The sequence below is a fragment of the Mytilus galloprovincialis genome, chromosome 10, assembly GCF_965363235.1.
Source record: "Mytilus galloprovincialis chromosome 10, xbMytGall1.hap1.1, whole genome shotgun sequence".
Taxonomy (NCBI): domain Eukaryota; kingdom Metazoa; phylum Mollusca; class Bivalvia; order Mytilida; family Mytilidae; genus Mytilus; species Mytilus galloprovincialis.
The window spans coordinates 70,593,478-70,650,735 of record NC_134847.1 but is presented as its reverse complement, the minus strand read 5'-3'; the positions used below and the strand labels follow the sequence as shown (position 1 = coordinate 70,650,735).

The window sequence follows — 57,258 nt, the reverse complement described above, 5'->3', positions numbered from 1 at the left end:
AATCCTTTATCTACGTTTAGTAATCACAAGAGACAAATTTTATTATTATTTCAGGTATTTCTAATGTGTAGGTCACGATAAAAGTACAATCGTTCAAAACCAATAGAATTGTTAATTATTTAAATTAAAATATTACAATCTTTGATCAATATTGAACATTTCTTAAATAATCAGTTAACAATATGATAAGGTACAGAGTGGATATAGTGTACATATTTATAATGCATGATGGGAGTTGTGTGTTATTATAAATCGAAGATAATAACAATAACGATAAATGAGTTAATACGTCTCGCTTATTTAGGGAATTGAATAAAACAATTGTTTTTGAAAATGTATATTTATGATATGATTACACTTGAAGTATGGTGTTAAATCGTGTCATGATTATTAGCCAGGATGTGGTGTGATCATAAAGACTAGATTTATATGTATTTACTATCACTTCAAGGTTTCAGGTAAATCATTCTATAACTATAAATTGATTTCAATCAACTTTCAATGATATATATGGATGATTGTAACGATAAGATTATCATCCATTATATGGTAAACTTTTCAATGAGACAACTATCCACAACGGACCAAAAAAAACTATTGGTCACCGTTCACCAATGAGCAAAACACATCACATATAGTCAGCTATAAAAGCCTTCAAATGACAAAAAGTTCAAACAAAAATATTTTCGGCCTTATTAATGTTCATTTGAAACTTCAAAGGATTCAAAGAGCTAAATAGCATTGGGCGAAAGGATGTCGATTGTTAGCTCTTTTTATGTAAAAAAAAAAAAGAATAATATCAAATCGCCAACCTGTTTGGTGCAGTAAATATATAATTGCATACAAAAGAGAAGTATAATTCTTGTATTTATGTGTTTTTCTTTACAAGTTGTGATCAGTTAAAAAGTATTCCATTGGGGGAGGGCGGGTGGAAAACAACATTCCATAAATTTATATGTGTCTGAATCTGTTTCTGTGTGTACTTCTCAGTGTCATTGTTTGGCTTTATAACTATTTTGATATGAGCGTCACTGATGAGTCTTATGTAGACGAAACGCGCGTATGGCGTACTAAATTGTAGTCCTGGTACCTTTGATAACTATGTTAGCATTTCAGAAAGGCTAAAATCACTGATCAATGAGTTCTTGCTTTGCTATAAGTGATCATGATAAATATTCTTGCAAGAACACTACTTTGTAAATATTCAGAAACCCACACTTTTCGCGACTGATTAACAGTAAAGTACATAGTCAGAAAAGTCAAATAACAAAGAAGTTACAAAATCTCCTTAGAATCTACCAAGAATAAGGCTTTTCTTCAATGAACGTTTGACGAAAATGTTGATGCTACAAGACACGCTTCAACCACATACTTAACATATCGGTTGACAACGATCAACGATCGAATGTGAGCTTGCTCGGTTTCACTTCAGCAACTTTTATCGCATGATTATAAAAAAATTACAACAATTATATAAGAATTTGGTTTTATGTTTGTCCAACGAACAGTTTATTGTAATTAACAAGTTTGTTGTTGTCTGTCTTGAGTTTCTCCTTTGTAATAATAAAGCTGTAACACACAAGTTGGTGTTGTTTATCTACAAAGTAATGAGAAAGTAGAAAGTTGCATTGTTTTAAGATTAAATCAGGTGATTTCAGTCTTCCTTTCTTTTATGTACCGACATTACGAAACAAGGTATACAGTATAATAACAGTTCGAAAGGAAAATTTCATCAACCATGATCACAATTTTCAGAACTGTTAACCAAGACGAAGAAAACAACATTTAAATTACACACATCCTTCGACATTGGTGTATATAACATGTTTACTTATGTCATTTACAGTATGTCAGGAAGATATTACATTGAAAAATACATCTTCAAATATGTTACATTATTTCAAATTATGCAGCCGGTTGGTATTACAGCATTATTTTGTTTTATTTTAACATAGTCACAATACAGCTTTTATTTGAAGGGGCATAAGCTACATGTACGAGATGTTATTTTTTTTTTAAATATGATATTTATGTGTTCAATCATTAATGGAAGTGAAAAAGTTATATAAAAATTTGCATTTGTCGATTGAGAGGCTAGTTGGGTTCAAGTTGTCAACATAAGCTACGAAACATCGCTAATGAATTGTTCACTTGCTAGTGAGTAATTTGACCACATGCATGTGAATTTCAATTTAACCCGCTTATCAAGATGGGTTCCGCTAAAATTATGCAGACATTTCAAGGATTAAAATGTGAAAATCGAAAATGAAACGAAGGTAAAAAGTAAAATCACAAAAATACTAAACTACCAGGAAAAATCAAAATGGAAAGTCCGTATTCAAAAGGCAATATCAAAAGCTCAAACACATCACACCAATGGATATCAACTGTATTCCTGACTTGGTACAGGAATTTTCTTATGTGGAAAATGGTGTATTAAACCTGGTTTTCTAGCTAGTTAAGCCTCTCACGTGTATGACAGTCGGATAAAATTCTATTATATTGACAACGATGTTTGACCAAAACAAACAGACATAATAGGTAAAATGTCAAAAATAGAGGTATAGCACTCATTGTGTTATTATCTGAACCACGTTAAAAACAAAGAAATATGTAAATAAACAATGGCACAATAACACAATGACGGGATGTATAAGTACAGAGCAACGTCATATGTATCAAAGAAACACAAAAAGGCATGTAAAGTAGGCATATTAGCAAAAATGAAGGCAAGAACAGAAAAATTATCAAAGAACAATAATACAATGACGGGATACACTATTTGATTGACTGCTTCGATAGACAAAAATCATTCTCATATAAGTAAAGCGACGATTAACATATATTTTTTACCTGTAATATGACATCAAATATTTAAATCTATATCAACGTTTGTATCGGAATAGATCGATGGCAGTCTTCGGAAGTCACCTCCATAGTTAGTTAGATGGCGTCTTGACTGAATAAACACGTAATGCTGATACGTGTAATCCCTTGCATGGTAAATTGTTTATTTTATATTTTTATAATTTTGATATATGTTTAAGTATGTTATAAACAAATTTGAGAATTTGAATCAAATCAGTAGCATAAATTTTACTGCTTTAAAGCATCGTGTTTGGATTTCTTTAAAAACTTAATTTGAATGTACTTGCAGTTCGTGCAAGGAATAAGATGGACATTCTTTAAGTAACAAGTGAACTGTCGGAATGCTTACAATGTTATCATATGAACAGTGTTTTCTTTGTGCTATGTTTATGGTAAGTCATCGGTCTTATGATATTGTGAAGTGGTAAAGATTAGCTGATTCTGATGAGTCCAAAGTACATGATCAATAAGTACGTTTAATAGTACACAAATGTATTTCCATAAATAATTATATGACTGTGTACCATTCCAATCTAATCCACTTCATATAACTCTCTACTAGTTTCCAATGTTCAAAGGCTTAACCGTCACCTGTAGTTTTTACATCCTTCCCAACAGGTCTGTGGTGGATAGTTTTCTCAATAGAAATAAAACCACATGTTGATATATATTATGTATATACAATTCAAGTATTCGAACAAAAATGGATTCCCGTCCGGCCTTCGACAAAGCAGAGAACCACAGCGTATGTAATATGCTATATATGACCTTAGAATAACAAAGTGATAAATAGGTTATTACAAAAAACTAATCACCAGATTGGAATTTTCTCAGTGATCAAATAACAAAATGCGACAGAGAGGAACTGGGAAATGCACATACACAATTTGGTGTGTTTCTGCATGTTTGAGTGCGCTACACCATGTCCTGATCATAGAAAACATGGTCGTACCAACACATTAACAACATAAAGTGTAAAACCTGCAGGAAAGGCATCGTTTGACCCAAACTAACCACGTAAATCAGATAACAAACAAAAAAACAATACACATAACGCCTTTCAGGCTTTTCAACTTATTAATGAAAAAGTTCTCCGTACAGAATAAAATTTTAATAGCTGCAGCTCTAACATATATAATGTAAATACATCATAGCAATCTGAGACAAAGCACAGCCAAAATATAAGTTTCCGTAGAATAACAGAATCTAAAGATCGTACAACAAACCTCAGTTATAAATTGTTTCAATGAATTTATAACGGTATATGGATATTTTCTTAGTTCACAAGCTCTATAAGCAACATATGTAATTGTTCAAGATCTTTTCTCTTTTTATATTTTCTATTTCCAACATTGATTGCTTTGTATTTTAACGGCAAGATTTAATCAAGGACGTATATTAGATTTATACGTCCTTGATTTAATATAAAAAATAAAGCGCATATCATCAAGGACGTATATTTTACGTCCTTGATATCATGTATTTCTTGTATAATCAAACCGACGAGGATAATTTTCATTTTATATAACATTAGTATATACACACTTTAGTATTATATCATCATAAGTTTAATATTCTTCTTCTTTTACAAAAACAATATAACTTTTTAAATCCATCAGAAAATCTCTTATTTAGAAGTCCATATATTATTGGATTACAACAGCTGTTAAAATAACCGATTAAAAGCGTCGACATGTGAAATATTCTATGCACTTTACCGGGTACTATAATGCTTAATATCATACTTATACAATAAGGGAACCAACAAACAAAAAACACAACAACTATTGTGCCAAGCATAATGGCAAGTCTTATTTCTTCTGGTTTTGCCTTGGACACCTTTGGCACTACTGGCAGTTTAGGAGGTGAGTTTTTAAATTGAAAACTAGTCGATAATATTCTATTGCCTTTGTTGGCGTCAAATTGTGTGTCTTTGTTGTAATCTTGATTTCCTATTCCAGTGCGCTGATTGCGTTCTTGTCTAATACCTTGTTGATCGGTGTTGTCGGACAGTGTGCTTTCGCTCACATCTTTAGATATTGACATTTGAACAGTGTAATTATCCATAATTTTATTTTTGCTGATCTTCACTGTTCTGTAAATTTTATAGTTACAAAAGATCATAACAACAAGGGGAACACCGAAACAACAACATATCATAAAAAGGGAATATGATAATGACATTGGCCAGTTGGCAAAACATATGTACTGCGATGGGGTGTATGAGTATTCACACCAACCAAGTAATGGTGGAACGGAGACGCCAATAGTCACTGCTATTGATGCTGCAAAAGAAATAAAAATCATCAATGGACAACATTTTGCAAAAATTTCAATCAAAGCTTTATCATGATAAATTAGAAAAATATTTCATTTAAGGAGGCTCACGGGTATAAAAAATTCAGAATTTTTTTTTTTGCTTTTTCATTACAAATTTTATTTATTACACTATTAGTCATTACTTAACAATATGGTACAAAAACCACCCAGACAAATCGATTCGGTTTGGCCACAGATGATTTTAAACATGTTTATATCATTGAAAAAGCTCCAAATTATCTCCCTTTGGTGCAAAAAAGTCATTTAAATTGAAATATCTTTTTTAACCCATCGGTGACCTATATTTTTTTATTATTGTTTCCAAACAAGCTGTACATAAACTAAATAATTGTAAAATTTACGCGATTTCTGTAATTTAGCTCTTTTTTCATTTCGATATAACCAATATTTCTCCCATTAGTTCAACAGAAAAAAAGGACATTAACAAAAATGTATGCTTCTTACGGAGGCAGGTTGTGAGCTTAAATGAACGGTAACCCCATATTTTTGTTTTATATTTCTATTAGGTAATAGATAAAGTTTAGTCATAGAAAAAAAAGCAAAATCCTATATTAGAAAAAAAAGTTGATTTAGACCCGCGAGCCCCCTTAATTGCACAAAAAAATCTGCAGTTAACGTAAATTTGAGAGTCGTATGGTGTTCACATGTCAGTTCACGGTTATAAGTTTACTCATCATAGATACCAGGATTATAATTTTGTATTTGCGGTGTAATTCAGTATATAAACTTTGCCTTTCAAGATATGCTGTTTTAAAATATTCCTCTACGTCATTAGTAAATACTCATAAAAGATACTAGTCTTATAATTTGGTTCGGCAGATCCGCATTCCCTCTACACAACAAAAACTTTATCTATGCTGCTAGAATTCTAAGTCTGTGATTGTGTAACATATTTGTTTTTCGTTCATTGTTTTGTACATAAATTAGGCCGTTAGTTTTCTCGTTTGAATTGGTTTTCGTTTGTCATGTGGGGCCCTTTATAGCTGACTCTACGGTATGGGTTTTGCTCATTGTTGAAGAACGTACAGTGACCTATAGTTGTTTATCTCTGTGTCATTTTGGTTTATAATTGAGAGTTGTCTCATTGACAATCATACCACATCTTCAATGTTTTATATTATATGTCACTAAAACATAGTAAAGGATGTTTGGTTTGATTCTGATTTTGTGGGATTTATGTTTCCGCTTCTTTTTTTTTACTCAAAAACTAATTGCTGGCTTACTCGTAAACAGTAAGTTCTGGACGCGGCAAAATTATATCGTCTCATTTCAAAAAATACTATTTTCACAAAATAAAAAGTCTGTTAAACTTTATACTCAATATACTTTTTCTCAAATTAAACGTAGAATATAGATAAATGAAAATGGAAAATAAAACTGATTTCAACCAACTGAAAGCAGCATTTGATGAAAAAGTATCAATATGAAATTCTGTCAATTCACAATGACTCACCAACAATCATCATTGCAACGTTTTTCCTTTTGTATACTTCAATAAACTTGGAAGGATGACAAACCATAACGTATCTATTAATGCTTATATTACATAAAGATAGAACACTTCCACATAGCGTCACCATATTTGTAAATCCAAGAACTATGCACGCTCCGTCTGATAAAAACCATTCACCAGAAAATATTGTTAAGACTGTAACTGGTATATTTATTAATGATACTAACAGGTCAAATGCTGAGAGAACTAAAAGAAAGCAATTTGTGATTGTTCTCAAGGCACGAGATCTCAAGACTATAATCCAAATTGAAATATTTCCAAGCACAGATACAAGACAGATGAAAGTAAGTAATATTCCTTCAATATATTGTTCTGCAGTAATATCTCCGTATTGTGTGCGATCTGTAAGTGTTTGATTGTTGTCCGTATTCATAAAAGAAACATTTGTAGAAGACATTGGCTTAAAACGCATACTTATACGCGCCATTTCTTATTAATGTGTTCTGTCATTACATTTCTATTTCTAACAGAATTTATATTTTGTCTTTTCACAAAATAACCAGAAAACGAAACGGATTAATATTAAGAAAACGGATGGTTGTCGTCATAAATAACACTTACTTGAGCTTAAGGGTTTACAATAATCCAACTTGTAATTTAACGAAACAAAAACAATAAAAACATATCCGGGGTTTTGTAATTATCCTTTTTTTATTCACAATCATACCTAACATTCAATGTCCGGTGATTTGAAATTAAAATAAAATTTCTTATTTCACTAATGAAGAGCTATCACAAGAGAATAAGATTTATTATTGTTTCAGGCATTTCCAATGTATATGATAAGATAAATTTATTTTATTATATGTATGGGTCATTGTGAAATCATATTAAAGTACATTATTACATTGGTTGCAATGAATTACATTGATTTCCCAGTTAAATAAAAACCGATAATTTCACATGTGAAATAAACGTGGTTATTTCACTCTCTGAGGTCATACAAAAATAGGCGTTGTCAAGACGTCGATAACGGCGGATTAAAACCAATTGTGAATGCGTAGAAAAAAGATATAGTTCCTTACATGTTTTACATTAATTTCTTTTAAAAAGCCATTTCCCAATGTAATAAAAAGAATAACTAATTAAAGAATTAAAATATCGAAAAATATTCAACTCGTAACCGAACAACACTGATATTTAACTCATGCGCTACGCGCATTCGTCAATTAATGTATTGTTCGGTCAATCGTTGAATATTTTTCTCTATTTGAATTCTTCGATTAGTTATTCTATAAATCATGGTCGTTCCGTACTTTCAAAATTAGTTATTATAATCAGAATGGTGGTAAAAAAAAGATTTTCGTAATTTTTAATCTAAATGTATCAATTTCTAATATAATCAGTTCACAATTTGGTATGGGTTAGAGCGGGTATGTAGGGCAACAGTTATTGGCCTTGAATCTGTTGTGTTAGAATGATTTCAGTTAAGATTGATAACAATAATGATAAATAATTTAAATCGTAAGTGATAAGGTAAGGGAATTGCATAGCTCTATGATATCAGGAAATACAGGTTGTGAATGAAGATTACATTTGAACTATATTACAGCAGATTCCAACGAGTATGAATCTACATGTAGATTTTTTGGTTAGCTTCCTTGCTAGCTCAACCATGAAATCATTATTACCTTAAAATTGGGAGGAGTAGAGCACTAATTCATCATCCAATGAAAACACTCATATCAATGGCCTGTTTATAATATGTATGTTTCATACAAACAGGTTTACCTAAACAACTTTGCAAATTAAATTTCATTTCCTATAGTCTGATTGAATTAAAAAATTCTTTGTTTTACAATAAATTAGAAGCGGAGTTACGGTTTATGTTTTGTTCAAGGAGGATGTACCCTTGTGTTGATTCAATACTTAACTAATGGAACTTTTATAAAAAATCCACAGCATTTCCCCTTGTACTCTCATAGTTGGCAATTTGGTGCTTGATAGATGGAGAATATTGCAAGCTGTGCTAGCAATGATTTCGTTAAAACAAGTTTATAAATTTTGATATTGGTTAAAACAAATATAAATATGGACCAATTCATATATCTTTCTAGGGTGCCCTCGACTTTCGTAACTTTTTTTTTTAATTTTAAGATTGTTTAGGGCTTTGTGTAAACAATAAACACTAGAACATCATAGAAAATCAAGTGAGTAATCTATGCCTAAAATTTTATAACAAAAATATCTGTGGATTTTCTACAAAAATCTTGGTTTATTTGCCACAAAATCTCGTTTAATTTTTAAATGCAATTAAACTATAAATAATAAGGCTTGCTCGAAGTTTCCCCATTGTATATGTATAAAATAGCCCATCTCTATTATTCATTATCTTTGTTCTTTTTATACTATTGCAGTTTGAACAATTCGTAACTCAAAGGCTACAGAAGGGGTCATAAACCTTATATTTACGCCGTGATTGTACCATTGTAAATTACATACACATAACAGGGTTTATAAATGAATTGAGTAATTGATTGAAATAAAATTGGCAAATCAAACACACCTACAACAGGCTTGTGAATTAGCTTATCATCAATACATTTAAAATTTAGATTGAAAACTTATTTTTAAACTTAACTTGTAAAACTAGTTTTATATGTTTATATTCTGTCACTTGTTCTCATTGGTTCTCTGTTTAACTATTGACTCCACCCAAAGGCTTCTGTACTATACCTAATATTGATTTCATGGTTGACAGGCGCGTAGCTCCCTATACGCCAACACGCAGTTGCGTGCACATCAATTCGGCATGCAAAAAAAAAATTGCAAAATAAATATTTATAAATTAAAAATTTAAAGGATACACTTACGAGTATTCAAATGATGTAATGTCATTAAATAGCGGCATTTGGTTTCAAAATTAAAGTTTTATTGCAGATGACAAAAACGGACAGTAACTTGAATCTATTACAAGATTATAATTTGTTATACTCTTGTAGTTTCGGAGAACATTTTACAGAGTACGGTTTATCTGTTTGGAATGCGATATACCAATCGGCCATTAGATTTATCAGAACCCTTCGATATCGTTAAATATACCGATGCGATGTGACTACCAAAGCCAATCACCCTGCAAACACGCAAAAATAGTCTTGGAAAGTCTCATTATATTTTGCGTCCATAGACCACATGATAATTTACGAGTAATATCTTTAATTAATATTCTTTAATATTGTTAAAAGTAGTATAACACTATAAAACGTAGCATAACACCATAAAAAGTCTTTTTCTCGGGATATATCAGTTTGTTTTGGGGATATAATGTTTTTCTTGTATTTCTCGGGAAATCGTGGAACCGGAAAATGGTTTGGTTTTTCGGGTTTTGGCCATAAGACGGTTAATATTGAGAAGCTACATGTACATAGGTACATGATAATTTATGGAACTGGAGTCGCGTCTGCATGATATCAGTCAGAAAAATCACTGCTTTGTGCATATCTGCTTCCTCGTGTTGTAGGAAATACAAAAAACAACAAAACGCAGCATTGTTTGAGACATACGAAACTGACTTGTCATGTAATTTTGACAAATTCAATCGGGAGGTCGCTCGATGGCGAACACGCTTGACTGATTACATCTCGCGGGTGCTACCGCAGAGAGATCGTTCAATGTACTACGTCTGTTGAAAACATGATTTTTTACGATTAACAACGAACAACGACGGTTTAGCATCGCTAGCATTGCTGCATATTCATCGGGATTTTTGTGTGAATATTGACAAAGTAAAAAAGAAGTTCGTTTCTGCTAAGACCCGAAGGGCAGATTTTGGACAATTTTTAGTAAATTCCATAACACAAAAATGTGTTGTTTATGTATTCAATAAACCATGCTTTATTCTATTTAGATGTTCTATTCAGAAGATTTTTCAATAGTTTTGCATTCATGAATTATGTATAAGTCCTTTGTACATGTAGCTTCTCAATTAACCGGCCAAAACCCGAAAAACAAACTATTTTCTGCATAAAAGGGTCCCAAAATTTTTCGCCTCGCTTCGCTCGGCGGTAAATGCTTGCACATCGTTTCTTTCTAGCTACGCCCCTGGTTGAGCTAGAAAGGAAGCTAACCAAAGAATCTACCTGTAGCTTCGGGTGTTGCTAAACGGCGGAAACAGAAAACGGAACGGACGGAACGGAAATGGAAACGGAAAGAAATGATTCAGAAATGTTTATGTGACCGGAATTTAAGAGGGAAAATGGAAAGAAATACGATAATTAATAACGACTGAAGTAACGAAATCACACAACAATTATGTTGACATTAGGATAGGAGCTAGATATCAAAGAAAATGGGAAAAACAGTTTTGGAAATACATAACAGCTGTATAAAAAAGGCTATAAAGAGCACGAGCCATTCATCTGGGTATATGTGCATCAAACACAATTAGAACCCTCCAACATTATAGACTAAAATAGATCTTGTTTTGCTGGTAATTTTTGCTAGTATAAGTTTCTAACTATTTACTATATTTTTAATATAAAAGGCAAACATGGAAAGTGGTAAAATATTTATTTTAGGGCGATAACTCCTATAAGAATTCATTTAACTGTTTTGACTTGAATTGACATTAGGTAGAGCTCAACATTCTTCACATCAGGTTTTCACTATTCCTAGCGGTTTTCGATAGGCAGCACTCGCATTTTATCCCTATGTTTTAATTTAAGACATGTCGGCTATCTTTGCTGGAAATCAGGGTTTTCCAAGTTTAACTTAAACTGTCAGACGGACAACAAGTGACGAGAAAAGTTCACTTGGTAGGGCCAGATCAGATCATGAAAAAGAACTTTCAAAGGTATACCACAACTGAATTCGTATTTATTGATTTTAAATTCCATGAGATGTAAAGCGTTTCCGACGTTAATACTAAACAGGGTACTTCAGTATTGTAATCGGGTGAAAAAGGCTTTTTATAGTGAGTGATTTGTATTTTGATTTTGCGTTCCTACTAAAAAGCGCCCGGGAGCGCCCTTTTTCTTTCCATTATACAAGAAAAGAAAATACAACGAAAATCATCAATGCAGAACAACGCAACAAGATATATCACCACATCGTTATGATTCAAGTCAATTTGAAATATACGGGGAATGTGTCCATTGAACAAGGATGATGCCCCCGCTTGTATATCATGATAATAAAGTTATAAAGGAACATAACTTGCTGAAGAAAAGTAAAAGTGATGCCACCCAAATTTGTACTTGATCCAAGTTTTGTGGTAAAACGTATTATAGCTGACTATGCGGTAGGGGCTTTGCTCATTATTGAAGGCCATACGGTGACATATAGTTGTTAATTTCTGTGTCGTTTTGGTCTCTTGTGGAGAGATGTCTCATTGGCAATCATACCACATTTCTTCTTATATAATGTGCATATAACATTTGGTTGTGGCTAACTTAAGTTAGAGAACAGAAATGACAAATTTTCAATTTGTAAATTATAGGCACGATAACTCAAGAACGGTAAAAGTAAAACTCAATGCCCCCACAGCTACGATGGTGCTTTAAAAGAAACAAGAGAAAAAAAACGATAAAAAGCAATTCCCCAAAATTGTATTACTTAAATTAACAACTTATCTATAGAATCGAGGCCAATGTCGATCTTTTTATGCCGTATGTAGATTTTTTTTTGTGTAGTTGGATTACTATCGTATTGACATTTATCCAACATTCTTTTGTAAATAAGGTTTAAAGTCAAACCGACTTTACTGAATCGTATGAACGACGTACGCATAACCTTAACAAATATTTCAAAAACATAGTCTCATCATCTCCTGCTAATTATTTGATTACGATATGCTTTAAAACATTTAAATTCAAATAGATTTCAGTCTCTTTGTCTTTCTTGTAAACAGGTGTTATACTATATAAAACATGCCTATGTAGATAAAATAACCAAAAAGGAAAAGGTGTTAATTTTTTCATGTTTATGTTTTTTTTTCCGTTCCGTATTCCGTTCCGTTTTCCATTTCCGCCGTTTATCAACACCTTTGTAGCTTTATACTCGTTGGAATCTGCTGTAATGGAATGTTGTGCTTACGCATGTCAGGATTATATAAGTATGTCTTGTGTACATAAATATACAATATATCTGAGACTATAATAGTCCCAGTATATAATATGTACACTGTCGATAAATGATAAAATGATTAAACATTTTTAAATGTATTTGCAAGTGAGCTTTAGCTTGTTAGAAACAGGACGAACAGTGAGTATATTTTCGACAATTTACATCTACTTTTTATATCCTGCAATTTACACCCGCTACTTTAGCATTGTTTTTTTTTTTACTGTAAATCCAAATCATTTATTGCCTCTGATTTTTCAAATATGGCATTATTATGTAACTGAAGGGAGATACCAATTATTTATTGAAGAGCCTGTAATTCAGTAGTTGTCGTTTGTTTATGTGTTATTTATTTTCATTCATTTTTAATACATAAATTAGGCCGTTAGTTTCAAGTCTCGTTTGAATTGTTTTACAAATAAATTGTCATTTTGGGACCTTTTATAACTTACTTTGCGGCTTTGCTCATTGTTGAGAGCCGTACGGTGACCTATAATTGTTAATTTCTGTTTTCATTTTGGTATCTTGTGGAGAGTTGTCTCATTGGCAATCATACCACATCTTCTTTTTATAATTATCACGTTTAACAATTACAGTGAGTTAGAGGACAAACTATTGTCTGAAGCCCTCCTTGTATCAAAATTTTTATCGAACCCGGAGACATACATGTATAATAAGGAAAGTTGGTATAATTCTATGAATTCTTTAGCAAAATACTTGAGACACAGATTTAAGTTTAAGTTTTTAATATTGAATCCAATTTCAAAATATTTGTTTTGAACAGCTAAAATAAAAGTAAAACTATGATTAGTTGAGGTATTTTTTTTTTAATTTGAAATAGACTTTTCAAAGAAATCGCCTTAGTTGAAACGCGGACCGCGAAGAGGATCCCAGAATGACTTACCCAGAGAGGAATAATCAATAAAACAAACACATATTTGTGTACCTGTTATTTGTACAATATTAAGATGATGCCGCAGGCGTGTACCTCCCTATGCGCTAACACGTAGTTGTGTGCACATCGGTTCGGCATGTAAAAAAAAAAGGCAAAATCAAAATTTATAAATTGAATGATAAAGGAAACACCGATGTTGTCACTTTTTTAATCGATAAAATATCATTGCATTTTCATCGGGATTTCAGTGTGAATATTGACAAAGTAATAGAGAAGTTTGTTTCTGCCTAGACCCGAAGAGCAGATTTTGGACAATTTTGAGTAAATTCTGTATCACAAATATGTGTTGTTTATGTATTACTCTATTCAGAGAATTTATTAAAGGTTTTACATTCATAAATTTTGTATAAGTTCTATCTACATATCTCCTCTTTTAACCGTCCTATGACCGAAAACCGAAAAAAACTTTTTTCTGCATATAAGGGTCCCAAAAATTCGCTCCGCTCGGCGGTAGTTGTTTGCACATCGTTTCATTTTAGCAGCTACGACCCTGGATGGGGTATAGAGCCAGTATTCTTAACCAACTTAAGGTTTCCACCTAAGACCTACTTAATTAAACTCACATCATCATTCAATGAAAGATACATTTATTTTTTTATATTTTACAAAGTATGTGTTAGTCAGTATATATTGTCTTTCTGCATTGTGTATTGTACATTGAAAAACTCATATACTTGATATGTTATTCAATAAAATATCACATTATAAACATGATAAATGTTTGAGACTACTACATAAACCAATGATTTGTATAGTAAGTCTTACTATACAAATCACTCCTTGCTATAACATAGTAGTCTCAGTAACTTGATGTGCACTGTTCAGTTTTGTTGTGAAGTTATATGTCTATTTTGAGATTGTTTTTACAAGAACTTATTAAAGTAAACTATTCAGTGGTGGGAAATGGGGATAACTCCAGTGGCGGATCCAGAGGGGGGGGGTTCCGGGGGTCCGCACCCCCCCTTTATTTTGGCCGATCAATGCATTTGAATCGGGACATATGTTTGCACCCCCCCTGCACCCCCCTTTGCCCTGGGGTAGCACCCCCCCTTTCGAAAATTCCTGCATCCGCCACTGAACTCTAACACAGCAAGCTTTATTATTAAAAGGAGTTGTGATTGCCAATGAATGAAGCCATAATCCATATTTATTAAACGACTAAAAAAAACATATCTGCACGAAATTTCATTTTCACTTTTACTTTCTGCATTTTGTTTTGTTGCAGAATATTTGTTTTCATTTAAGATATTTGTTTATTGTTTTACCACCTTCCACAAACTGAAAATAGTCGTACCCCGTCCCATTACTACAATTTTATTGATCTGTCCGGAAAAGGTGGACTAAACCAGTACTGTTTTTTTTTTAGTTAAAATTTAAAGAACGATAACTCACCATTCAAAGTTCAGTCTGCATTAGGGATGAGAGATGGAAAATGCTATCCAAACAGTTGTTGCTGGGGAAGCTTCAGAATCGGATGACGACGAACCGTCTGTTCAGACACAAAAGGTTCATTTTATATCACTGTCAAGTTTTATCTGTTTAGAGAATAATAGTAACTCCCACTGTAACTGTGTTGTCTATTTTCCTGTTGAACTCGGGAACAGTTACAGCTGAGGGCCATTACAGGCATCCGAGGCCATTATTACTGACCGAGGACATATAACAGGGCCATTATAAAAACACCCAATGTCTTAAAAAATTGTACTTCACCATAATAAAGCTTTTAGTATGCTAAATATCCAAGATATTAAGTTGACAGAAGTTATGTGTCGAAAAACAGGATGAACAGTGATCCCTATATAATATATGGTTCCTCTAATGTTGGTTGCTGTAATGACTTTAACTGCGTGTAATGTAACACTATAGTCTATACTTTGTGTTCCATACATGTATGTAAGGTCACATTCTTGGTTACTTTGTTATGTGTTCTTGTATAGATTTTAATACATGTTCCACATGTTATAATTGTTGTCTTGTAAATGCCTAAGTTATTTCATTGGCGACGAGGATAAAAAGAGATGAAAAGTGACTGAGAGAAGAGATTTAAAGGCATACATGTAACATAAGAAAATAAAAATAAAAATGGCTGAAAGAATTACAGTTGTGACAGAAAACAGAAATTTGAACACTTTACCGTTCACACCATCGGAGGATCATCTAACTACGGAAAGTCAGTGGAAGGAATGGCTAGAAGGAATAGAAAGAGAAATGGCGAGATCTGATTTATAATAAAATATGGACTGTATTTATCGAATATGATATCATAAGTGAATATGGACTGTAATTATCAAAAATAGATATCATAAGTGAAATATGGACTGTAAAATTTAAACTTTTGTTTTTTAACATTAATTTATTTAATACCACTTTATTTGAAATGAAGATCAGAACTTTTGAAGAAATGAAATGACTTTAACCGTGCGTAAGATAACGCTATACTTTAGTGTTCCATATGTAACGTCACATCCTCGGTTAGTTTGCTATGTGTTCTTTTATAGATTTTAATACACGTTCCACATGTTACAAAATGTATATATTTGTTGTCTTGTAAATGCCTAATTTATTTCAGTTGCTGGTCACTAAATTAAATAAAAATACAAAAAATTCTTATTATTTTCATAACATAATAAAATTTAATAAAACATTAACAATATTAAATTTGAACATTTTTGCAAAAAACATTGCATTACCTTATTTGACAGAATAAAATTATGATGCTTTTTTTGTTCAAGGCGACCCATTTAAAAAAATTGGCGGCCATGTTAAATTTATTATATTTGATATTAACACTGTTTTTCTGTAATTGCCCTGTTTTCATGGTTTTTCTGTAATGGCCCTGTTTTTCTGTAACGGCCCTGTTTTCCTGTAATGACCCTGTATTAATGTCCAGTTTGTCTGTATTGAGCCCAGTTAGGGTTTTTAATAAACAGTCATTTTGGCAATAATGTACTAAGTTGGTTAATAAAAAATGTGTTTAGAGGGATGAACACACCTTGTAGTGCTGAACCCTCCACTAACCTGGGTCAGTGGTTCCACAGCACTGATAATAAAATAGTTAAAAAAAATCCATATAAAAAAAAGGCTTGACTAAATAATTTGATGCATATGGCAGCATTGACCACAAAAAAAAACACAAAAAACTACAGGACACAAAACAAAATGTTTCACAAAGTACTCATAGTATTTCAAGGTCCATGCTGTTTATCTTTGACATTTTCTTTGTTATTCTATGGATGAGCTTTTGTGTTATCTGCATTCCAGAGTTAGGACATTTTCTTTGTTATTCTATGGATGAGCTTTTGTGTTATCTGCCGGAGTTAGGACATTTTCTTTTTTGAAAATTACTAAATCAACAAATACCTTTACTATACTGATTCTATTTTACTTTTCACTTATAAAAACACCTTTATTTGTTAATGGTTTTCACTGCTGTTGAAATGCCCAATAACACAAACATTTATGTCCAATTTTTAACTAACATATAAAAAAGAAGACGTGGTATGATTGCCAATGAGACAACTCTCATCAAGAGACCAAATGACACAGAAATTACCAACTATAGGTCACTGTACCTCTTTAACATGTTTAACAATGAACAAAGCCCATACAGCATAGTCAGCTATAAAAGGCCCTGAAATGACAAATGTAAAACAATTCAACAAGAAAACTAACAGCCTAATTTGTGTACAAAAAAATGAACGAAAAAAAAATATGTAACACATATACAAACAACAACCACTGAATTACAGGTTCCTCACTTGGGACAGGCACTTACATACATAACATGTTTATGAATGGATTTACAATTTAAAAAATAAATAGGTTTAGATGAATATACATTTGCACATATTAATTAAGAAATTATTAGATCAAATATATTTTATTTAGCCAAACAAAAATCCCTCAGTGACCTATCTTTACTATTTCAGAAACAATCAGAAGAGACTATTCAGTCAGCAGCTGTAACTAAAGCTGTGGTTGTGTCTGGTGAAGCTTCAGAGTCTGATGAAGAAATTGAAACAAGTCAAACTAAACACTTACCTCCCCTGAATGGTAATTATTTTCTATCAAATAAAATATTTTATGGCCAATTTTGAAGTTATCTTTCATTGCCCCAGAACCAGTAACCATCACTTGTTTATCTACTAAATCATAGACATATCTATTTACTACAAATGGTTTCATATGGCTTTAAATGTAACATTTAGTCAGCTGGTCTCTAGTTGATAGTTGTCTCATAGGGGTAGAAATAAGAAAAGACCATTGACTCTAGTTGGTAATCATACCATATCTTCTTATTTATGATATCTGACATATAAGAAGTGCATTTGTCTGTGAGCTTATATTTTTAGAAATCAAGGACATTATCAACAATAAGGTCTTTAGTTTTCTCGTTTGAATTGTTTTACATTGTCATTTCGGGGCCATTTATAGCTGACTATGTGGTATGGGCTTTGCTCATTGTTGAAGATATGGTGACCTTTAGTTGTTAATTTCTGTTTCATTTTGGTCTCTTGTGGACAGTTGTCCTATTGGCAATCATACCACATCTTCTTTTTTATATGATCAAGTAATGATGTCATGTCCCTGCAAAAACTTATAAATACTATATTTTCTTAAATCATGTTAAAAAATATACTAGATGCTTTATGAATAAAGTGAATATTTTTGAATTAGATAAAAGTATATAGTGAATCTATACAACATCTTTTCATTGCATTAAATGACAGATAACAGTAGAAGTTTCTGAATAGGTTTGCACTTCTTATATATATATATAGACAATGCAATTTCCCATAGAAACTCTCTTTACAGCCAAAACTGTGCCACTTTTACTATATAAAAGTTTTAAAAAAAAAAATATCCAAGTAAGGAAAGTTGATATGCACTACTATTTTATTATAAGGTTAAAATTTAGGGCTGTGTGGCTTATTTTCAACATTTATATGCCCGAAATTTTTAGAGTTAAAACTTATACTTAAATTCTACACTACACCTTCTTTTACTTTGGGTCTTCCTTAGAAATTAATTTCATCGCTATCCATGTGCATTTATTCTGTTAACATTCACAAATAATACCTCTATGAAATGAAACATAGAGATCATATCTTGGAACCAGTACATAAACAAAACAAAATATCTATAAATAATATATCTAAAAAATGCAACCTGTAGGTATCTGGTCTATGATAAATATACTTTATCAGGATAAGCTCTAATTAGTCTTTAGTTGTCTATTTGTTGATTGATGCAGGTTTTCAGCTGCTTGTTGATATATAGATTGTTCTTTAATATACTACATGTAGATATGCAAAAAAAATATGTAACTGATCATCGAGTATTGTATTGTAGCAGTTTCTTAAATATCCTTCAACAAGTCTCCAGAGCATAACTTGTCATGTTTTTTCTGGTCCCTATTGCATTTAAAGTAGAAGAGTAGAAAGTTTCTGTTTAATAAATGAATTGTCACTGGTTACATGGGGATATATATGTAGTAAAACACGTCTTTAAAAGTAAAATCACAAAAATACTGAACTCCCTAATCAAATGTCAAAATCAAAAGTTTATACACAAACGAAGGGATAACAACTGTCATATTCCTGACTTGGTACAGGCATTTTCTTATGAAGAAAATGGTGGATTGAACCTGGCTTGACATTGTGACAAGAAGCTATTTTATTTGTGACATTAAATTTTAGAGAAAATGCATTAATTGGAAGTTTGTGAATTGTAAAAACTTTTCTCATAAGGTCACACTTTTTGTATGCATATGTATTATTTTGTGCCAAATTATATTTGTTTTCAGAAATTGATTTACATGTATTTTACAGCAATAGTTTTCTGTTTATTTGTAGTAGATAAAGACAGTAAAGCAGATGAAGACCTTATTATTGTTGATGCTTCATCCATACCAGGTATAGAGAAGGCACATTTGTATGGTCATGGCACGTCCAAATATGACAGGTAACTTTGATATTACATGTCTTTGTTGGTCATAGCCAATCAAAATACTATCAATGAGATTTTCTGTGTGTGTAATTTATTGTCATATATTCTCTATGTAGTAACTATGGAAGATTAATTTACATGTTTTATCTAATTTCTCATATTTGTCAAATATTACAATCAGTATTTACCTATGGTACAAATGTACTTAATTTTGTGGGGCTGGTTTTTTCCTTCTTTTCCAAAAATGTTGAATTTTGATTAATTTTTCTTCAATATAAAAGTGAGAATTGATATGAGGAAAATGTCAAAGAGAATATAGAGACAACTGACATTTGTTTCCAAATTCATTACATCAGTGTCAGCATGCTTCTGACATAGTAACATGAGAAATGACATTTTTTTTCAAAAGCATTAGGTTATATGTTATGGAATATCTGTTTCACAGATGATATCAGATATGTTCCTTATGTCGTAACTCCCTTTTCACAAATGTGACCTACCAAATTCAACTATTTACCATGTTTTTAATAACATGAGCAACATAACGGTGTCACATGAAGAACAGGATCTGCTTACCTTTCAGTAGCACCTGAGATCACCCCCCAGTTTTTGGTGGGGTTTATGTTGCTCAGTCTTTAGGTTTCCATGTTGTGTCTTGTGTCCTATTATTTGTCTGTTTGTCTTTTTTCTCTTTTAACCATGATCTATGAGTTTGAATGTCCCTCTGGTATCTTTCAGCCATCTTTTATCATGTGTAATATTTACTTTTCCATCAAACTAAAATAATTTTGAATTGATTGGTTCATTTTTCTTCTTATACAATTATTTATAATCATTATAATCATATAGAACTACATGTCATTGTTTAACAAAACTCTGTTCACTTTCAGTTTACTGCACAGAAAATTGAGTAAGTACCAGTACTGATTTTTGCTCTTATCAGGAAAAATCATGTAAAATGACTTGAAATAATGAGACCTGATTGAAAAAAAATATGGTTCAGTTGTTAAAGAAACCTTACTTTATACTTAGTTATTAAGCTCCCTGAACAAATCACAAAGTTGTTTGGGGTTGGGTTACCAGAACATACTAAAAACTATAGTCATCCCTCAAAATTCACCAACACAAAGTATTTTTGTAGTTGCATGGTTTTCATTTTAAAATTTTAAAGATACAGAATTAACATTGAAAGTGCAATGAATGAAATAAAAACATATGTTAAAAATAGTTTTACCATATAAAGTCTTTTAATGAAATGCTAAGGATACATTAAAAGAATAGCATTTAAATTGCTGTTTTTCATCTTGAAAGTGATCATAAGTTCTTTACAAATTGACCAGAAGACTTGTACTGTAAATAAAAAAAAACCATTCAATTAATTCAGACATTGTTTCAGATAAGGGTGAAGGTTGGTACCTATTAAAACCTTTAAACCCGCTGCATTTGTTTGCACCAGTTCTGAGTCAGGATTCTGATGTTGATTAGTTGTTGTTTGTTGATGTGGTTCAGAAGTATTTTTTGTTTATTGTTTTTATACGACGGCAAAATGTTTTGCAGTTGTATATTGGTGTCCCGTCGGCGCCGTTGTCAGTGTCATCGAGGTCAGTGTCGTTGTCAGCTTTGTCCGAGGACAGATTGTTTCCGGATAATAACTTCAGTATAAGCGAATAGAAATAAAAAAACACAAGGTTTATAACCACAAAAGGAAGGTTGGGATTGATTTTGGGGGTTATGGTCCCATCGGTTTATGAATTGGGGCCTAAAAGGGCCGAAAACATACATTTATATAGTTTCAGGACAATAAGTTGTGTATAAGTGTTTCTATTACTCTGATATTGTGCGACAATGTTCATACCATTAAGTAGAAGGTCTGGATTTATTGTAAGGGTAATTGAGCAAATAGTCTAGGAATTAAGGGCCAAAAAGGGACCAAAAACAAGCATTTTTTGAAGTTTCAGGACAATAACCTATGTTTAACTTAATGGATCTCTCTGACATTGTACCAAAAGGTTCCATCTAATTAAGGTAAGACTTGGTGTCAATTTGGGGTTAACATCCCTGAACATTTAGGAATAAGGGGCCAAAAGAGGGCCATAAAGAAGCATTTTTCTAGTGTACAGACAATAACTTGTGTTTAAGAGTATGGATCTCTCTAAAATTATACTACTAGGTTTCTTACTACAAAGAAAAGGCTGGAATTGAGTTTTGGGGTCTTGCTCCAAGGGGGTTTCTATAAGTGAGGGGCCAAAAAGGGCCCAAATAGGCATTTTTGTAGTTTTCAGTCAATAAATTGTGTATAAGTGTATAAATCTCTCTGAAATTAAACCTCAAGTTTCCAAACTACAAAGGGATGGCTATAGGAGGTAATGGATCAAATCATTAAGCAATTAGGGGCAAAAAAGGGGGAACAAGGGGTTTCTGGTTAAAGGACAATTTAGACAATTTAAAAGCAGTTTAAGGGAGGTAATCCAATTCCAATTAAAATTTAAAGAATATTGTTTGATTACTTGATTACCTCCCTTACACTGCTTAAAAATTATGTTAAAGGAAGTGATAATTGTCATAAGATTTGTAGCTGTAAATTTATTTTTAGAAGTTACTGTTAATTAATATTAATTTTAACCATGACTGTAAGTTATTTTATATTTTAATACTTTATGATGTATTTAAATGAGTAGTTATTGTTGCCAACTTAATTAGAAATTTGAATTGAGATAATTTTTTGAATAAAGGATTGGAGGAGATGAAACAAATGGAGAGGGGTTGTAGGTAAAAATTTTCTCATTTCAGATTTCAGAAATTAAAAAGAATTTTTCTTCAAATATTTCTTTTTGAGGGGATTTATATTCAAAAGCCTTTTTTTATTTAAGTTCATTAGACCACATTCAATCTGTGTCAGAAACCTTTGCTGTGTCAACTATTTAATCCCAATCCAAATTTAGAGCTGTATCAAGCTTGAATGTTGTGTCCATACTTGCTCCAGCTGTTTAGGGTTTGACCTCTGCGGTTGTATAAAGAATGATTTCACACTAGTCATTTTTTGGGGCCATTTATAGCTTGCTGTTCGGTGTGAGCCATGGCTTTGTGTTGAAGACTGTACTTTGACCTTAAATGGTTTACTTTTACAAATTGTGACTCAAATGCAAAGTTCTCATTGGCACTCATACCACATCTTCTTGTATCTTTATACATGTAATCTTGCAAAAATAATTTGTGAAATAACATCTGGAGTCATTTAAAAACACTTGTATCTCATTCCTTTATACATTTACATTTGGTGGTCTACAGAGTTGTTGCCAGAAAAATATTAGAAACTAACTCTTTAATTATTTATTTAAAAGCAATGAAAAAGTAAAAAATGTTATATTTAAGAAGAAAGAACCATTGCTTTTTAGAAGTAACATGATTAAGTACACCATTTTATTTTGTATTCTGAAAGAAAGAAAAATGCATTCACAAAACATTTAGTTTATTCAGTCAGTACAGCATTTTATTTGTATATAAGAATAAATAAACATTGTATACAGTAAATGTTTTATTGATTTAGTAAACCAAGTTATAGATTCTTTGTATTTTAGGGGAAAGAAACATTGCATTCAAAAGACATTCAGTTAATTCAGTACACTAAGTTTAAATATAGTTTATTTGTAAATTGTATTTTTGAAGAAACATTACATTCAGAAAACACATAGTTCATACAGTACAGAAAGTTTATTTGTATTTTAGGAGAAAAAAACATTGCATTCAGAAGACATTTAGTAGATTCAGTACACCAAGTTTAAATATAGTTTATTTGTAAATTGTATTTTAGAAGAAAGAAACATTGCATTCAGAAAACATTTAGTAGATTCAGTACACCAAGTTTTTTTTTTATTTTAGGAGAAAGAAACATTGCATTCAGAAGACATTTAGTAGATTCAGTACACCAAGTTTATTTGTATTTTAGGAGATAGAAACATTGCATTTAGAAGACTCAGTGCACCAAGATTATTTGTATTTTAGGAGATAGAAACATTGCATTAAGAAGACATTTAGAAGACTCAGTGCACCAAGATTATTTGTATTTTAGGAGAAAGAAACATTGTATTCAGAAGACATTTAGTTGATTCAGTACACCAAGTTTATTTGTATTTTAGGAGAAAGGAACATTGGAATTTAAAAGACATTTAGTAGTATCTGTACACCAAGTTTATTTGTATTTTAGGAGAAAGAAACATTGCATTCAGAGGACATTTAGTAGACTCAGTACACCAAGTTTATTTGTATTTTAGGAGAAAGAAACATTGCATTCAGAAGACATTTAGTACACTCAGTACACAAAGCTGATTTGTATTTTAGGAGAAAGAAACATTGTATTCAGAAGACATTTAGTAGACTCAGTACACCAAGTTTATTTGTTTTTTAGGAGAAAGAAACATTGCATTCAGAAGACATTTAGTTGATTCAGTACACAAAAAGTATTTGTATTTTAGGAGAAAGAAACATTGCATTCAAAAGACATTTAGTAGATTCTGTACACCAAACTATAGTTTATTTGTATTTTAGGAGAAAGAAACATTGCATTCAGAAGACATTTAGTTGATTCAGTACACAAAAAGTATTTGTATTTTAGGAGAAAGAAACATTGCATTCAAAAGACATTTAGTAGATTCTGTACACCAAACTATAGTTTATTTGTATTTTAGGAGAAAGAAACATTGCATTTAGAAGACATTTAGTAGATTCTGTACACCAAGTTATAGTTTATTTGTATTTTAGGAGAAAGAAACATTGCATTTAGAAGACATTTAGTAGATTCTGTACACCAAGTTTATTTGTCATCATCTAAAGACCTGCACAACATAAGACTACAGTTACATAAAACACAAGGTGCTCTCAATGTAAGTATAAACAATAGGTTTATCTGAGGATGTTTCTTTAAACAGTGGTTCATTTACATATCTAGTGATAGTTTGTTTTAATGGACATTCATAAGGTTAAGGTGGTTTTTTTTAGAATAACAAACTATATGGTTTTCTTTTACAAATTGTGACTTGACTATAAATATGAGAAATTGAGTTAAATCAGTGAACATGAATTTGACAGCTAGTGCCCCTTTTAAAAACTGTTTAATACCAACCACATTAATGTTTCTGTCCCAAGCTAGGAACTTCAATTTTGTATATATCTTGACAATTTTTATATCAGTTACATATCTACCTAAATTCTTATGTGATTGGTCTATTAGAATTTTTTACCCTGGTTTGCACTTTGATAAACAATGTTACTGAAATGACTTTTGTTACCCATGTTAGCCTTTTGTTGATTTCACTTAGATATATACAGGTGAAATACACTTAGATAGAATCCTGGGTTCCTTGAAAATTAGGTTGATAATTACAAGGTTTAAACCATTTTTACAAAGAAGTTTTGTAAACAGAGCTTGTGATTCTCAGTTTATATTTATATATAAAGTTCAGACTTTTATTCAGATTATGAGATAAACAGCACACTTTATTTAAGGAATGACTGTAATATTTTTTCTGTCTATGAAGAAATAATATACAAAATGTGGTGCACACTAAATAACCCATATATAAATTGCATTGATTGCAGATCTTTTATGTTTTATGTTGAAATCATTAAATATAGCCTGAAGTTTTGTTGAATTTTATATATAATTTTTTGTTAAAGAAAAAAGTATGTTGACTTTTAGCATGTTTAGGTATTTAGTTGTTGCTGTTTCATTGATTTCTACTCAAAGAAAAGAGTAAAAAAACATGCAAGAAAATCAATTGCAATTTCAAACTAGTTCAGTGAATTTGTGGTCATTGAGTCAATTTTAACATGAACAAAAAATATATATTAAAAATACCATTAGGACCACTTTACTTTTAAAAACTATAAATAATCTATCTTTGTTTTTCTTTTTAGGATGTTTCACACAACATGTCTTTGCTGACAAATGATTTGTTTAAACTTGACAACACCTTAGATACTGTATCAACATGTACTATACTACCAGATATTAAGTTTCCACAATGATCAACAATTATTTTATTGGAAATAGTGGATTTGATTTTTATATGAACAATGTTAGAAATTCTTTCAATATAGAGTAAGTTGAAAGTGAAATGGTTGCTTTCTTATCTTCATGTGAAATACATTCCAATAGGATGTGATTTTCTAGATGTATTATATTTTAAATGTTAAATTGTGCAATAATATTAATAAATGCAAAATCTCTTTTAAAGAGGATTTTGAAATATAAATTTAAAAATCCTTGTTGATGATGCTATAACGTTACTATTGACTTATAAAATAAATTTAGATAGTTATTATACCCCACGCAACGAAGTTATGGAGGGTATAATGTTTTTGACTCATCTGTCAATCAGTACGTTCGTCAGTCCTGTTTCTTGTCATCACAACTCTCAAACCACACAACAGAATTTCACGAAACCTTTTTAGATAATAAGGACATAATGTGTAGATGTGCATATCGACAGGAAATTATGATTCAATTTTTTCTCTAGAAGTTACGCCCCTTTGCATACCTGTCAACTGTCACTTTTTGCGGGGGATTTCCCCCACGGATGGCAATCAAAAATTAAATTTTGAAAAAGCAATTTTGTTCACAATTTTAAACAAAACAATTAATTTTACAATGTCTATATGCTTGTAAAAGTATGAAGAAGCCAAAAAACAACAATTAAATATATTTGGAGGCCCCCTTAATGGTTTTGTAGGACTATATGAGCCATTTTGCACGTTAAACCCCCATGGGCATTTTGAAAAGTTGGCAGGTATGCCTTTGAACTTATTTACTTTAATGTACTACTGAAACAGTTTGTCATCGCAACTCCTCTGAAACCACACAACAGATTTTCAAGAAACCTTTTTAGATAAAAAGGACATAATATGTAGATGTGCATATCAACAGGAAATTATGATTCAATTTTTTTTCTAGGAGTTGCGCGCCTTTGAACTTATTTGCTTTAATGTACTTCTGCAACAGTTTGTCATCACAACTCCTCTGAAACCACACTACAAAATTTCATGAAACTTTGTAGATAATAAGGACATACTATGTAGATGTGCATATCGACAGGAAATTACACATCAATTTTTTTTTCCAGGAGCTATGCCCCTTTAAACTTATTTTCTTTAATGTACAACTGCAACAGTTTGTCATCGCAACTTCTGTGAAACCATACAAAAGAATTTCATGAAACTTTGTAGATAATAAGGACATGTAGATGTGCATATCGACAGGAAGTTACAATTCAATTTTTTTTCTAGGAGTCACGCTCCTTTGAATGTATTTGCTTCAATGTACTTCTGCAACAGTTTGTAATCGCAACTCCACTGAAACCACACAACAGAATTTCATGAAACTTGGTAGATAATAAGGACATACTATGTAGATGTGCATATTGACAAGAAATTATTATTCATTTTTTTTTCTTATACAATTTTTTTTCTTACACTTATTTCATTTCTCCAATGACAATGTGGGGACGTGGGGTATTTGAGTGTGTTCACTAAGGTTCTTTAATTATTGATATGTTAAGTATGTTGAGATCTAGGTACTGTCCATTAACATCAAAACTGTCAGATGACTTCTTAATTTTGTCAACATGTCTGCAATCGGTGACAGACTCCCAATAGGGTTGTTTGTTCACAGGTTATGTGCTCTATTATTATCACTTTGCAATTGTTGATGTTGTAAACTTCTTTATGTTCTTCTCTCCTCTGAAACTATGGATCCAATTTCAGACAATCTTTGATTAAATGGTTTTTAGGGTAACTAATATAAAATTTGGTTATCTGTCCTTAAAGTCAACAAACATGACTGTCATTGCTAAAAATAGAACATAAGGATGACATGCATTGATTGGCTAAAATCTTAAAAAACTAATCTAATGACAAAAATGGTCAAAACATTGAGATCTCTCAAATTTTGTTTGCATCAAAATTATCACTTGACTCTTAAAGTAGTTGTTGACAAATTTTGGCTAATTTTCAAAGTTTTGTCTCTTAACTCAGGGACTCAGATAGGTAGAAACAGGCACAAAAGGCGAATATTAATCGTTGTGAACTTGTAAAACGTGGATCTTTTCTTGTAGTACTTCATCAGGTGAATTTGAAAACTGCGAAATTAAATCCCTGTGAAATGAGCATGAAGGGACTTTACGTGTAATAAAGTATTCTCGAAAATAAGTTGGTTTACAGTATACCTTACAAATATTCTGTCTGTTAGATGTTCATTGTTGTTTACATCATTTATATGGTTGAACAACTGCATGACATTTTTAGCTCACCTGTCCCGAAGGGACAAGTGAGCTTATGCCATCACTTGGCGTCCGTCGTCGTCTGTCGTCTGTTGTCCGTCGTCTGTCGTCGTAAACTATTTCAAGAATCTTCTCCTCTGAAACTACTGGGCCATATACTTTCAAACTTTAACTGAATGTTCCTTAGGGTATCTAATTTATAAATTGTATCCGAAGTTTTGATCTATCAACAAACATGGTCGCCATTGCTAAAAATAGAACATAGGGGTCAAATGCAGTTTTTGGCTTATAACTCAAAAACCAAAGCATTTAGAGCAAATCTGACGGCGGTAATATTGTTTATCAGGTCAAGATCTATCTGCCCTGAAATTTTCAGATGAATCAGACAACCTGTTGTTGGGTTGCTGCCCCTGAATTGGTAATTTTAAGGAAATTTTGCTGTTTTTGGTTATTATCTTGAATATTATTATAGATAGAGATAAACTGTAGACAGGAATAATGTTCAGCAAAGTAAGATTTACAAATAAGTCAACACGACGGAAATGGTCAGTTGACCCCTTTAGGAGTTATTGCCCTTTATAGTCAATTTTTAACCATTTTTCGTAAATCTTAGTAATCTTTTACAAAAATCTTCTCCTCTGAAACTACTGGACCAAATACTTCCAAACTTTAATTGAATGTTCCTTAGGGTATCTAGTTTGTAAATTGTATCCGAAGTTATGATCTATCAACAAACATGGTCGCCATTGCTAAAAATAGAACATAGGGGTCAAATGCAGTTTTTGGCTTATAACTCAAAAACCAAAGCATTTAGAGCAAATCTGACATGGGGTAATATTGTTTATCAGGTCAAGATCTATCTGCCCTGAAATTTTCAGATGAATCAGACAACCTGTTGTTGGGTTGCTGCCCCTGAATTGGTAATTTTAAGGAAATTTTGCTGTTTTTGGTTATTATCTTGAATATTATTATAGATAGAGATAAACTATAAACAGGAATAATGTTCAGCAAAGTAAGATTTACAAATAAGTCAACATGACGGAAATGGTCAGTTGACCCCTTTAGGAGTTATTGCCCTTTATAGTCAATTTTTAACCATTTTTCGTAAATCTTAGTAATCTTTTACAAAAATCTTCTCCTCTGAAACTACTGGGCCAAATACTTCCAAACTTTAACTGAATGTTCCTTAGGGTATCTAGTTTGTAAATTGTATCCGAAGTTGTGATCTATCAACAAACATGGTCGCCATTGCTAAAAATAGAACATAGGGGTCAAATGCAGTTTTTGGCTTATAACTCAAAAACCAAAGCATTTAGAGCAAATCTGACATGGGATAATATTGTTTATCAGGTCAAGATCTATCTGCCCTGAAATTTTCAGATGAATCAGACAACCTGTTGTTGGGTTACTGCCCCTGAATTGGTAATTTTAAAGAAATTTTGCTGTTTTTGGTTATTATCTTGAATATTATTATAGATAGAGATAAACTGTAGACAGGAATAATGTTCAGCAAAGTAAGATTTACAAATAAGTCAACATGACGGAAATGGTCAGTTGACCCCTTTAGGAGTTATTGCCCTTTATAGTCAATTTTTAACCATTTTTCGTAAATCTTAGTAATCTTTTACAAAAATCTTCTCCTCTGAAACTACTGGGCCAAATACTTCCAAACTTGAACTGAATGTTCCTTAGGGTATCTAGTTTGTAAATTGTATCCGTAGTTATGATCTATCAACAAACATGGTCGCCATTGCTAAAAATAGAACATAGGGGTCAAATGCAGTTTTTGGCTTATAACTCAAAAACCAAAGCATTTAGAGCATATCTGACGTGGGTAATAATGTTTATCAGGTCAAGATCTATCTGCCCTGAAATTTTCAGATGAATCAGACAACCTGTTGTTGGGTTGCTGCCCCTGAATTGATAATTTTAAGGAAATTTTGCTGTTTTTGTTTATTATCTTGAATATAATTATAGATAGAAAGAAACTGTAAACAGCAATAATGTTCAGCAAAGTAAGATCTTCAATTAAGTCAATTTGACCAAAATTGTCAATTGACCCCTTAAGGAGTTATTGCCCTTTAAAGACTTTTTTCACAATTTGTTCATCATGTTGACTTACTTTTAAAAATCTTCTCTTTTGAAACTGCTGTATCAATTTCAGCCAAACTTAGGCTAAATGAGTTTCAGAGTATCTAGTATAAATTTTATATTTTATTTCCTTGTATGTCAAGAAACATAGCTCCTATGGCTAAAATAGAACATAGGAGAAAATGATTATTTTTTTTGGCTTTTGAAGAAAATAGGACGATCCAAAAAACATTTAAATAAATTGAAAAGCCAAAATAATCATTTATGAGAGATTTAACCAAAAGAATTCAGGTGAGCGATTCAGGCTCTTGAGAGCCTCTTGTTTTATTTCTCACATGATGTGTAGTATGATAAATTTATTTGGTATATGAGTTTCTTGCAATACCAGCAAGTCAGCCATGCGGAGATCACTTGACTTTAACCCCATTGCATGGATCAGTGATCAAGATTAAAGTTACATGGTTTGGTCCGTTTCTCAGATACTATAAGCAGTAAGTCAATAGAAGACTATTGGGGGGGGGGGGGGTATATGAAAGCTTAGTTTTAGACATTTTTATAGCAATTGAAAATTTCACTTTTAGCATGACAATGACTATAAAATATCAATACACACTGTTAGACAGATATTTCACAACAACATTAAAGTGGAATTAAAGTCTTATAGGAATTTAAGTATGTTTCATTTTATCACCTTGCACTTTCACAACTAGGCTGTGGTTTCCTACAGCAGTTTGTATAAGTTGACTAGTTTAGCCGTTTTGTTTTATAAAACAAATTGCAATTTGGTCAAAATTTGGAATAAGTCGCAATAGATGGAGTGCAACACCCACAGTTAAGTCACGGTAATTATATCAAGTATTTCATCTTTTTCAATTACTGAATCATATAAAAGGATATGTGTTCTTTGTTGAACTTCAGGGATGGGAACACCTTTATCCTCTAGGGAAAAAATCAGACTAAAAGAGGGACGAAAGTTACCAGAGGGACAGTCAAACTCATAAATCGAAAATAAACTGACAACGCCATGGCTAAAAATGAAAAAGACAAACAGACAAACAACAGTTCACATGACACAACATAGAAAACTAAATAATAAGCAACCCGAACCCCACCAAAAACTAGGAGTGATCTCAGGTACTCCGGAAGGGTAAGCAGATCCTGCTCCACATTTGGCACCCGTCGTTTTGCTTATGTGATAACAAATCCGGTAAATAGTCTAATTCAGTAGGTTACATTCATGAAAGGGAAGGGATTGTAGTTACGACGTAAGGAACATATCATTTGTGAAACGGTTATTCCATAACGGTCAATCAACTCGTGATGGCGTCCGTAAAATTTACTAAGGGATGATTTCAACTTCACCATTTGGAACTCTTGGTTTAATAGCTTCCTTGTGAGCAGCAACCCTCTTAAAAAAATAATGATAGGAAATGCGAGCACGGGAATATCGTGTCAATTTAGAGATGTATACCCCGCATACAGGCGCTGCTGGAATGTTGCTTCATAGAAATGGAAAGTTCACAATTGGAAAGCTGAAATCATCTCTTGTCGTGAAGTTTTGTTTTAAACCGACCCTCATTGTCAATTTCTAGATGTAAGTCAATATATGAGGCCGACTTAACTGTATCCTTTATCTCTAGTTCGATGGGATAGATGCGTTCAACATAGTCACCAAAATAGTTATTCATCATATTACATTTATATAAGTGGAGGGCAAGTCATTTTCACGTATTAGCAACTGCCTTGGAACATTTGTTTGCAGACATTATAACAGTTGAAATAGAGAGTAAAAGAGTTGCATCTTAACTACAATTTATCAAATTAAGAATATTCATTTTCTTTGATTTCTCTGTTAATGTAGTAAAAATACTGTTCAAATGTTAAAGTATAAATCTTGGTGAGTAAATTTTTTCATGTAAAAGGTGAAATCATAGCCAAATCCATAGACCAGGGTATAAACGTGCATGTTAACATGATTTAAGGTTTACCATTTTTTCGAATGACCGAAACGAATATTAATTATTCAAATATACCATAGGCTCGAACAGTAAAAGTAACTATTTTTTGTACTAGGATAAATTATACTGCTATTGGAAGTAGCGATATAATGTATACAAGAAATAATTACGTGCACGTTGATTCCATCACATTTGTTCGTTAACTCCTTCAAACATCTTAACTTTTCAAACTGCAAAAGAAATCTCCACAAAGTGTAGCTTTCACAAAGATTTCTTTCTACCAACCAAATGACATGGCCACTATTGCTAAAATAGAATACTAGTAAATACATAACTTGTATAAAACATTAAATGATATATCGTGTGTCTATTTTAAGCTTTAAGCTTTTCTAATATGTGTTTGTGAAAGAAGAGCAGGTACAATAATATGGACAAACATATCTTAGGCAAATCTTAATTCACACAGAGACATATCATACAATTATATGTCTCTGATTCATATAAGAAAATATAAGTTGTTTGCATACAAAGTTTGATTCTATAACAGGACGATGAATAAGGCATTTGGTTTTATTAAACACATAATGTATAATCATATTTGATTTGATGGGAGCATATAGAAAAGTGTAACAGAAAACACCGAATTCCAGGGCAATAATTCTAAAAGAAAATTTATTGAAGATCAGTAAATGAATTCAATTGACTAAGTTTCGCCCATAGTTTTGTACAATTGCACAATTCATAAATTTTCAATTTACCGATAAAATCATTCAAGTATATTCATTTATGGAGTATAGTGATAATACGTAATTTGAATGTTTTTAGGATTTAAACAATATTTATATGAAGTCGATTTAAAACTTTGTTTGATGATCATGTTTCCATTGTTCTATTTAAACCTGACTCATTTAATTTTCTGAAAATATTAAGATCACGTGAATGATATAATACTATTTTAAGTATTGAGTAACTGATAAAATACGCATAACCAAATGTTGTCAGTTTGTTGATGACCCGGTTGACAACAGGAAAACATAACTTCAAAGTAAGTTACATAAAAGTTTCAAATAATTTTTTTTTCTTTTTCTTTTAATGGTGTATGAACGTATAGATTACTGTAGACATAAGAGATAAAAATGTTTTTCTTTGGAAAACCTAGTTTCGTTTAGGTGGAACACCATTTTAAAGGTATATAGTCATTTGATACTACTAATATTTCTATCTAATGATTTATCCTAAACAATCTTTAATTGTAGTATTCGGTGGCTCAGGTATGAGGTTAGCCTTTATAAAATGTTCCCTCTTTCTAACATTGCACAGCAGCGAACATACACAGTTAGCTGAAGAAATTTCGTTATAACATTCAGAAATAAATTTTAATTGTGACCGTTTACCTTTTTAGCTCACCTGGCCTAAAAGGCCATGTGAGCTTTTCTCATCACTTGGCGTCCGTCGTCGTCGTCGTCTGTCGTCGTTAACAATTTTTCAAACATCTTCTCCTCTGAAACTACTGAATGGATTTGAATGAAACTTAAAATGATTGTTCCTTAGATTATCCTGCACAAAGTGTGTGCTTCGATTTTTGATCCGTCAAAAAACATGGCCGCCGTTACTTAAAATAGAACATGGGGGTCAAATGCAGTTTTTGGCTTATATCTCAAAAACGGAAGCATTTAGAGCAAATCTGACATGGGGGTAAAAATGTTCATTAGGTCAAGATCTATCAGCCCAGAAATTTTCAGATGAATCAAACAAACCATTGTTGGGTTGCTGCCACTTAATTGGTAATTTTAAGGAAATTTTGCAGTTTTTGGTCATTATCTTGAATATTATTATAGATGAAGATAAACTGTAAACAGCAAAAATGATCAGCAAAGTAAGATCTACAAATAGGTTAATATGACCAAAATTGTCAATTGACCCCTTAAGGGGTAAATGTCCTTTAATGACAATTTTTCACAATTTGTTCATCATATTTGCTAACTTTAAAAAAATCTTCTCCTCTGAAACTACTGAATGGATTTGGATGAAACTTAGCATGATAGTTCCTTAGATTATCCTGCACAAAGTGTGTGCTTCGATTTTTGATCCGTCAAAAAACATGGCCGCCCTTACTTTAAATAGAACATAGGGGTCAAATGCAGTTTTTGGCTTATATCTCAAAAACGAAAGCATTTAGAGCAAATCTGACAGGGGTAAAAATGTTCATTAGGTCAAGATCTATCAGCCCTGAAATTTTCAGACGAATCAAACAAACCATTGTTGTTTAGTTTTGGTCTATTTTTTTAATACTTTATGCATTAGGTCAACTATATTTGGTGTATGAAAATATTTTATGATCTATATGTCGGTTACGCAGGTTTTATTTGAACTTGACCTCATTTTCACAGTCCATTGCTAAGTTTTAAGTGTTTGTGTTTTGGTCTCATTTTCTTTATTTATAAACAGTAAGTCATATATATTTGTAATATTGAAGAATTGTAAGCTGTACATGTTTGCCTGGCGTGGTTCAATATGTTCAATAAGGCATTGTTTACCAGGTGAGCGATTCAGGCTCTTGAGAGCCTCTTGTGTTTTTTGCTATCTTTATAAACCTAAGGCCACAAGTGCTTATAGGTTTTTAATCATGCAGTGAATACAAAATTTTCAAAAATTCCTAATAAATTCCTTTTCCGCCTATATGTAAAATTATTTCATATATCTTTTTACCTAATTTATCACTCAGTTTTGGACAGTTAGTTCCGTAGATACTGTTTTTTTTATCCAATCACACTTCAGATACATTGATTTAAATGGGAGTACACAGAAGAGCAACTTAATTCTGGAATGTAATTACTACCGTGCCACCTCTATTGGCTATAATAAGATATAAAATTGGGTATACCTCGTAAGATATAAAATTGGGTATACCTCGACAGGATAATATATTAGTTACAGAAGTTAAAGAACACAATTTGTTTTTATAGTGATTAAGATTATAACACAATGTTGACTACTGATCACTACTGTATCCTTATTTTTGACATTTTGACCTATCACGGATGTTTAATTTGTTCACACATTGTTGTCAATATAATGGAATTTAATGCGACTGTCATACACGTGAGAGTTTAGCTACCTATAAAACTAGGTATAATACACCATTTTCTACATAAGAAAATGTTTACCATGTCAGGAATTTGCTAGTTGTTATCCATTGGTTTGATCATGTTGATGTGTTTGAGCTTTTGATTTTTCCATTTGATGAGAAACTTACCGTTTAGAATTTTTTTTCTCGGCGTTCAGTAGTTTTAGAATTTTACTTTTTACAATGTGGGTAATCAAGACCCCAACAAAAATTACTGATTTATTACAAAAGACAATAACTTGTTATAATTAAATAATGGATATTGTTGGAAAAGGGACATATACAAGATTTAAAAAAAATTACCTAACCTAGGAAACATTTTGGTCCTAAATCGTAAACAGATAACCTGCATTTGGAAGCACTTGGTTGTCCTTTTCTTGGAATAAATGGACTTAATAATAATAATGTTACTACTATTATTTGGTGGAAGAAGACTTCGAGTATACAGTGATAACGGACGTCATACTAAATTCCTAAGAAACTAAAATTAAAATTCGATGTAATAAATGTACGATACAGTTAAAGAAACCGCGTAGACATGTTCTTTTAATTTGTGTAAGAAAATTCTTTCAAATTTCACTAGTCATTAATTGATTTTATTTATAACAGAGATATTGTACTTCTTAATGTATGAATGTCGGGGTATATTACATGGAGATAAGTAGGCATCATATAGCCAATGAAAAAAATATGTCTAATGGAACGCGGATGTTATAAATAAAGATTAGTTAAGTAATGACTATTGTCCATTAAAACACAAAGTTGAGCAAAAATGTTAGTGCATTTATATCTGTGAAAATTTAAATAGACATACCACATTAGCAATGAAGTTGACGAAAAATCGATAAATGGTTTGTTTCGTTTCGTTTATTTATAAGAGCAAAATTGTCGCTATTAGTAGTCAGTTTTAGTTCAATTTTGACAAAAATAAGCTAAAAAAACACCAATGATGTTTTATTTGTTTGCAAGTCAATAATCTAACTCATTTAAATAACATTGTTCTTACGAATTTCAATCTAATCCTTAACTAGATTGACTACGCTGTCGCATGGGCTAAGTATATTTTGTTATTTAACAAAACAAATAGCAGCAAAAATAGTGAAACAAAGCATTCACCGGGAAAATTTCTTTCGTTGAATGAATTTGACCACAGAAAAATCATTAAAATATAGGTAAAACTATGATTACCATATTTTTCTAATCTATGACATGCAGACCAAGAAAAATAGTCATTATACGATCGCACGTGCTTGCCTGTGTATTTATGTGTATATTATAAGAGACATATAATACAGTCATATGACGGAATTCTGAGTATCATCTCGATTGCTAATTACTATATAGTAGATGGCGTATTTTCTGAAATACACACGAAATGCTGATCCATGAATTTTAAATTGTTTCAATATATAAGACTTGTTTAAACGTTTTAATATGCTATAAATAAAATATTTTGAATTGAAAATAAAACGTTAACACATAGTCTTTATGTTTATACTGCCAAAATGACTCGAGCAAAATGAAGTAACAAATGAGAATCTTATTAAAATTCAAACTTCACAAAAATACATAGTCGAATAAAATATATTGTATTTAACTATGATTGCTAAATTCAATACAATAACCTTCCCGAATGCTTTAATGTGTCTTACAACATTTTTTCAGTGGGCTGATTGATTAATGTACTGTCACGAGAATTAATTTCTTGATCACTTGATTGCAGATCTAATTCCCTTATATCGACAACTATGCGTGAATAAAACAAACAGACATAAAAGGTGAAAATGTCCAAAACAGAGCAGTGGCGGATCCAGAAATTTTCATAAGTGGGGGCCCACTGACTGACCCGCTCCAGTCACGCTTCAATGATTCCCTATATAAGCAACCAAATTTTTGCCGAAAAAAGGGGGCCCGGCCCCCCTGCCCCCCTAAATCCGCCTCTGCAGGGGTACATCAGTCACATTGTGTTATAATCTTAATCACAATAAAAAAAAAAAACACAACAAATATTTAACAAACAAAAAAAGGCATATATCAAATTTAACAATCATTGCTTTCTTATTTTTGTATTTTATTTATGTACGTTAAATCCACCCATAAAGGACTGGAACCGAATGGTTTGATTTACATCAACTCTGACGTAGAATCGCACGTTTGACGTCAGAATGTAAACGTCACACAGGTAGAGATATAAAATAATTTTGTCGTTGAAAGTATGAAAAGAATATAGTCTATAGTTCTTTCAGGCATATCATCTGCAGAAAGTAAATTAAAAGTTCACCTTGTCCTTCTTGCCGCTTGTCTATATGCTGTATTTCTTCTAAAAAGAAGAGCCACGTCATTATGCATCAAAGAAAAACAAAGGCCATATTGACAAATCATTAGAAAATATGAAAGACAGGATAACAAACATTATAATAGAATATTAACTCAATGGCGGGATGTTTGAGTACAGAATTACGTCACAACGAAACACAAATAAATTATATGTTGAAAGATATAATCAACGTTTTGATTTGTTTTTTTCGAGAGCTTAAAAGTAAAATCACAAAAATACTGAACTCCGAGGAAAATTCAAAACGGAAAGTCCCTAATCAAATGACAAAATCAAAAGATAAAACACATCAAACGAATGGACAACAAAGTGCAATAGCGTGTTTATTTCTTTCATGTATTAAAAATCCAAAAAGAATAGTGGAGGACAAATTCGTTTCTATCACATTTCATTGATTTATCTGTATTCGGTGCAGTTATCAACTGCCAGTCAAATGTGTTACATACAAAATGAGAGAACTGATAATATTGGTCGAAATATCCATCGCATTATAGTTATTAACCTGTCAGACTATTGAGAGTAATATTTATAATGGCAGAAATATGTATTTGCAATTTTGATAGTTAAAGTAATTTATATATGGATTTTAGGAAAAAGTGAATTAGTGTGAATGCTGCTTGCATGCGTGTTAGTATGATTGTTTTATCTGTTTCTTTACTTCAATTTTATATTTATTAATTTAAATTATTGATTTTTACAGATATTCCCTAAAAAATATAAATATTTTAGGATAAAGTCAATGTGTATGAATGTATGCGTGTCTGTGTGATTGTTTTTTTCCGTTCTTTACTTTACTCTTAAATATTATTTTAAATTCTTGTTTTTTACAGATACTCTTTAAAAATGGCTAGGCAGGTGCACCTCGCGGATAGTGAAGAAACATCAGATGATGAAAATTGGTTTCAAATGAAACGTCCCTCTCTATTAAAGCAACTACAAAATATCATGAGAGAATATCCAGACGATGTCCAAATTCTCTATGTAAGTTTTGTTCTATAATTGCCATTGGGAAAATTTGATATATTTGTAAAGTGAATTATAATTGTATTCAAGTGTTTATAGAGGACGGTAACTCGAGCCATACCTACCTTTTTATGTACTGTTGGCATAAAGGTACATGTAACACCTTTATAATGTTTAGTTTCTGGTTTTGAAATTGTCTTATTCTTTCGTACATTATAAAATCGTTCACTCGAACTGTATGATGATAAAATCTATGAATAATTTTCTATTAGTCTTATTTGAACATAAAACAGTATGGAAACAATAAGTACATATTACAACCAAATACGACTGCAAAAAGAATTTATCATGCAAAATATGCTATTAAGTCTCTACTGTTACTGTATTGTACATAGCTCATTCAATTCCATTCCAATCAATTTCACATTCAATTCTGTTAATTAACAATTAAAATGAACTTATTTGATCTGAAGTTGACAGACAATAATTGCAACTGCATTAGGCAATCACTATCATGTTTTTATTGACATCGATGTCAATCATCCGGTAAATATGAATATTCATTACTACCCTCGATGGTTAACGTCCCTCGATTGTTAACTTTAAGTGCCGATGTCTAGCAACTGTCAGTATAAGAACAGTAATGAAATATACCATTATGTGTTTCCTACAGTGTTTATAGATTTGAATTATTATTACCTGTACCTGTATCTCTTTTAGGAACTGGTGCAAAATGCAGAAGATGCAAAAGCCACCGCTATGAAAATAATGTTCGACAGCCGAAATATTGATCCTGGTGGCTCTTATGGAAAATACCTCAAGGTATAGAATCTCATATTTATTTAACATAACCCTTGATTTTTTTTGTACGAAAAATAATACTCGTTTTCTTATGAATATTATTTGTTCTTTAGCTGAAGTGCAACTTGTTGCACTCGGTATATAATGATGAACCGATTTTTCTCCTCAGCTTTGTTCACGCATCATTGTAAATATAACGGAATTTGATGAGACTGTCAACAAAGTGAGAGGTATAGCGCTATAAAACCAGGTTTAATCCACCATTTTCTACATTTGAAAATGCATGTACCAAGTCAGGAATATGACAGTTCTTGTCCACTCGTTTTTTATGTGTTTTGTCATTTGATTTTGTCATGTGATTACGGACTTTCCGATTTGATTTTCCTCTGAGCTCAGTATTTTTGTGATTTTACTTTGTAATACACTGTATTTCTGTTTTCTATTTTGATTTTGTCTATGAATAAAATCTGAAACTTTGGTGTGATAATTGTTGTTTCTTGTAGAGAACATTATCTTAACTAGAATGTACCTTTGTCAAATAGAATGTCAAGTCTCTGCATTTATTGAAAAGAAAGACAGTACCTTAAGATTTCCATTACGGAACTGAAAACACCTCTTCTGAAGATACAAATTGTTTCAATCTTGCGAAATAATGTAACTTTTGTTTCTAAAAACATTATTTATCCTTATTTTCTTTTATAATGCTTCTTGTGAAAATAATAATATTAGTTCTTTCAACATGTAAATTTACCCTTATTTGGTTTTTTATCAGTCACCAGCTTTATGTGTATACAATAATGCTGTGTTTGAAGAAGACGACTGGGATGGAATAGCTAGCGTATACTTGAGTCATAAAGAAAACATAGCATATAAAATTGGTCGTTACGGACAAGGATTTAAATCTGTATTTCACATAACCGGTATGTTGTCAATAACATTTTGTAGATGTTCTTATCTAATATATATGCAATGTAATTGGTTGATAAATATTTTTTTTGTGAAGTCCGAAATATGAGCATATTGTACTCTTATCTATAAGAATGCATTTACGTTATTGTTGAAATGGATGTGATAGTCATGTTTGCTGATATGTAGGAACCTTCAACATAAACTTTATACTAGCTATCCGAAAGATTGTTTAGCCCCAGTTTGGTGGAAATGGTTGAAATCACCTTTGATGTGACACTTTGAAAAGAGTCTTAGACGACAGATGCCACGTGGTCTCCAAATCTCACATTATATATAGCAAGATACTTATCTAAATATTAAGACCATTTCCATAATTTCACGCTAGCTGGTATTATAAGATTGATTCATATAAAATCTGTTGATATGTTAGAGTCGGAGGCTTTTGTTCGTTTTTTGTAATCTTTATTATCATAAGAAGTATTAGTACTATTAGTAGTAGTAGTTTTCGAAACAAGAAATTGTATCAACCTTTTTTACAGATTTTCCTGTTATTATCAGTGGAGATTATGTTCTTGTTATTGACCCTTTTAAAGAGAATAAAGAATGCCAAAGGACAAAACTGACAACGTTTGAAATGAAAATTGGTGAATCCGGAATCCTGAATTCCTTTGGATTGAGTAGAAAGATTATAAGGGAGGGTCATTACAATGGAACGTTGTTTTGGTTTCCATTAAGAACATCAATTAGTTCGTTGTCTAGAAATGTATACTGCAGTTCAAAGATAGAAGGTACTCTTGAACTTTTTAAGAACGAAACTCATCTGGTGCTTTTGTTTCTGAAGTATCTGACACAAATAGAACTATGGGACATTAAAGAAAAACAGTTTCATAAAACTGAAGTGACCTTTGACGATCGCAAAACATGTGATTCTTTGTGTAGTTTGTGGGAGAAAATTGAAAGCGGATCACGCAATACACATTCCATTGCATTACATTGTACCACACATACAATAGCTAGCCCGAGTAGACAAAGTCAAAACTCACAACCATGGACTGTTGTTCATTTTTATGCCGGACATTCAGAAATGGATAAATCATTGACTGCACTTGCTAATGACCCAGAAATAGCTTGCCTTCCGTATGTTGGTGTTGCATTTCAATTGGAAGTAACAAAATCACAATCAGGACGAGTATTTAACTTTTTACCACTGCCAGCTACTAATAAAACAAATTTACCGGTACATGTGAATGCAAATTTTGCCTTAAGTCAAAATCGGCGTCACTTAAAACTGTCGGATGGAAAGTCTTCGGATAAATTTGTACAGTGGAACGAAGCAGTAGTTGGAAAACTTGTACCAATGGCTTATGTTAAGCTGGTGGAACACCTTATTGAACATAGTATAAAGAATGGAAATCCAGAGAATCTGATAAAGATGGTATATGATTGCATGCCTCAACATGAACTTTTTTATGACGCTTTTTGGCGGCGATGTGTAAGCGGATTTTATAACCGTGAACTACAATTCCCAGTATTCTTTACAGAGCGCAACAATGGGAAATGGGTATGCCAAGATTCTGTCATATTATGTGATATCACAACGCATGACATCTCAACAATCCAAAAGGAAAACATGAAAAAAACAATCAAGACGGTTCTTTTATATCTTGATAAAAATGTCGTCGATCTCCGTGATAGTATGAAAATGCTGATAAAACATGGACAAATTAAAGATATAAGCCCACACGAAATAGTCAAATATTTGAGGAATTCTAGATCTACAAGTGTCATTCGGCGACTTAGTCGAGAGCACAAACTTCACCTCTTACATTATATCATGACGGATTCAAACGTAAAACTAGATGGATTAGAACTACTACCTCTTCACAATGACGAATTTGAAAATTTTCATGAGAACTTTCGTGGTGAAAAATTTACATATGTTTCTACTCTATCATTAGATTCCTCGGTTTTTCCTGGCCTAGAAAATAGGTTTGTGTCTAATGATTTGCCAGATTCATTGATGACAAAAATAACAGCCATAGCTAAGAAAGGTAATTATCGTAACGTCTCTGGTTTGTAATAAGGGAACATTATGATATGTAATATTTGAAGTCTGTAGTTTCCAATGAAATGTTTTGACATATACAACGATTTTTGGTAATAATTGTAAAAGGTTTCAAGGTATACATGGCATTAGATAGATTTGGAAAAATAATATGTTGGTTCTGTATGCTACCCAACTTCGTATTTGAATTGGTTCTCTGATTAGTAATAATGCGTCGTGCTTCTGGTGCATGAGTATCTTTGATGAGGTTTTATCTACTTGCGACAGAGTTGCAAAATTTAAATATACACGATTGGCATAATAAATATTTTAACAGGTCTGTTGTGTTATTTCTAAATATTCAATTGCGTACATTTTTTGGTTATCACGTATCATAATTAATATATACATATTGTGAGAGAAAAAAATGGTTGCAATAATGGAAAACATAAGAAAGATGTAAGAGAAAAATATCCAACTCTTAAATCGAAAATAAGAGTTAGACTAAAAAATGAAAATGACCAACAGACAAACACCAGTATACAAAAAACAACATAAAAAACTAAAGACTGAGCTACACAAACCCAACCAAACAAATGGGTTCATATCAGGTGCTCATTAATCCCGGAAAATAAAAAAAAACGCAAATCAAAGGACGACTTTTTGACACCTCTTTAGCTTCCTGAAGAACATAGTATCCCTTTCACTGTATAAGAATTGGTATCAAATGAGACTTATAATTTAATGTAATTTGCATTGTTGTGCATCCAATTATAATTATATTTTTGTTGTTGTACAAAGATGGTATGAGTAAGAAGAAATATTATGATGATTATTTTGTATTAATATTTGGTTTTGGTGAAATTATTTAAATAATCGCACCAGAAGAAATATTGTTTTGGGAATAAACATATAGCGATCGGTTCGTCTTGCCCTCAGTGTTAACCTCTATTTTTATTTCAAACAATAACTAATATCTTTAGAAACATTTTCAGGGTGCTTCCAGCTTCGAAATGTGGAGTGCAAAAACATTCCACAACTTCTAGATGAGGTCTTCAGTATTCATTGTCAGTATGTTAATACTGGCCAGTTTATTTCAAAGCAAAAACCAAGTCCTTTAGATATCCATTGGATTAAGAAGATATGGTCAATTATAATTAAATCTTATGATAAGGATGACTTGCAGGATTTTGAAAATTTACCATTGATACCTCAATACATTACTGAACGTTCACACATTGATTCTTTCTATCTCCTCAAGGGTAACTATGTTTTGACAGGTTATGAAAACGCTGGATTAAGAAATTTACCTGAAAAGGTTTTAAACATTTTGCGGTTACATGGAATACAAAATCTTGACTGGAATAAAGTTATAGAATCTTCCAATATTATTGGGAAGTATATCAAATATCCGGTTTATGAAAGCATTATAGACCTTTGCAAAAGTAAACCTCAAGCTAAACAGTTAATTCAGACACATGCAGGTTTTAGAAGAGATTTGTGGTTATCACGGAAAACAACAGCAATTTCATTCGGCCAAAAAGAGGATCTTGTCACAAGACTGAAAGGAATACTTGATAGTTATCCAAGAGACCATTCAATTTTGAAAGAAATGATCCAAAACGCTGATGATGCAGGAGCAAAAGAAATCCATATTGTCTATGATATGCGTCTTCATAGTACAAATACAGTTTTTGAAAATTGGAAACCGTTGCAAGGACAAGCTCTATGTATATTCAACGACGCAGTTTTTACAAATGATGATTTAGAAGGAATAAAGCGACTTGGAGTAGGTAGTAAAGGCGACGACAAAACCAAAACGGGTCAATTTGGTATAGGATTCAACTCTGTATACCATCTAACAGACGCGCCATGTATCCTTGCATTGGGACCGGAAGCGGCATTGGGTGGTTGTTTTTGTGTATTGGATCCTCACTGTCGGTATGCACCTTTAGCATACGATGGCGATCCTGGTATGTGCATGGAGTCGGCAGAGCTCATGTCCGAATATCCAGATGTATTTAATACATTTTTATCATCGAAAGAGTTGAAAAGGAACAAGGGAACCTGGTTTCGATTTCCAATCAGGAGCTCTGATCATATAAAATCTCAGATTTGTAACAGTGTCTTTTCGTCGACAGATATTGAACGAATATTACTAAAAATGAGAAAAGATATTCAAGAATGTTTACTTTTTCTTCTTAATATCAAACAGATAACTATTTCAAGCATTAGCAGTGATTCAGTTCATACAATTCATCGTAGAGTCCGAGTATCAGATGGAAATGACGCAAATCGTAAACAAATTGATTTCAAAAAACAGCTACAAAGAATGAATGAAATAATAAAGACGTCACCTTCTAGGATCTTTACGACAAATATAGAAGAATTCAAATATATTCTTGATGTAAAATTTGATTCTGGACAATCGTCACGATGGTTGATTATTCAAACACTTGGTTTTACGGATTCGCAAAATATCAATCAATCTTTGAAGGAATCAGTTCAACGAAAGGAAATCAGTTTCATTCCTAGAGGGGGTGTTGCTTTCAACGTATTTACATCAAATTATTCGTCAATGATTCCAAAAGCGTTTTGTCTACTACCGCTTCCAGTAGAAACAGGTGTGTCTTTTCATGTAAACGGACAGTTCGCAATTGATATGTCGAGAAATAAATTATGGGGTTCAGAGGAAAGCAATACAGGTGATGTCCGTAGAATATGGAATTTTGAACTCATACGTAGATGTATTGCCTACTCGTATGCCGGAGGCATAGATTTCTTATCCAGATATTTTTTTGAAAAAGACGTTGCAGGTGCAATGAAGGAGTTCGTAGGGAGTTTACCGTTGTATTTGACAGCGAACAATATCTTTTGGAAGGAACTTGTTTCATATGTCTTTTTTTACATAACAAAGAGGCAACTTTTAGTTTATCCAGTTATACAGTATGAGAAAATAAAAACTTCCAATGGACTGACTCGGATGAACCACCATGTTTCACAGCATAAGACGAAAGAATCAATCAAATGGGTCCGTCGTCATAACCAGAACGAGATACCGATTTTAATTGACGATTTGCACTTTCAGTTCTCTAGCAGTTCAAATGTAGAAAGACTTCGGAATTGCTTTTTGGCTGTTGGGATGAAACTGGTTACTCTTCCAACCACTGTACAATCGAGCATGATGAGTGCATGTGAGCATTTGAATAATAGCAGGGATCACAACAAAGGAAATTGCATATGTGTTCAAATTATTTCCCCAAAAGCAGCAATTGATTTTTTTAAATCTTGTGATTCAGATTTGATTGATCGCTGTGAAATACATAAATTTGAGCTTGTTGAGCAAGTTAAATTATGCCTGGAGTATTGTTTAAAGCATGATAATTTGAAGGATATCATAGGTGTACCTCTTCTTCTTAGCAATGGTAGGTCTATTTGTACTTTTGAAAACCAGAACAATTTAATTTTGACAAAATTTGTTGATCTTTTGCCTAAATCGTCAAAGGAGTTTGTCCATAAATGCCTTTTTGGAATTTCAAAACTTCATAAACTTTCATTTAGGAATTTTACATTGACCGAATTTGCACGATTATTGCCAAAATCATTAGATTGCAAATTCAAGACAAACCATGTAAAAAAATGGACTCCATTGGAATTTAATACTTTGCTGACGAGAGAGTGGCTCGAATGCTTTTGGGAATTCATAGATACAACTGATGAAAGTTTTGAGGTATTAGAAGACTGGACGCTGTTGCCAGTTTCAATGTCGCAAAATCAATATATATTGCCTTTGACATATTGTCATATTGTTGTAGACTATAACAGTTTCAATAATTGTCCAAATTCGGAATTATGTCCTATTTTAAGAAAAATGCAATTACCAACTCCAATTGTGAAATCAACCAAGCTTAACAAACTTTTAGTCAAATATGAAAACCCATGCAATGTTTTAAATAGCATGTATTCCTGGAGGGGATTCTTGAAGGAAAACCTGGAAAATCTTACCAAGTCAGAAAGAGTTAGTTTAGTTTCATATCTTGTAAGTGGTTTGAACCCAAATCAAAAATCAAAAATAGATAGATTGAAAACATTGTCTTTATTTATGACAATTGAAGACAAAGTTGTATCTCTTCAGACAACAATGTTACTAACTATAACAGAACAATCAAATGTTTATATGCCTGGCTTAGAAAAAATGTGCAAAGAATTAGACTTGACCGTTCTTCGTTATTACCCCGAACTGTGGCAGTTGTACAACATTATAAATTGTGACACAGTAAATATATATGAGTGGTATTCGAAATATATTTTACCAAATTTTAAATTAGTTAACGATGACTATCACATTTTCCACTTAAACTTCATCAATGATAACCTGCTTGAAAGTTACAACGTAGTATGTGCTCTCAAACACATGTGTTTTATTCCGAACGGACCATTTCTCATTAGAGCTGATCAATATTACAATCCAGATAATCACTCCTTCAAGATCTTATGTAATGACAATGATTTTCCACCACCACCTTTTGATGATATCAAGTGGAGAAAACTTTTAGTCAGCGCTGGGTTGGTTAGTGAGATATCAGAAAGTGCATTACTCCATTTCGCAAAGATGATTAAAGCTTCGTCACAATTATTACACACTAATGACATTTCTTGTAAATTGCGACATTTGTTACAGGAGCTGTTTCATTTCATGGCGAAAGAATTGTTTATATCAGCTGATTTTATTCAACATATATCAGCAATGAGGTTTTTGCTGATAAATAGAAATGAATCCAAGTATGAAGATATACACAAGTCTTTCAACACAAATTTGAGATTTACATCATTCAAGGAAACAATATCACATGACCAAATAGAGTTAGTCTGGACAGCTGCGGATGTGTTACCAAGATACGCAATGCCTTCTGATAAAAACTTACTGAAAAAATTAAAAAGCATTGAAGAGCCAAGCTTTGAGGTTGTAATGCAACATGCGAAAAATATTTGTTACTCATTATTTTGTTCATGTGCAGATCACGACGAAACAGTGTTGACGTCCATTATGGAACGAATTTATCGTTATTTGTTAAGAAAGAATAAGAACTTTTCTGAATTAAAAGACATACCTCTTATCCATGTAATCAAACATAACAAATTTGCATACTCCAGCGAAGTTGTCAAAAATATAAATGATAGTAAAGAAATACCACCGTATCTTCTAAAAGCCCCAATAGAGTATGGCCAATTCTTCAAATTGTTTAACTGTTTGGGTATGAAAGATGAACCGACAGTAGCTACATACAGCAAGGTTTTGTGGAAGATTCATAAAACATGTGGTCATTCGACTCTTGGTCCTAATGAAATAAGGATGGTACAGAAAGCACTGCACTGTTTTATGAGAGAAATTCAACAGCTACAAAAACCTGTGGATGATTTAGAAGTGGATGAGTTATATCTTATGTCCGAAAATAACCAACTTTTGCCTGCAAGTGAATTGTATTATGAAACTCTTGAAATTCGTAGAGAAAGGTTGGAAAATGAAGACAATCTACATTTCCTAGCAGATTTTGGATGTTTAGGCATTAATATAGTTGAACTTCCTAAACTGTTCGAATTAATTCCAGATGGGTATCGGCCATTGTCAGTTCATTCCATTGTTACTGAAAATTTAGCTTTTCACGAATTAAACGAAAGTGAAACCGCATTAAAACTTTTGGAGATATTAACAAGTGAAACATGTATCAATGCAATCCTTCGAATTTGCAAACATGACCAAAAAATAATGTCAAACGATTTAACAGTTCAGGATATGCAACGAATATCTGCAAGACTGAGAAGATTGCGTATATTTAGCGTATCAAAACTTGAAACTAATCTTATGAGTGGTGAAGGGGAAATTCACGGAACAAAATCTGATAAATCATGTTTCTATTGTGATGAAAAAGAAATAATATACATACATGATCAACGTCTTGGAGTGGATACATGGCTGTGTAGATACGGCATTGAACTTGAGAGAATGCTTCGGGTTGTGTGTTATGGAAAGTTTCATTCTCGTAGTTTATTATGTATATTTAATACTATATCTTTAGATTTTAATAGTTTGCACGAACGACTTACTGAATTGGGTATAACACTTTTAGAGGAAGATTTAAAAAACCGTATTTGGTATCCCCTTCCTGGTTCGTTAGTACCGAGAGAAGTACATTCAAGACTTCGAAAACCACTAGTACCAATAACAGTTAATCAGTATGCTGTTATACCTTGTGAACTTAGTGAAACAGACAAAACAAACAATGATAAACTTCGATATTTTGAAGACACTTTTATTTATGTGATTGTAACCACATCAGTTTGCGATTCAGTTGAAACATTACAACATTACATGGTAAATGCTGGAAAACAACAAGATATCAAAATAGACACTGATCTTATTCTTGAAATTCAACCTGTAGGCACTCCAACTGAAACAGATGTTGATTCAGAAATACATACAGACGAAACAGGAGTAGATGAACTTGACTCCAGAACTTTACATAGTGCTCGGGAATTCCATGTGTTTAGATTACCAAATCCACAAAAACAAATGGGATGGAAATGGTTCACTCAGGCAAAGTATGATCTCAATGCAGGATATGCTACCCTGGATGGAATAGATCTCCGACCTTTTAAAGGTTATAACTGGATATGCTTACAGTGCCAGCAGGTAATAATATTCACACCACTTATTGTACAATACTGAAAAAAGAAATGCAATTTTATTAATTGAGTTGTTCTATGAATAACTTGTCGAATTTCTTCACTCCTCATATATTGAAAGATAAGATGGCTTCATTATTTATTTAACAGTGTTTTGCCATATAAAAAAGGCGACAGCTATACACCAGAGACCAAATGACGAGGATTATTGATTATCATTTGGCCTTCAACAATGATCACAACAAATACCGTATATTTGGGAAGAGAAAAACAACGACTTTATTCATACTAATACAATTAACAAAACTGTCTTGGTAGACAGTTACCAACAACAACCACTTCATTACAGGCTCCTGGATCTTGACAGGCACATACAAATTGTCGCTTAGAAATTGGTGCACATCGTTAATGTCTTAGTTGAAAGCTTTTCAAACATTCTGTTTTATAGCTTTATAGCTTTCCGAAATTTCCTTTATGTTTCTGGTTCAAAAATATTTTGGCCTAAGCATGATTGAGGAAACATGCGTTTTTATTTCAAATGCGCACCTGGTGCGTCAAAATTAAAAAAAAAATGTTATTGTCCTTATTCTATTGAAGCATTACCGTTTGACTATGAAATGCCATCAATGTGTTCGCTGATCCACCATTAAGAATCGATGATTAATTGAAATCCTAAAAGCATAAAAACATACATGAAAATGAAAATACAATTACAAGAAGTATAAAAACAATTGACTGTCTTAATGAATAATATCAAATGTTAAAATTGATTTTCTTTACAACAATTTATGTAGACATAGACTTTAACACAATATGAATAATTTACCTTTCTATTTGTATTCGAAATTGTCTAAAATACTTTTTCTTGATATTTTCAGGCAACTGAAAAAGCTGTCAAAGCGGCCCAGTATGCCACCGATGCCAATGAAGTGCAGCGTTCACATTTCTTTATAGATAATATTCCGAACGGAGATGAAAGTCTTTCCACTTTATGCCGAGAACTTAGTCCTTTGGTCGGACACATAAACTCTTTGCGCTATCCAGATAACTACTCTCCTATACCAGCTGAACGGTATAACAGAGATGGTGCAACTAAGGCTTTGTGTCTAACAGATAAAATACTGACATATGTTTCCGAGAAATATTTTATGTAGATTTTGAACTTGAAGTGTAGCAATTTCTTGTGTTAATAGCGAATATAATGAATAGGGACAATAGTCATTCAGCTTTTTACTTGAATGTCGGTCTTGGATTATAAACTGTCTCCTTTTCTAATTACTACTCTCCTATAACAGCTGAATGGTATAACAGAGAGGATGCTTCTAATGCATTGCGCCTTACACATTAAATACTCACATGTCCTTTTAAAGAATATTTTGTGTAAATCATGAAGTTAAAGAACAGCGTTTTCATGTTTTATAAGAGAATATTCTGAATGGAGACAATAGTCATTCAGATTTATGCTTTGTACTTTGACATTATATTGCAAACTTAAAGTCTTTTCATGTATATCTACTCTCATGAACTGATTGAACGGTATACGTTTTTATGTTTGGTATAGACCGTACAAACAAGATTGCTACTTTAGTAAGATTGATTAGTCGTTGCGTTTCTTTGGGTAAACTTAAAATACATGGGCTTAGGATTTGGCCGATATTAGCGACCTTTCTTAATTTAAGTGAATTTGATTAAGGAAAATTATCGAGGACCATCAGGAGATGGAATATAGTTTGGATTGTGAAAAAAAAAGAAAAGAGGGGGTTAACATTTGCACATATAAATATACTAGTATAGGACAATGCAGGTTCAGTCCGCCATTTTCTACATAAGGAAATATCTATACCAAAATTATGACAGTTGGTTTCCATTCGTTTATTGTGTTTGAGCTTATGATATGGCATTTGATAACGGACTTCGAATTTGAATTTTCCTTGGAACTTGGTCTTTTTTTATTTTACTTTTTACTGCTTCTAACACAATTGGTTTTTTTTCAAATATTTTTCTTCCATTGTCGCATGTGATGTATCTTTGTTGTTGTTTTATTAAGCTTTTCACCGACTTTTTTTTATCAAGGAATTGTATTTGTTTCAATGTATATTTCAACGGTGTGAATCTTAATATAATCAATTAAAGGTGGTATTTTTAACATCCATACTATTTTTATATATTTACATTGTGGAAAATTTAACCCCAGTTACTTTGTATGCAGCAAATACCTTATCAAACAGACATGCTACTTTTTCTGTAAAACAAATGAATATTCTGACATTTTTATAGATATTTTACCTGTATCAAATAAGGACTGATTGAAAAGACCAGAATCGACCTTCCTATGTTCTGCGAAATGAAGTTTGAAGACTTTTACAGTTTTCTACTAATTTTTTTATGCTATGTAGTGGTACTAGTGATTGAAGTTGTGTGTGAATCTTTGGTCTCGGAAGGGACATGATGCTTTCTTAGCAGTACTGTGCGGACATATGTGACCTTAAAATCGAGGAAAATGTGTTTCATGCAATAAGTTTGTTCTTTTAGCTCTTTCTATACCCTCATTGTCATGATAATTGTTCGGAATGGTATTGTGAACATAATTGTATGAAGTTCTAGATTACGTATTCACTACATAAGTGCGTCACTGTGTATGATGACCTGTATTGTTTGTCTTTGACGGAAACTATTATATTATGTGTTTGTGCTTTTTCCGTAATAAGTGTTTGTGCTGTATATCTGCCACGTAGTGTTGTTATTTTAGCTTTGTTTAATCACTGGCATATAAGCAGGATAAGCAAAATTCCAGGTTCAAGGCACCATTATTTTATTTAAATGTCCTGTACCAAGTCAGTAATATGACAGTTGTTATCAACTACTTCGTTTCTAATATAAAAAAGAAAATGTGGTATGATTGCCAATGAGACAACTCTCTTAAAGAGACCAAAATGACACAGAAATCAACAACTATAGATCACCGTACGGCCTTCAACAATGAGCAAAGCCCATACCGTATAGTCACTTATAAAAGGCCCCGAAATGACAATGTAAAACAATTCAAACGAGAAAACTAACGGCCTTATTTATATAACAAAAAATGAACGAAAAACAAATATGTAACACATAAACAAACGACAACCGCTGAATTACAGACTTGGGACAAGCACATACATACATAATGTGGCGGGGTTAAGTATGTTTCCGTTTATGTTTGGTTTTTTGGGGGGTTTTTTTTGCCCTTCAGTTTTCCTGTAGTTCCTTTGTTTTTCTCTTACAGTTGAAGTGTTTCCCTCGATTTTAGTTTGTAACCCGGATTTGTTTTCTCTCAATCGATATATGACTTTTGAACAGCGGTAAATTATACCTTCTGTTGCTTTTATTTGCTGTGTCATTTCAGTTTAATTACATTTCGCCGTGTATATTTATGCAAATATCTTTACATTCAAGATATCAAATTGGTATGGATTTTGTATGTGTTACAAGCAAAACGTGAAATATTTTTATTTTGTTCAAAATGGAATTACGTCACTAAGACAGCCACGACGAGTCTTTCAAGAAGCTTATTAATAAACACCGGTAGTCAGCATCCATCATTGGAACGCGTTGTTTGTAAATCTAGTATTACACATAGACATAACAAATATAGCTAAAGTGAAACATTTTCAATATGAAACGCAAAGAACCAAAATTTGAGAAATAACTTGAGTTATCCGTGTCATAAAAACATGTACTCGGTAAGGCATTTATCGTCCACCTAGTAGATCTATCTTTCTTATTATTTAAAGACTATTTGATATAATGTGTCAAATTTTATAGATCAATTGTTAGCGATATACACATCAGTGCATTTTTTCTAAGGTGATGTACAGTTGCATTTGGAAAATTATACGAAAAACCTTCGTTTTGCCATTGTCGTAAAAATCAGATGACTCTTAAAATGCTTTATTGTATTTAGTTTAGGAGTTTAGTCTTTGCATCAAGTATTTCGTCCTCTGAAAGGAATGAATAAAACAATTTTAAGAAAGTGTTACAACTCAAGACATTAAGCATATTACATTTGTTTTATATTTATTGGATCCGATAAAGTATTGATTTGTAAAATCATTTTGGGTTGTATCATGTATTAAAAGTTATTTATAAAGTATGATAATTTAAAATTATTGGTAAATATCATTGATAACAATTTCTTTTGCAACCATATATCTTTTAAAACATTAATATGTATTTGTGCAAGCTTTTGTGATCATTTAAATCGTATTGGAACACCTTATTGTGAATTTCTACTAACCGTCTTGTACTACTTAGAAAGGTATTTTATTTCAGTTTATGTTGACATTTGTGAATCTGAAACTTCTTATTTCTGGGTAAGAAATAAAGTCTGTACATCTGTCTCCATAAACGTGTTTAATACTAGCTGGGTATGAATGTTGTCCAATAGTAACCCTTTTTGTAAAAGTCATCCAGAGCAAATTCCTCTGGCAAATCAGATGTTTATCTTCATTTTATCACCTACTTATACATAAATCAGTAAATGAAATAAGGATAGGATAATGAATTTAATAAAATATAAAAATATGCAAAAAAGAGAGTGGTCGATTTAACTCAATTTAAGATTACCTTTATACGTAGTATACGGAATTCCTACACCCTCCACCACACATTCTATTCTTGTCTCCACTACATGGCATTTTACATTCAGTGTCAGGTGCTCGATGATTTCTAACTGTGTCCATTTTGTTTCCGCACCAACACTCTTGGGCGTACTATACAAATAGAAAGAAAGGGCAATGTAAATTCTTTATTCTATTGCATAAGCATGTTTTATTCTGTAACTTACATTCTAGTGCAGATCAGTACTAGTTGCTTGACTTAAATCTCGGAGACTTAAATGCAAATAATATACTTCTACATTATTTTGATTACCATTAGTGAAGTTAAAACTTCTTAAAAACTGTTTTTTTATTCATTTGCAGATTTGTGAATGCTCTTCTTCAAAATGTAACAATTAAAAAGTAGTTTATCCTTGTCCAAACTTGTCTATTAGCCGTTATTTAATTTAATGAGGTTCGAAACAAATACATACTGACCTGCAGACCTAGATATTTATATCCTTTGCAGATACTTTTGCACTTTGCCAAAGTTAGATCTCTTATATTCTTTATATACTTTGCATTCAGCATTCGACTTCCGCAGTCAGTATAGCATCCGATGTATCCTAAAATAAATTCAAGCATTTAAAACCGTATCCTTATTTAAACATCCACCTTATAAGGTACTTCCGTTATGAATTTCTCTTGGAGTTCGTTGTTTTTGTAATTTTTGGATTTATATCGATTTTATGTCAAGTTTAAGTTACATTAGGAATAAAATCAGTACGGAGATATTGATGTGTTTAAATATAATATGTTACCAGATTCAAAATGTTACTCCAGATGCACATTTAGCCTTCAAAAGACTCATTGGTGAATTTCAAATCGAAAAGTTAAAAGATCAAATGAAGTACAAAGTTGAAGGATATAATGGAGTCTAAAAATCCAAATGATTTATAGATCAATAAAATGTTTTAAAAAAATACCTGTTCCAGGTACAGACGAAAATTGAAGGTCTGTAACGGCTTTCTTTACTTCATTTATGCTAGTTTCTAATGCAGTAAAACGTTTAGCTCTGCTATCCAAATTATTTTTTAAACCATCCATTTTGCCCCCTAATTTATCAAGTTGTTCAATTCTGTTCTCAATGCTATTAAGTTTGTTCATTATCCTGGTATCATCCATTTTAGCATTATCACAAGCTGTGTTTTCAGATAAAAGAAATCCACGGATAGGGACGTCTTTTCCTCCGTTCAAGGTCAAGGTTACATGATTTTGGTCAGCTACAGCTACGTGCCCAACTTCAAGCAAAACCAATAAGTGAAAGAACTGCATGGTGCAATTTCCAGGTAGAACTCAAACAGAGTTATTAGATATTTATAATCATCGAATTGCGTGTTAGAAAATTAAACGAGAACGCCCTTGAACAGAAATTGATAGTTAATTCAGAATTAAAAAAAATACATATGTTAACGAATTCTCAAACTTAAATCTGTTACTGAAAAGATCAGTATTATATGACAGCAGGTTCTAAAATCTGAAGCTGCAATACTAATTTGGGATAAACTATAATTATATTTTACCTCGTAAATAATGAAAAAGTAATAGTAATATCATCTTAAATACAGAGTTTACACTTACTTTTCGCAAGTATATAACTTGGTTATACTTTTTTTCTCACTCTTAATTTGTATTTCATCGTTTCATGGTTAATTTTTAATTATACTGTGCTATTTGTACAGGCAAAAGGCATTTAACCATTATATAATTTTTTATATACATTTTACAGATTATATACCGCCTTAATTTTGAAGTTGAATATGCGTTTCTGTAGAGTTTGATTTGCCTAAAAAACAGAATACAGGTTTGCGGAATTTGTAGTTCGCTGGCCCCGCTTCAAATTCAAAATCTATACTTTTATCCAAAATGTTTCGTTTAGAACAGTTATGTGAGTTGCGGTATAAAGAGAATTTTAATACTAAGTCTCTAAATAATGATTGTATTTGTACTCGGATCGAGGATATAAAGCTTGATATGGCCTTGCATTCTCTCTGGGTCTAAGCCTTGTACAAATATTATTTTTGATTTTGAAACAAGGTTTAGTTATTCTATATTGTATGATGTGACACATTTTAATAAACTTATCACAGATACTTGGATTAAGATAAATATACATGTCTATATAAAAAAAAGAATAATTTGTGACGATCGAATAAAAGAGGTGATAAAAACGAAGTTGAAAAGCATTGTGAATACAAAACTTCGAAAAGGTTTGAAAAAAAAACTTTATATTATTAATTGATTTGTATATTCTTCTTATATTCCTTTCCCTTGTTTTTCATTGTTAATTCATTAAAGATTTATCTTGCAAATAAATATTATGCTTTTTTTTCTTTTTGATCATTTTTCAAATAAGAGTGCATACTCATTACCTTTCTAGAATACAGACTTTCTGTCAAAGTATAATTCAATGACATCCAAACTAAAAAAGAAGTGTTGTGATCAAAATTCCGACATTTTGATAATATCGTCTTCCGCGTCATTGTGCTTTAAATCATTGCAGTTCATCAAAGTCAGATTATTCATGACCCAAAGAACAAATATGCATTTTCAATTCTACTATGTATATAGAAATGCTATGTTTAACTAGACTATGTATTCTATCTTTCAATTGAAATTATATTGAATGTAAGGTAAAGGGTTGAAATATCATAAGTTTTGATATTACAGCAAAATTGTAAACAATCTGATTAAAGATTTTGCTGTAGACATTTCGAATTTTCAGTACTCCGCGTCTGATTAGGACCATTGGGAAAATATCACCACAATATTTGTGAAGGCAATATTTTCACCAAATTTTATGGAATGGGAGTAAGAACTTTAGAAAGGCGTTTATATTGACGCGCGGTTTATATTTATAGTTATTTCTTAGAATTTTTGTGTGAAGTATAGTTATATAGTATAAAAACGGATGGTTCAAATAATCCTTTTATGGCTCAAAAGGGGGAAAGTGGTTTTAGTAAAGTCGACAGTGATCTAAATCTTGTAAAAACATATCAGGATGACAAATCAAGGTAAAAACCAAACCATTAGAAACCGCACATATATATTGACCCTCTATATTAACAACTTTACAGTGTTCTCCCCGGGGCTTATTTGACCAAGATGCTATCTGATGATTTTTAATAAAGGAATGCATTATGTCTTTGGACATACTAAGAAGAGCAATATTGATACATAGCACATAACCCAGTAAGACTGAATGAAATTAGTGACCGTGATCCTTTGACTTTGAAATATTGCAAAAGGGTTTTATGTATTGCTCAAATAGACTGCTGGTATGTAGAGTATTAAGAAAAACCTCTACATACATTTTACAAGTTCGATATGCTGTATTTGAACCGTCCTATATATCCGCCAAATAATTGTATAAAGCAACACATCAATCATTATGCAGAGGTTTCATATTTAAGTCATGGGAAAAAAATATTGGTTGCTTTCTTGATAATGTTCCCGATATTTTAAGTGGAGAATCTCCATTTTCAACCTATTCAGATAAGAATTGTTTCCTGAGAAAGAAAACAATATTCAGTTAAGATAATTGACACCATGCCATATTATGATAGCGCGACTGTTCCAAATGAGAAAAACCGGCCAGTGCTGGTCGTTTGTTGCTGTCTGTCATATTTTTCCCGTTAATACATTGCCAAATTTTCAGGCAAGTTTATTGATAGATTAAGTCGGAGTGCCCGAAAATGAAAACACCGACTTTTGATAGGAAACGGGCTTTTGACAAGACAATTTCGTAATAATA

At 32.0% G+C, this 57,258-nt stretch overlaps 3 protein-coding genes and 1 long non-coding RNA gene across 7 annotated transcripts; 2 read left to right on the top strand and 2 right to left on the bottom strand.

The window, feature by feature from the left end:
- Positions 1-4,352: 4,352 nt before the first annotated feature.
- On the bottom strand, positions 4,353-7,369 carry LOC143049316 (melatonin receptor type 1B-B-like). The gene is made up of 2 exons (XM_076222990.1): positions 6,662-7,369; positions 4,353-5,153 (listed from the first exon to the last, which is right to left on the bottom strand). The coding sequence occupies exons 1-2, from the start codon at positions 7,146-7,148 to the stop codon at positions 4,429-4,431; spliced, it is 1,212 nt and encodes a 403-aa protein (XP_076079105.1). The 5' UTR covers positions 7,149-7,369; the 3' UTR covers positions 4,353-4,428.
- Positions 7,370-15,108: 7,739 nt separating this feature from the next.
- On the top strand, positions 15,109-25,944 carry LOC143048271 (uncharacterized). Of its 2 annotated transcripts, XM_076221853.1 has the most exons (6): positions 15,109-15,242; positions 17,666-17,789; positions 19,592-19,700; positions 20,576-20,595; positions 24,444-24,565; positions 25,599-25,944. In XM_076221853.1, the coding sequence occupies exons 1-6, from the start codon at positions 15,162-15,164 to the stop codon at positions 25,707-25,709; spliced, it is 567 nt and encodes a 188-aa protein (XP_076077968.1). In that variant the 5' UTR covers positions 15,109-15,161; the 3' UTR covers positions 25,710-25,944. The 2 variants fall into 2 exon arrangements, with proteins under 2 accessions (XP_076077968.1, XP_076077969.1); XM_076221854.1 differs by lacking the exons at positions 24,444-24,565; positions 25,599-25,944 and adding an exon at positions 24,091-24,245.
- Positions 25,945-32,786: 6,842 nt separating this feature from the next.
- On the top strand, positions 32,787-51,016 carry LOC143048269 (sacsin-like). Of its 3 annotated transcripts, XM_076221851.1 has the most exons (8): positions 32,787-33,052; positions 37,237-37,316; positions 38,300-38,450; positions 39,153-39,254; positions 40,006-40,153; positions 40,682-42,193; positions 43,182-48,877; positions 49,749-51,016. In XM_076221851.1, exons 3-8 carry the CDS (start codon positions 38,313-38,315, stop codon positions 50,022-50,024), a joined length of 7,872 nt encoding a protein of 2,623 aa, XP_076077966.1. In that variant the 5' UTR covers positions 32,787-33,052; positions 37,237-37,316; positions 38,300-38,312; the 3' UTR covers positions 50,025-51,016. The 3 variants fall into 3 exon arrangements, with proteins under 3 accessions (XP_076077966.1, XP_076077967.1, XP_076077964.1); XM_076221852.1 differs by lacking the exon at positions 37,237-37,316; XM_076221849.1 differs by lacking the exon at positions 32,787-33,052 and having other exon boundaries at positions 37,117-37,316.
- A 1,740-nt stretch (positions 51,017-52,756) lies between these two features.
- Positions 52,757-54,790, bottom strand: LOC143048270 (uncharacterized). The gene is made up of 4 exons (XR_012969777.1): positions 54,431-54,790; positions 53,943-54,070; positions 53,473-53,618; positions 52,757-52,847 (listed from the first exon to the last, which is right to left on the bottom strand). It is a non-coding gene; the product is annotated as an uncharacterized LOC143048270 (long non-coding RNA).
- Between the last annotated feature and the right edge of the window lie 2,468 nt (positions 54,791-57,258).

Bases quoted from the DNA above. Each gene is read 5' to 3' on its own strand.
- LOC143049316 (XM_076222990.1), bottom strand. From the start codon at position 7,148: ATGGCGCGTATAAGTATGCGTTTTAAGCCAATGTCTTCTACAAATGTT. The intron at 5,154-6,661 runs GTGAGTCATTGT...TTTCTTTTGCAG, and splicing joins CGTTGCAATGATGATTGTTG to CATCAATAGCAGTGACTATT.
- LOC143048271 (XM_076221853.1), top strand. From the start codon at position 15,162: ATGGAAAATGCTATCCAAACAGTTGTTGCTGGGGAAGCTTCAGAATCG. The intron at 19,701-20,575 runs GTAACTTTGATA...GTTCACTTTCAG, and splicing joins GGCACGTCCAAATATGACAG to TTTACTGCACAGAAAATTGA. The intron at 20,596-24,443 runs GTAAGTACCAGT...TTTGTATTTTAG, and splicing joins TTTACTGCACAGAAAATTGA to GAGAAAGAAACATTGCATTT.
- LOC143048269 (XM_076221852.1), top strand. From the start codon at position 38,313: ATGGCTAGGCAGGTGCACCTCGCGGATAGTGAAGAAACATCAGATGAT. The intron at 38,451-39,152 runs GTAAGTTTTGTT...TATCTCTTTTAG, and splicing joins ACGATGTCCAAATTCTCTAT to GAACTGGTGCAAAATGCAGA. The intron at 39,255-40,005 runs GTATAGAATCTC...GTTTTTTATCAG, and splicing joins CTTATGGAAAATACCTCAAG to TCACCAGCTTTATGTGTATA.